Consider the following 72,089-nt stretch of genomic DNA (forward strand, 5'->3'; position numbering starts at 1 on the left):
GACATCTACATTGGAGACCACTGTGGACATCTACATTGGAGACCACTGTGAACATCTACATTTGAGACCACTGTGAACATCTATATTTGAGACCACTGTGGACATCTACATTGGAGACAACTGTGGACATCTACATTTGAGACCACTGTGGACATCTACATTGGAGACCTCTGTGGACATCTACATTGGAGACCTCTGTGAACATCTATATTTGAGACCACTGTGGACATCTACATTTGAGACCACTGTGAACATCTACATTTGAGACCACTGTGAACATCTACATTGGAGACCACTGTGAACATCTACATTTGAGACTTCTGTGAACATCTACATTTGAGACCACTGTGAACATCTACATTGGAGACCTCTGTGAACATCTACATTTGAGACCTCTGTGAACATCTACATTTGAGACCACTGTGAACATCTACATTGGAGACCTCTGTGAACATCTACATTTGAGACCACTGTGAACATCTACATTTGAGACCTCTGTGAACATCTACATTTGAGACCACTGTGGACATCTACATTGGAGACCACTGTGAACATCTACATTTGAGACCACTGTGAACATCTACATTTGAGACCACTGTGAACATCTACAGTGTAACCTTACATTTGAGACCACTGTGGACATCTACATTTGAGACCACTGTGGACATCTACATTTGAGACCACTGTGGACATCTACATTGGAGACCACTGTGGACATCTACATTGGAGACCACTGTGGACATCTACATTGGAGACCACTGTGGACATCTACATTGGAGACCACTGTGGACATCTACATTTGAGACCACTGTGGACATCTACATTTGAGACCACTGTGGACATCTACATTGGAGACCACTGTGGACATCTACATTGGAGACCACTGTGGACATCTACATTGGAGACCACTGTGGACATCTACATTGGAGACCACTGTGGACATCTACATTTGAGACCACTGTGGACATCTACATTTGAGACCACTGTGGACATCTACATTGGAGACCACTGTGGACATCTACATTTGAGACCACTGTGGACATCTACATTTGAGACCACTGTGGACATCTACATTGGAGACCACTGTGGACATCTACATTGGAGACCACTGTGGACATCTACATTGGAGACCACTGTGGACATCTACATTTGAGACCACTGTGGACATCTACATTTGAGACCACTGTGGACATCTACATTGGAGACCACTGTGGACATCTACATTTGAGACCACTGTGGACATCTACATTTGAGACCACTGTGGACATCTACATTGGAGACCACTGTGGACATCTACATTTGAGACCACTGTGGACATCTACATTGGAGACCACTGTGGACATCTACATTTGAGACCACTGTGGACATCTACATTTGAGACCACTGTGGACATCTACATTTGAGACCACTGTGGACATCTACATTGGAGACCACTGTGAACATCTACATTGGAGACCACTGTGGACATCTACATTTGAGACCACTGTGGACATCTACATTGGAGACCACTGTGAGACCACTGTGAAACTTTTGTGCATCTCTGAGCAACACAAAGCGGTGTTTCGTTACTGAATGAATCCGTATTTTTAACAAATATAGTGAGTGGCTTTAGTTTCATATTTAGAATATCATTTCATTTTTATTACTTTCATAACTTAATATTACATTTTTAAAAACCCAATAATACCCATCTAAAACCCTTTAATCTCATTGCATTATTTATGCAATTCTAAGTGCAGTGTATACAGTCTGTGTAAATTAATATTGAATTTCTTTCACAAAAACTAAATATCCCAGTTGGGGTATGCTAGTACATGCGGTGTGCAGCCTGCTATCCACCCAAGCACCCATATTACATTTTTGTAGTGAAACAAACTTTGCCTGCATTCAACTTCTATTTCCAGTGTTATAAAATGAATACCAATCAACCACAAGGTTTGCATTTTTGTCTGACTAATACATACTTTTATGAGCACACAATGAACAACTAAATTTAGCATATAGGACAACGCACACTGAGCCACCTGTTGTGCCATCAGCCCATTTCGCCGTGTGGTTTCTCCGCCGCCACAGAGGATGTGCTACCTAAGGCCTTGAAACATGGCATACTGCCCTAATGAAAGCCAAATCTTAAACACTTTTTTACAGTACCAGTCTTTTTTATAGACTCTTGAACTTGGCAAATTGTATGCCATCATCCCATTTCGTGTCATGGTTTCTCCGCCGCCACAGAGGATGCGTTAAATTGGACATTAGGCCTTGATATTCATGTGCATGCATGCTCTCGTTTTATTCATAGTAACATGGCAGTGATGCACAAAGGAAACTAGAAATTGTAATGCGTAGGCATGCAAAACTTTACCATGCACATGTGCATAGTTTCTCAAGGGCACAAATCTTGTGTGCATGTAAAAGTCACAAAAAAACCCCCAGAAAATAAAAATATTTACAGATGACTACTATATATATCAAATATAAAGCTGAACATAATGCTCTATGAACCATTTATGTTCAATATGGTCTAAAAATTTGAAAAACAAGCTTTTCGGTTTGCGGCACCCAATGATTGGAAGTCTTACAAAACAACTTGAAGTTGCCGACCTTGGTGTCAATGAACACTTTTAGATTGTTGATCAATGATTAACTTAAATGTTTTTTAATTGGGTTTTGTGTTCGTTTTCTGAAATGCAGCGCTGCATCTTGGCCAGGTCACTTCTGTAAAAGAGATTTTTTTAACCTCAGAAAGTTTTACCTGGTTAAATAAAGGACAAATAAAGTTAAATATGTAGTGTATACTGCAGTTTGCAGTAAGTATGCTAGTATTCCATTTAGAACGTTGTACAAGTGTTGTCTTTAAATCCATACTAATTTAAGATCACTGATATTTTTTCGGTTTTGTTAAATTAAACTCAGGGTTCTTATTTGACAAAAACAAGTCAAACGTACACTTGTAAAAATTGTTTAATGCATGTGATCCGGGGGCTAAACTGGTGAACAAGTGCTGACAGTATTAAAATGCACAGTTAATTCATGATATAGCCTACGACATGGGGTAGTAAGTACAAAGTCTGATTCAGCCACATTAATATATTGTGATACTACAGACATGATTCTATTCTTAATCTGCATCACATGATTAATCCAGAATTGATCAATATTAATAATAATTTAAAAAAAGGTCACACCAAAACAATGTCATCCAAACACATCATACACAATTCTAAACGTGATCTCTAGTAGCCAGGAACAAAATACAGTATCGTGATTAAAAAAAAAGAACTTTCTGTACATGGTTATCTTGCTAAGAACAAAAGGAAAAACAGCAGATAAAACAAGTTCAGAAAACAACAACAAAATTATGTACAATTCACAGGCTTATTCATATGTCATGATTACTTGGACTTCCTTCGTTTTGCCTGGGTGGGACTGGCTCCAGTGTTTGATTCTTGAAAGACAGAAGAAAGAAAAGCTAAATTAGTCATCAGAAACATTCATTTCAGCATTTATGGTAAACTTGGGATTTACAATTGTTTTTTACATATCGTTACATAGTTTCTACATACATTTTTATTTCACCGCTCATTTGTTATATAAACACACTACCAGCCAAAAGTTTTTGAACAGCAAGTTTTTTTTTTAAAGAGGCCTCTTCTGCTCACCAAGCCTGCATTTATTTGCATCAATTTATTTGTCTAGACATCTAACCTGTACCTTTTCCTGTGTTTGATGAGGCTGAGCCTGGCCTAGCAGCTCTTTTTCTCTGTCCATTGTCAGATGCTTCCTCCTCAGGTTCCTTGTCTGTTCGGGAGCTTCGTCGACTAGGACCTTTTGCTTTCTCAGTGGTGGCCCTTGTATCCCTGCAGATGGAAGAAGGGCAATGGGGATAAAGGGAAACAAAATCAATCAAAATGCTCAGAGTGCAGACATTTATATGCTACATATTCTCTAGTTTTCTTTGGAAATCAATGGTTGGTCTTAAAACTGAAGAAAATGACCACATCTGGCCCCTGTACAACTGAGGAATTCACACTTGCTGTTTTTCCTCATCTACCACAGATAACGTCCGTCCTTGTTCATGACCTCTTTACTAAAATGGCCACGCTGCCCCGTGCACGGACCCGTGCAGGGAATCTACAGGTCTGCTATATACATACCTTGGGGCTAAGTTGACGGGCGTCTTTCTTTTCTTTGCCCATCTGTTATAGAAGTGGAAAAACAGCGGTAAACTGCTTTGATGCTCAACAACATTTTTTCCTCCTTCCCCATATTTGAGTAATGATCAAGAAAAAGAATGATTTCATGAATCATTCCATGATTATTAGTGTGTTCATGAGGGTGAGCTCATTCAGATTACCCAATAAAAATAATCCTCTTGATTGAAACAATTAACAAATGTATTCATTTTAAATTTCAGGTAATGAATAAAATTAAAATGATGGTGAAAAAAAAGATAATCCGAGTCACAGTCAATAATATTGCCTTACCCTTGTTCTGATGCAGTGGTAACCCCTTGTCCTGTAAAGAGAGACAACTGAAATTAGTGTAGTGTTAAACACTGACTGTGCAGTGTTTTTCTATTTCTCAGCTTCAGGCTTTATGTGTTGGTTCAGACCAGGAGAAACGGTTCTGGTGCAGGACTGCATCACATAATCTTGAATTAGATTAGCAATCGCTAAAACCCAAAGTATACTTCAGTTTTTCTATGTAAACTAGGGTGTATGCATACAGTGCATATTACAGAAATTTCATCAGCCTAATACGCACACCCTCCTCACAATTTTTTATAACAAAATTATTTAAGAAACTTTAATGAAAAAGTGTCCTTTTATTATTTCTCAGACAAAATGCTGCACATTTCTTTGTGAATTTGAAATAGCTTTAAGTCAAATAAAAAATACATTGTAAAAAATTAAATAAAAATGAAAACCAATAGCTTCTAATTGAAGCTTCTCTTTCCTAGCTTGGATTTTTTTTCTTCTTCTAACACTGGAAGCAAAAACAGAATGATCTAACTTTAGCTTTGTGATATTATGCTATATAAAACTGCATTAAAGCAGATGGGCTGAATGAGACGCAAATTCAGGACAGCAGGTGGCACTTAAGGAACAGCAGAGATACAATTTCCTTGGCTACCACTGTAAACAAAGCAGTGCTGCACTTATAAACACTACTTAAAGGTCCACTGAAGTACTTTCAAACACAGTGTTATTCTATGTGTTGATGTCATTTAAACTGAAACAGGAAGACAGGGTGGGAAATATCAAGCAGTCCCGCCCCCTTTTTTAAATAGCGTTTTGTTTATATCACAGTTTGGACCAGAGCCATTGAGCTCAGTTAAGCCTCAATCTCATCCATATAAAATATAGCATTCGGTGTTGAATTCAAATGGGTCCGATTCAAACATATGATAGCACGAAACCAGACTTCTTTTGCCCCAATGGAAAGCATATTTACACTGAATTGTTCCCTATCCCCTATATAGTGCACTACGTACCATTCACCGCACAGAAGAGACTAATTCTGTGAACAAGTAACAGATTTCAGTTGCAGCCTCAGCATCTATTTATAGTGTAGGGGGTGGGATGCTTCAGATTCTAGAGAGCATTTGATTGGACAGAAAGTTTGACGAGAAGCTGAATATATAATATATCAGTGCCTTTGTTTTGTCTCAAGACGCACACCAGTAATGTTTTTTTTCTAAGCATGTTTAGAGAAATTACTTAAATGTCCTAATTGAACTATGGCCTAATCCTGTCCGTGAAACAGGGCCTTAAACTACTTTTCTTACGTTATCACAAACCTACCATTGACAGAAACAGTCACTTCTACTGCCTTTCGTTTTGCATTTAAATCTTTATTACAAGCAATCCTGCGGTTAATAAAGAACTTTGCTTTTCTACCTCCATGAGTACCATTTATTATTGCCTTGTTTATCTAAAAGTGCTCTTTCCCTTTAAACCGAGCCAAAAAGCCCTATGTGTTGACTGTGAAACACAGTAGACTTTAATTATATGCATTTATGGTGTTATTACAACATTTTCGTGTCAATCCATGTTCATATTTACTGCAAACAATGCAGTGCATAACAACTTTAATTCAGCATGTGCAGTGGAAACGATCTCTGCACTGCTGCATACGCACCGCTCCTGGTACGCACCGCTGGACCGCAGCCGTGCGCAGTGTGGACGCTCTAATCCGTTATGATGAGCGCGGAAAAAATACGCACCGCAAACGGATGTGAACCTGGCGTTGTGTGTGAGTGTGTATGAGCGCACGGTCTCCAGGAGAGCGCGCAAGTGCTGAATGGTTTAAACACTGGCAAGAATTAAAAAGAAATGCAATTTATAAACTATAGTGACAACGCGACCCTGCCTTGATTGTGCAAGTGGCAGTTCCTGTCAACTGTTCAGCGTGCAGCTCGCTTATAGTGCAGACGCGATTTGATTTGAAGCCGTTTGCGCATTTTGAGAGAGAAAGAGAGAGCGCGCGCGGTGATTCACTCATGCTGTTTGTGAAATTGTTTCACAAAGTTTTCCAATTACTTTACAAGTTATTTAATGAAGAAATATGAATTGTACCTCTACTTTGTACTTCCACTCTATTTCAGTTCGCTTCTGTACTCAGTCTAATATAGCAAACCAGCTCCCAGATTATCTCCGGCTCTGCACCAGCCGTCCAACCAATGAACAGAGGGCGGGCTGAGAGCCGTGACGTAGACGCTAAGCGCCGAATTTAAGATTGTAGTTTAGGTTAGGTAAATCTAAAATGACAGCGGACATGGAGACATGGGATGTTGAGATATAAACACTTATTAATATATGTCGAGCTCGAACTGGCACCCTTTTGACAGGTCAGTGTCTCCTTTCTTTTCAAGTCCTTGAATATTACCATGTAATGCTGTAATCTTGCAATTAAGTTGCAGCATTTCCGACAGACCCTAAATGAACGAAGAGCTGTGTTTAACAGAACTAATCCTAACTTTGACAGTTGGCTGCAAATATTTTCTTGATGGTCTCTACTGTCAAATATTAGCTTAGATTCACAAATTTTACAGTGGATGCGTAGATTTACTTCAAATAATCTGCAAAAGTCATTCACAGCCATCTTCACTCCGGCATTTCGCTCGATGGTTTTGTTTTCGCCGCATACCTGTGTTTAGTCAGCGGAAGTTCGAGGCGGCTGAGCCGGCGCATAACATACATCATAACCAAACGTTCTGTGATTGGCTTACGGGTACACCAATGATTTTAAAATTCAGACAAGCGCCTCCCCACGTAAACGCTTGCCAATTATGCCCTTCCAGACTCTGTCTACGAAGCAAAGCGAAGTAGCAGAGTTTGGTATTACCAGGCTATTGTACCTCACCTTCAGCATTATAATTGCACTGCATGTTGTGCCAAATCTCTCACAGCAGGCGCAGCATCAGCTTGAGATCGTTGCACCTGTGTTCATGTATTCTATGAAATGGAGTGTACTTCGAAACACTATGCGTTTGGTCATATGCACAAGTATACTTTGGGATTAAGGTAGTTCACATGACCAGGGGTGCCTTAACGGGGAGGAAGTTTATGATGATTCCAAGGGCCCTGATCATAAGGCACTTATTCAGCGGGCCCAGGAACCATAGCAGCACCCCTGCATGTGACTACAATTTGCATGGGTAGAAATAGATTTGATTAAAAAGGCATTTACCAGCTTGGTCACATGAAGCTTGGTCTTCTTGTGGAGCTTCAGGATGAGCTGCAAAGTTAAATAAAAAGAATGACTAAGAAGTAAAAATCATACGTTAAAATAACGTTCGACTAGACAATTAATTAATTTGCCTTGATACCATCAAGTAGTTACCTGAGATGCCAGGAGGATCTACAGTTGCTTTTGTTTCAGCAGAGTCAGTCTCCACCAGTGAAGAAGGCTGCTGATCCCCAGAAAGCTGTGCGGGTGTTGCTGTGGAGTGGCCAGAGGTTGTAGTGGGAGGTCCTGGAGCAGCAGTGGGTGCAGAAACTAAAACTGCAGGCAAACTAGATGTTGGTGAAGAAGTAGCAACAGGACTAGACAGGTGAACCATTCCAGGTGTAGAGGCTGGGGGCGGCATATTAGACGATGATGTAGAAGTAGGGACTAGAGAAGGAGTGGGCACAGGTTCAGGAGAAGACACTTTTGGAGGAAGTGCAGATTGCTGAGACGCTAATTGAGCAGCTGGAACAGTCACTGGAGCAGTGGGCTGGAGTGCAGATACCATTTCAGACGTAACCGCACAAGAAGCTTGAGTTGTGGTAACATCCAGAGTCTTTCCGATATGAGTGACAGGGGTTCGCTCTTTTTGATCATCGGCATTGCTCGAAGAGATGCTGGGTGCGGTATGTTTGCTTACAACAGTCTGGACTGGACTGCTTTTGGCTAACATTGTTGTTGGAGACAGGGGACTTCTGCGGGCAACAACCGTAGCCCCTGGGCTAGAGCAAGCAGGTGGAGAAGTCAATAGCTGCTGAAAGGGTGAGGACATGCCATAATATAAGGCCGACTGCCCAACAGGACTAGATTTCGGGCCACCAGCTTCAGAGACACTCTCCTGTTTGGGAACTCCAGGGCTTTGCTGTTGAGATGGTGGAACTATGTTTACAGGGGAAGCCTGACTTGCAGGTACTTGAACTTGAAGCTGCCCAATGACAGTGCGGCTCTGCTGAGTAGCAGCTATGCTGACAGCAGGTGAGTTTGTCAGAATAGATGTTGATGCTGGTGCAGAGGGTGTCGATGTAGTTGACACCGGGGTAGGAGTAAGCTGGATATTTGCAGAGACAATAGGACCAACCATAGTGACAGGTTGAGACATGACGTTAGCACTTGATGATACCGGCGTAGCTTGAAATATAGAATACACAGATCCTGCAATGAACTGTGGACGCGCTTGGGTAGGATTTTGTTGACGAACATCAGGAGGTCTTATGTTTTTATTGGGAACCAGAACCTTGGATACAACAGCAGGAGGAACCACAGAAGCTGTGTTGGTAGCAGAGCTAATGGGATTCGAGGTTACAAAGACCGTGATCTGATTTTGTGGCGTTGGCGCTGATGAGATGGACCTTTGCAAGACAGTTTGAGATGCATTTGAGATGGGTATAAGATTGTGATTTGAACTTACTGAAGGGTTGGGTATTGAAGTGAGACTTAAGAGCACAGTTTGGTTTGAATTAACACTTGATACAGCACTGACAGACTGCAGGTTTGCACTGCTACTGGCTACAAGATTTGGACTTGATACTGAAGCAGGTTTAGGTTTCTGATCAGCTTCACTTGTAGACAAAGAGGTGCCGATATTTGTGCTCTGTGAGACAACAAGATTGGATTGGTTCTCCTGAGCTGGTGGAGCATGAGGGCTCTCTTTCTGCACAGGTTCTCCACCTACTTGAGGAATAGTTTGAGATTTCACTGACAAAGATGGGGTGCCTGTGTTGTCCAATAGCTGATTCAGAGATGTTGGAGCATCTCTAAATGCTGGTGATACAGCAGAGCCATGGTCATGTTGTGGTATTGTCCGAGGTTGTTGTTTATCTCCAGCACGCTGTTCAACCAAATTGCTAAGCTCTTGCCTTTTGGGTTCCTGAGAAGGCACCCGAGAGCTTGCCATTTTAGGAGCAGACTGCTCTCTAAACTGAACTGCCTGATGCTGCTCTGCTTGCGTAGTCACTACCTGGCCATCTCTAATTGAATCGCCACCACCAGGTAGGGTTTGCAGAGAATTTAAACTCTGTTGTGATTCTCCAGGTCCTGCTGATGGCAAAGATGCAGAGGTAGTTGGGAGCACTGAGTTGGGACTAACCATCACGTTCTGTGGACTAACCATCATTTGCTGTGGATGTGGAGGTGATAACAATGATGCTTTGGCACCCTTCTGTCTTCCTGGGCTTGGAGTGGCAGCTTTTCTATTTGAGGCAGGGTTGGATCGACGACTATTACTGGGACTAGCTCTTTTAGCTTGCCCAACACCGGTCTGTTTGTCTTGTTTTCCTCCGGAGCTTACCATGCCAACTCCTGATGGATAAGACTGTGGGCCATTATTGTTGCCACTGGTATTATTGTTGACAGGAAGAGTTGATAGGTTGGGTGGAGCCTGGCCAATTGCTTTAAGTGTGGTTGGGTTAAGACCTTGCTGATCGAAACCTCGATTAAGATTTGGCTGCCGGGGTGGTAGAGGAATGTTAATTTTTGGAGGGAAAAGACCAGCGATAGAGGCATTCAGTCTCTCAGGGGACAGATTTATTTCAGAGGGTTCAGTACTAGGTGGACGGTTGGTTGGAGTTAAAGGGTGGTGATATGGCCGAGGACTGGCTCGGTTAGGGGTTTTAGGGCGGGAACTTTGGGAAGTTGCAGGAGCACTGGAAAAGTGAATATTATGTGAGCCAGCCATTGCTGCCACTTGCTGGGACTGCTGTTGGGGACTTGCTCCTGGCTGGTGGGGCACTGATAAAGGCACAGATTTCATTAAATGAGTATTAGGACCTTGATTGGGAATCATTGGTTGATTTCCATTTCCGGACTGTTGACCAATTTCAAGGGGTCCCCGGTCCTGCATGCTATGGTTTCCAGGGGTTTCCTCTGGTAGTGTTGGTTGTCCAACCTCTGAATGAGGTGTCCTTCTTGCTGGTCCAGTGAGAGGTGGATTTACCATGAGTGGCATTCCTCTGGCTTTATCAGGAGAAGGTGGAACACCTCCATGCCCTTGAAGATCGATCATTACAGGCATGTTGCCCGGCTGTGATACAGGCATTCTCTGAGATGGATCATTAGGATTGACTAAACCCTTTTGCATGTGCCCACCTTGCTGTAGTGGCATTCGATTTTTAGCTTCTTGTTGCATTTTAAGCATCATCATCATTTGTTGTTGCTGCTGCTGATGTTGTTGCTGCTGCTGTGCCTGTTGTTGTTGTGGCTGTGACTGCAGTTGTTGTTGGAGGTGTTGTGGTGCAGGTTGTTGTTGTTGTTGTTGCTGCTGCATCTGCATTGACTGTTGTGAATGAATCTGGGTCTGGACATGATGGGGTCCTTGTGATGTTCCAGCTTGACCTTGAGGACCCTGCATACTCTGCATCTGCATTTGTTGCTGTTGCATTTGCTGCTGCTGGATCTGTTGATGCTGTTGTTGCATCTGTTGCTGCTGCATTTGTTGCTGCTGCTGTTGTTGTAACTGCTGCTGCTGCTGCATTTGCTGTATCTGTTGCTGCTGTTGTGGGGGCATAAACTGCATTGGCATTTGCTGTAATACCCTTTGATCTCCAGACTGACCAGGCAGACCTAAAGATAAAATAGTAAGTAAATAATAATACTCTAAGTAATGTAAAAAATAATAAATTATCAATCAAAAGGCATTAAATTGTTTACTAGTGCTGTCAAACGATTAATCGCGATTAATCACATTCAAAATAAAGGTTTTTGTTTACGTGATATATATATATATATATATAAATAAATAAAAACACATACATGCATGTATATATTTAAGAAAAATATGTTATGTTTATATATTAAATATATTTATATTACATTTAAATGATATGAATTTAAATATACTGTATACATGTAAATATTTTCAAAATATATATTGTATGTGTGTCTATTTTTATATACATAATAAATATACACAGCACACACACGTACATTGTATAAACAAAAACTTTTATTTTGGATGCGATTAATCGTGATTAATCATTGACAGCACTATTGTTTACCTGATCGATTAGCGAATTCAGAAAGTTTAGAGTTAGAGTCAATGCCACCCCCTTGATCACCTCCCAACCCTTGCATCTCTGCTTCCTCCATTCCATGAGGCAGTGATTCCAGACCACTAAGAAAGACACAAACTTTGTAGTTCTATTCAACAGTGTAACAGAGTCATTTACTCAGCTTCAGTGTAAAAAATTTAAGAATAAAAAGCTCTTACCACAAACCGTCAGTAGACTGTTGTCCTTCCTCTACTTTTGGCTTCTTCTTACGAGGAGGTTTCTTCTTTTTAGGCTTGACCTGATTAGCAGCAACCGCACCTGTTCCTTGCTTCCCACCAGGACCAAACTGGTTGGCAGAAATATCACTTTGGAGAAGATTTACTAACAAGGGACTGGTTAGTGTCACATCCTTGTTCACTGGAAATCCACCCGCTTGCCCACATGGCCCTCCTATTGGCATCTGACCAGCAAACTGAGGATTGAAGGACATCCCATGACCAGGAAAATGTCCATTGCCAACCTGCATATGTTGAGAATTTCCCAACATACCCTGCTGTTGTTGCTGATTCTGCAGGTCTGGAACCATCTGTTGGCCGATATCAGCATTTCCACTACTATCTCCTAACTGGTGTTGATGCTGCTGACCAGCCTGTTGCTGCTGCAGCATCACCTGCTGTTGCTGTTGTTTTTGCTGAAGCTGTTGTTGTACTAAATGATGATTTCCTGGAAGTCGCATTTGAGCCCCATGCATCCCTAATGCTTGGTTGGGGTTGCCATTCATTGGAATTTGTTGAGACTGTTGTTGTACCATTTGCTGATGGGGTTGCTGTAGCTGTTGTTGCATTTGTGCTTGTTGTGGCTGCTGGTGTTGCAGCTGTAGTTGTTGCTGTTGTAACTGCTGTTGCTGTAGCTGTAATTGCTGCTGTTGTTGCAAATGAGCCATTTGTTGTTGCTGTTGCGGAGTCATTTGTTGCTGACCCATCTGAGACTGAAACTGCTGCATATTAGCTTGAATATTAGGTGAAGGACCTCTCATCATCTGGCCTTGCATTACACCAGGTTGACCTTTTGGGCCAAAGGCCTGCTTGTTACCCTGTATCTGACTAGCTACAATGTGTTCCATCATAGCATTTTGCTGTTGCTGCTGTTGTTGTTGTTGTTGCTGCTGCTGCTGTTGTTGTTGCTGTTGTTGTTGCTGCTGCTGCTGAAGCAATAAAGCCTGATGTCCCTGTCCTCCACCCAGCTGGTTTTGGTTCTGCATGATCCCTTGACCTTGTGGTGGCATCATTTGCTTGGGAGGGGTCATGCCTCGCGGCCCGGTATTCACTGGCCTGGACAAAACAGTCTGGCCCCCTGTTTGGCTTTGTGCCATTTGACTTTGGGTGGAAGCTACAACCTGTGTTTGATGTTGTGAATGTGGTACACCCATCATTTGAGTCTGAAGACCTTGCTGAGGTTGTCCCATACTACCTCCTGAGGTGGTGCCTGGGGGTTGAGCTGGCATGCCACTGTGGTGGGTCATTGCAGCACCTTGATGGGGATTTGACTGCATGTGATTTGGCGCTGGGGCTGATGACTGGACACCTAGAATGAGATTTTCAGACTTGTTGAAACTTGATATATAGAAAGTGGATAAAACTTCATATTAGAACAAAAGACTCAAAACAGTATTAAAACAATCCACACATCTTACCAGTGTTTGCCATGCTCTGACTATTTTGTATTTGAGGTGTACTACCTGCTCCAGTGGTAGTAACCTGTCCTTGTCCGAAGTTCTGATTAACAGGAGCATTTGGGAACCCCATTGGCATTCGTTTGGGCATACCTGCACAATATATTCATATTCAATAACAGGTAACCAAATTAATAACAATACAAAATCACTTCTACATTGAATATCTGAAAACATACCTCCCATTCCACCTTGGGGAACCTGTCCATGTTGTGGAATACCCATAAAGCCAGGCTGAATGTTTCCTTGCTGGCCCATCACAGCTCTTCCTGGAGATCCAACACCTTGTGGGAAACCCTGGGGGGTTGTGGGACGTGGACCAAGTTGCCCCTGTCCCATCATTGGAGGTGTTCCAGGTGAGCCCTGTTGGAATGGAGATGACGACGAACCAGGGGACTTGGCTGTGAGACTTCCTTGAGGGGCAGAGGAGGGAGGCAGAGGAGGAGGCGCTCTGGAGACAACTACACCTGGTGCTCCCTGAGGGACTTTGGGCTGAGGGGTTGCAAACTGGTTTGCCCCCGTCTGCTGCTGTTGTTGCTGTTGATGCAACTGATGTTGTGCCATTGTATTGAAAACCTGTCCGGCCTGCTGGCTTCCAAATGGATATGGTGGTGGTGGATGACTGGGCGTCTGAACAGATGCCAAAGTGGGTTGACGTTGCCCCATTTGTGGCTGTGGTAGGGCTTTCCTCCAACCTGGTCCCATAGGACCCTGGACAGGTGGTGGTTGGAGAACACCAGAGGGCAACTGGTTCCAGCCAGGGGGTACAGGCATCTGGTTGGAGGGGTTGAAAGGACCACGTGCACCACCTAGTTGAGCCATCTGAACCTGCTGTTGTTGGTGCTGCTGCTGTTGTTGCTGAAGTTGCTGTAGGACTGCTGGATTTAGCTGTCGATTGGCTTGCATGGCTTGCATGTGATGTCCCTGTGGGCCTAAGTTACCGAGTGGACCATGTCCCACTTGAGGATGTTGGAGTTGTTGCTGCTGTAAGGCCAGCCCTGAAAGCATGGGATCCAGTGTGTCTGATAAAAATGTGAACACAAATGTGAAAACTTCTAAAAGATGAAATGACAACTAAATCCCTGTTAAAGGTGGGGTATGTATTTTTTCAAAAACGCTTTAGAAAACGAGTCGGGGACAAGTACCAAAACAAACTTGTAGCCTATCAGCAGTAAGGGGCGTGTCTACTCATGATGTGGGGGAGAGAGCACGCTCAGTATACTTGACGGACTTTAGCCGAGCAACGACAGAAAGATCGAGTTGGCGGTTAAAAAACAAGAGAGGAAAACGTCTGCGGAAGAAAAGGCGGCTTACACCGTGTCTACACTGGACGCGACAGTTGTCCTGTTGCGCCATTTAAAATCTGTCTACACTGGACGCAACAAAGCGACAGTTGAAAATCATTTGAAATTTGTGTCAATACGTTATAAATAGAACACGGCAGCAGTGTACTGTCGGGATCCAGTGTAGACAGCTTCACTGATTATAATGAGTTCTATAGTATTTTGTCACGCTGCGCCGCTCACGTCCGGTGTAGACACGGTGTTACAATTAACAGGATATAAATATCGGATCAGCTTTCCAGCGCTGGACAGAAGAGTGGGAAGGCATGAGATCGGACGCCGAGGTTGCTTTGTTTCTTCTCGATAGGTGAGTAACATTGGTTTTGCTTTGTTTCACAGAACTAATCGTTGCCTGGGTTGTGTAACGTTATGTATGTGTGGGGGCGGAGCTATCAAAATAGGGGCGGGGCCATTTTGAGGTAGTGGCGTGTTTGTTTTTGTGATTTCAAATGTCAACATTAGCTACCACAAATCACTTACCCCACCTTTAATCAGATTAACACATGCTTTTAGTTTTTAACAGCAGATGGCGCTGCATGCTTTAGAAACAGCCATACTCTGCTTGCTTCCAATTTTTTACACAAACTTAAACCTAAAATAATTCATAAAGTTCAAAAAGGTTAAAGTGGGCTGTGTTTACATTAATCTTGTGTCATAAAAGGATTCTGAGCCAAGATGCAATTACATGACTCAGTCGAATAAACAAATGCTCTTCTTCATGAGCATTTGAGAAGCATGCGAATCCTTGCTAAAAATGCATGACAATTGAAACCGGCTCAAAAAATTAAACGTGTCTGATAGCCTCCGACTAGATCGAATCATAATCTGAAGCTAAAAAAAACTGGAGTCTGTGTCCATTATACACTACTACGTGATTTTCTGTGAAATCAGTCAACTCAAATCTGCAGACTGAATCTGACATTCAGCAGCTACCATCAATATATCCATCAATTCATCGTCAGTAAATCTGGCTAAAAGTCCTAAGAATAAAAATTTAATATTTCCACACAGAACATATGAAGCACCTTAATACTGCTAGTAAAACTTCAGCTTGAAACATATTTTTGTGCTTTTTCAACATATAGTAAAACACTTGCATAGTGACTGATGTATGTAGTCATGAGATCAGAGGACCCACTGAAATCTATGGTCATAGGTGACATGAAACGCATGTTACAACAAGCTATGAACCAGCTATGAGTCCTGCCTGTTGGATGTGTCTTCAAGATAAATCTTAATACACTCTGATTCAGAGAAAACAGAGTGTGAAAATACATTTCAAAACAAACTGTCCCAATGGTGCTGCAACTACTGCATTTGCCTTTGTAGAGCAGTATGGAATATAAATAAGGGTAACTTCTTCACTTCTTTGAATGAAAGAATTGCCATTACCGGTCTGTGAAGGTGGCCTTGGTGCTCTTGGCTGCATTGGTCCACCACTATTCGGTACCATTCCCTGTGCTGCCATATTAGCCCCAGGAGGCATCATGGACACCGAAGGGTTATTCATACGCATTCCAGCTGAAAAAAAAAAGTATTTCTTCAGCATAATTAAATTATTAAGTAATCCTGAAAACCTTGATTAGTTTGTACAGGTGTGTTTATTTAGGGTTAGGCTGATGATACACGGGGCAACTTTTTGAGCAATTTTGTTTGGGCACTTTCCCACTGAGAATGGGTAACAGATTTCTATCTGGATACTTTAGATCGGTCATGGGCTCTGTGTGGTTGCCCACTGACGCCAACATTAACCAAAGTTGCTCAGAAACATTGCTCAAAAAGTTTCCCCGTGTATCATCAGCGTTAGAGATAAACTCTGCAAGACCGTGCACCTTCAGGAGTCGAAGAAAGCCGTGTTAAGTTAAGCACTTGTGCATAGTTACCCTGGCCCTGCTGCATGGGGAATCCAACATCCATTCTCATCTGACCAGGAGCACCAAGGGGTCCGTTTACCCTTACTTCTTGACTTCGGCCCTGTACAACCGCAACGTTAATGGCTCCTTCACCTGTATGAACCCAACAGGCCGATCAACACATTGACTGATTGTAGAACAAAGGCAAAAATGGAACTAATATGTAATTAAAAACACAATGTGCCAATGACATCAAGCATTAAATGAGGTCACCGGCAGACCCTTGCATTGCCAGTGGTTCTGCCTGAGCAGATTTGACACATCCGTACCTTCAATCTGCACAGACAGGATGCCCAGATCCCGCAGCTGCTGCTGGTTGTTTTGAGCCAGGAGGCGCAGTCGCTCGGCTGCCTCTCGGGGGATGTTGAAAGTGACACGTACACTGTTCCACGGCTCCACGCGCTCGGGTTCGAGCCTCTTAGTACCTTTATTAGACAAAGAGTGGAGTACAGGAGCACTATAAGATAACTGAGATTAGAAAAAAAACATTAAAGACACCATAAAAATAAAAATGAAATTTTAGGGCTTTTAGTCAATGTCTGTTAGGTTCGAAATACAACAATGCAAGGAAAAAAACTGGATTACTAGCCCATACTCTAAACACTGAGCAAAGACAGTATGACTCTATACCTTACAGCATTTAAATTTAATGTATAAACCAATGTATCTTTGCAAAAATATAATTTTCCAGCAGCAATGAATAATTTTTCATGCATGAGTAATAATCATAGTTTCAAGATAAATCTTGACCTAGCAAGAGCATATCTGGCATCCCCTTTAAGATGGTATCCAGCTTCTCCTGAAAGTCCTCATCATTCATGTTCCCTTTGAAGGCAACATAGATCGTGGAGGTTGTGGTAGGGCTGCTGGAGCCATCGTCTCCATCTTCCACTCCGGAGTCGTGATCCGTGAGCGGGACGGCTCGAGGGGATTGTGCATCCAGGGACAGCTGATGCGCCATAGCCCTTCACCAAAAGAGCTGCGTAGCCTCTGGAGACAGTGACACTGCTTAAAGAGAAACAACAAGATCAGTCACCACTGATGAGAAACCTTTGTCTGCACGCCCTATATATTAACTTCATAATTATATACAATATATGCTGCCATGCAAACAAAACTTTTATTTAAAAAAACTAAAAGTACGTAGAAATCACCATTCATTACTACTAACCAAGCAACTTTTCCATTTGTATCGTTCCAGATATATTTATGTTTATATTCTGCATTGATCTAAGGCTCAAGGACATCCAAGAGCGTCCGTAAAAATAAATATAGAAAAATTGTGTTTAAACCACATGTGCCAAGTTATTAGAAATGAACTCTTTGTATTCATGTTGGTTTATATGGTTTCAGAACAATAAACCATTTTCAAGAAATTTTTAATTTCCGTGACTACAAATGTGTCATGTGGTATAACCATCAAATAAAAAGTAATAACAGTTTCCTTAAACCTTGAATACACTAATGTTCAAAAGTTTGGTGTCAGTGAGACTTGCATTTAAAAATACTTATTTGGAAAGAAATTGAAGGTTTTATTCAGAAAAACAATGCAATAAATTGATCAAAATTGATAATGAAGACTTAACCGATAAAAAAAAAACAATTCATTAAAAATGTATATTTCAAATAAATGCTGTTAGTTAAACTTTCTATTCAGTAATGAACACCGAAAAAATATTAGGCAGCACGACATAATCAGAAATGTTTGTTGAGCAGTAAATCAGTATATTATTATGATTTCTGAAGATCATGTGACACTGAAGACTGCAGTAATGATGCTGAAAATACAGCTGCAGATCACAGAAATACATTACACTTTACAATATATTCACATAGAAAACAGCTGTTTTAAATTGTAATAACATTTCACTTTATTACTGTATGTAGTGTATTTTTTTTGTTTTACAAAAATGCAGCCTTAGAATATAAAAACTATAAAATATCAGTGTGAGTGGACACCTCTTTAATCACCTAAAATATAGGCCTATCTTCACATTTTTACTAATTATTAATTCATAAATATAAGTTTTGAAGAGTGACCTTGCTTTGTCATTAAATGGTCAAAAGCTCTGATACTATAAGGTATCATTGACCTAAAGGGTCTGAAGGGGTCCTCTATATGATATCATTTCCTGCTAGTTTCCCCCTGTATGTTGTTGCATGTGCTGGACAAAGACGTTTCAAACATTAATAAGCAATTTCGAAATAATAATAAATTATTACGCAAGGCTGCCAAGTTTAGTTGTTTTAATGAGGCTTTTTTAATACAATATCTTAATTGTTATTATTATACCACACTAAAGTTGCATCCCCCTAACATTTTTACATAATTAAAATAAAAATACTTTCTGAGATAAGCGGTTATGTAGTTTAATGGCAGTATAGGGAGGATATCACACTTTACAACGTACTTCAAAAATAACATGATTGTTTTGATTTGGATTTTTTTGACTACTCAACGTTTCTTTATCAAACAACACGATGATTATCAGTGAACTCAATGATGAGGAGCTGCACTGCAAACTAACCTGTGAATATCCAAAACATAACATCTAATAATACATTATTATGCTTGAAATTACTGCTGACTTAACTGGAGAGCTTCATATGGGTTTATATCTCTAGCATTAGCATTAGCAATATCAAAACATAGCCAAACCGCATCATTTAAGCTAAAGACAAACAACACAGCATTATAATAGCTCCACAGCTCGTGTCTGGAGCACGAAGTCCCAACAATAACACCGCAATAAATCAGTGAATTATTATAACGAGTTTCCTTCACTCGGGCTAATGTATTAGCTATACAAACACAGGCAGCCTCATTGGTCACTGCCTCGCTAATATCAGCCTCTAGCGTTCACGCAGCGCACGCATTTACACGCTAACTTCATGGTAATGTTTCTGTAAGGTGAGGAGACGGTAAGATCTCACCGCTGTCAGTCCATCAGGAGTGGTTTTACTGCAGTAAACAGGTCTAAGCTAGCAGACGCTAACGGCGCGTTCGCCTGTGCGCTTCCTAAACGACTAAAGGGGCGGGGCGTAGTGACCGGAAGTGAAAGCGTTTCAGAGCGGCATGGCTTCCGCTTCACTTGAAATAGTTATACATTTTTATTTATAGAGTAATGAATATGACAAGCTAAATGTTGATTTATGAATTTTATTTTGTAGTGTATGCATAAATATGATTCTTCACTTTAGCTTCTTTATTTCGAAGTTTTCAAGTTAGTTATCAATAGTTTTACTGCATGCTTCATCCTTTTTTTCTGTGTTGTAATGCAATGCATGTATTGGGGGTTATGTTTATTGTAGTTTTTCAATTTATTTTGATTATGCTTATGCTTGACTATTATAAATCCTTTCATTCTAAATTTTCTCTCATATGACATCTCTTTAGTCCTCCCAGCTTTTGAAGCACACATGCAATGCATAGATTATAGGTGCATTGCAAAACAATGAGTACAGCTCAAGTACTCCTGCATGCTGAAATGAATGAGTTTGGAAATAATGCAGAGACTACATGCCATATATTTATTCCCCATTGCAAAGCTACTAAACACAACAGTAATGCTGTTACAGTGCAATAATATTCAATTGTGGCAGAACATACCAAATGTGCCCACGAACAGGAAGCTCACTTCACTTTAAATAATCAACTGATCGTCTTTCAGACGTGTGTGCGTAAACTAAAACTTATTTTACTGTTTCCACACCGAAGAGAAAATGCATTAACATCAACAAAATGACATCTACAATTCAAAATAAAACCGTAAAAGGAAATAATCATGGCATCTGAAAGCATCTTACTGTTTTTATATGATTATTTTACAACTGGCATTCTCTCAGCTTCATTCATTTTAGACCATTTCCTTAATGATTCTAGGAGGTTTTGATCAGCTAATACAATAAAATCATATAGTTACCACTCAACCCTCATTAATTATTATATAATATGTGCAATAATTCATTCGTAAACTGGAGCATTTATTCATTTAACATTCAAGTAACATTTACTCATATACTTCATGAAGGCTTCAAGAGACCTTCAGGAATCCTCTAGTTCGCATAATCCTACACAACCCTGAAGGAACTACAAATTATGATAATAAAAAGACTGCTAGTTAAAAATGTGGACACACTTGACTGAATTAGTTCGTTCTGATCTTATGAGTGAAGGAAAAGCAGCCAGCAGACGTCCAGCACACATGAAGCACCTTCAATACTGTTTATTTTACTGAAGCATCCCAAGATGCTCCACATGAGGTTTTCTGAGAGAAGTGTGCTCAGCTGGACTCTAGATGAAGGCTGGCGACTGAATAAGCACACATATTTTGATTTGTTTGACATTTTCTGGTCACTACGTATTTTGCACACTTTATTTTGTGGTATGTCACAGTTGTAATTGCTTTACTATAATTCCACAATGTAGAACATATCAATAATAAATAAAGAGTAGGTATGTCCCAATGTTTTAACACATACCGTGTGTTAACCAGTTCATCCAAAAATAAACCTTTCCTGAAAACGTACTCACGCTCAGATCATCCAAGAGGTAGAAAATATTTGTTTCTTCCTCAGAACAGATTTGGAGAAATTTAGCATTACAAAATATCATCCATCAAAAAACTGGTGGATTATTGTGCTGTTTTTATCAGATGTTTGGACTGTCATTCTGACGGCACCCATTCACTGCAGAGCATCCTTTGGTGAGCAAGTCATGTGATGCTACATTTCTCCAAACTCATCTAAATCTTGGATGAGCTGAGGGGGAGTAACTTTTCAGAAAATGTTTATTTTTGGGGGAATCATGTGTGATACCAGTGTCATGAAATTCTTGAAATCTTGAGGTAAATAAAAAAAAAAAAAACACAACTAACTGTCTTTTACAATCAGTCATCATCGCGCGTGTGTGTGTGTGCGCGTGCGCATGTTGCTGTTTTTGTGGCGGGGTAGCAGGGAGCGGCTCATTTACATCTACCGGACACGGTCTATCTATTTTGGTTATCAACTCTGTCCTTAGAACTTGTTAAACTCATAACGTCCCCATTTAGTGCACAAACAGTACAGTAGCAAAGAGTGTGTGTGAATCTAGGGCATGGACATGGACAGCGCCGAGGCGTCAGTGCTGCGTGGGTCCTTCACACCGATGATCAGGTCATTGGTCCTCCGGGTCCCTTCTACCAGTGAGATGATGTCCACCTTACGCACGTCATGACCCTTCTGCATCAGAGACTTCACATCCGCCTCTGCAAATTTAGCTAAACAGAGAACAAGAGAATTAAAGCGGAACTCCACCCTCAAAATCTCACATCTGGAGTCAAAAATCACAATCGCATCTAGTCAAAAATCAAACATATACAGTCTAAAATCACAAAAATCACATCTAATAAAAAAAAAAAAAAACACAAAATCACATCTGCAGTCAAAAATCACACAGCTGCAGACAAAAATCACACATCTGCAGACAAAAATCACACATCTGCTGACAAAAATCACACAGCTGCAGACAAAAATCACACAGCTGCAGTCAAAATCACACAGCTGCAGACAAAATCACACATCTGCAGACAAAAATCACACAGCTGCAGTCATAATCACACATTTGTCAAATATCACACATCTGCAGACAAAATCACACAGCTGCAGACAAATCACACAGCTGCAGGCAAAAATCACACATCTGCAGACAAAAATCACAGCTGCAGACAAAAATCACACAGCTGCAGACAAATATCACACAGCTGCAGACAAAAATCACACAGCTGCAGAAAAAAAATCACACAGCTGCAGACAAAAATCACACATCTGTCAAATATCACACAGCTGCAGAAAAAAATCACACAGCTGCAGACAAAAATCACACAGCTGCAGACAAAAATCACACAGCTGCAGACAAAAATCACAGATGTAGACAAAAATCACACAGCTGCAGACAAAAATCACACAGCTGCAGACAAAAATCACACAGCTGCAGACAAATATCACACATCTGCAGACAAAAATCACACAGCTGCAGACAAAAATCACACAGCTGCAGTCAAAATCACACATTTGTCAAATATCACACATCTGTCAAATATCACACATCTGCAGACAAAATCACACAGCTGCAGACAAAATCACACAGCTGCAGACAAAATCACACATCTGCAGTCAAAATCACACATCTGCAGTCAAAATCACACAGCTGCAGACAAAAATCACACATCTGCTGACAAAAATCACACAGCTGCAGACAAAAATCACACATCTGCAGACAAAAATCACACAGCTGCAGACAAAAATCACACATCTGCAGACAAAATCACACATCTGCAGTCAAAAATCACACATCTGTCAAATATCACACAGCTGCAGACAAAAATCACACAGCTGCTGACAAAAATCACACATCTGCAGACAAAAATCACACAGCTGCAGACAAAAATCACACAGCTGCAGACAAAAATCACACAGCTGCAGACAAAAATCACACAGCTGCAGACAAAAATCACACAGCTGCAGACAAATCACACAGCTGCAGACAAAAATCACACATCTGCAGTCAAAATCACACAGCTGCAGACAAAAATCACACAGCTGCAGACAAAAATCACACAGCTGCAGACAAATCACACAGCTGCAGACAAAAATCACACATCTGCAGTCAAAATCACACATCTGTCAAATATCACACAGCTGCAGACAAAAATCACACAGCTGCAGACAAAAATCACACAGCTGCAGACAAAAATCACACATCTGCTGACAAAAATCACACATCTGCAGACAAAAATCACACAGCTGCAGACAAAAATCACACAGCTGCAGACAAAAATCACACATCTGTAGTCAAAAATCACACATCTGCAGTCAAAAATCACACATCTGTCAAATATCACACAGCTGCAGACAAAAATCACACAGCTGCAGACAAAAATCACACATCTGCTGACAAAAATCACACAGCTGCAGACAAAAATCACACAGCTGCAGACAAAAATCACACAGCTGCAGACAAAAATCACACATCTGCAGTCAAAATCACACATCTGTCAAATATCACACAGCTGCAGACAAAAATCACACAGCTGCAGACAAAAATCACACATCTGCAGACAAAAATCACACATCTGCAGACAAAAATACACATCTGCAGTCAAAATCACACATCTGCAGTCAAAATCACACATCTGTCAAATATCACACAGCTGCAGACAAAAATCACACAGCTGCAGACAAAAATCACACATCTGCAGACAAAAATCACACATCTGCAGACAAAAATACACATCTGCAGTCAAAATCACACAGCTGCAGACAAAAATCACACATCTGTAGTCAAAAATCACACATCTGCAGTCAAAAATCACACATCTGTCAAATATCACACAGCTGCAGACAAAAATCACACAGCTGCAGACAAAAATCACACATCTGCTGACAAAAATCACACAGCTGCAGACAAAAATCACACAGCTGCAGACAAAAATCACACAGCTGCAGACAAAAATCACACATCTGCAGTCAAAATCACACATCTGTCAAATATCACACAGCTGCAGACAAAAATCACACAGCTGCAGACAAAAATCACACATCTGCAGACAAAAATCACACATCTGCAGACAAAAATACACATCTGCAGTCAAAATCACACATCTGCAGTCAAAATCACACATCTGTCAAATATCACACATCTGCAGACAAAATCACACATCTGTCAAATATCACACAGCTGCAGACAAAAATCACACAGCTGCAGACAAAAATCACACAGCTGCAGACAAAAATCACACATCTGCAGTCAAAATCACACATCTGCAGACAAAAATCACGTCTGCAGTCAAAAAAAAAATCACACATCTGCAATCAAAATCATACATCTACAGTCAAAAATCTCAATCACATCTAGTCAAAAATCAAACATATACAGTCTAAAATCACAATCACATCTAGTAAAAACAAAACAAAAAAACATCTGGTCAAAAAAAAAAAAAAATCACAGCTGCAGTCAAAAATCACACATCTAGTCAAAAAAAGTCACACATCTGCAGTCAGAAATCACACATCTGCAATCAAAAATCACACATCTGCAATCAGAAATCACACATCTAGTCAAAAATCACAAATCTAGTCCAAGTCACACAAAAATCACACATCTGGTCAAAAATCACACATCTAGTCAATAACATCTACAGTTAAAATCACACATCTGCAGTCATGTGAACACATTAGTGCTGCAGGGGTTTTAGAGAGTCACATATAACACTTTATACATTAAGAATACAAAACAGTGCTTTAAATCACACTTAACATTTACTGAAGCTTGTGAATTCAACACTGTATTAGCATTGGCTTTATTCTGTATTGTTATGGGGTTGGCAGTGATGTTACCAACATACAGCATGTATAAATACAATTTAATATCCTGATTTGTGCTTTTTTTGCTGTTTTCAAGCATGAACAAATGCAAAAAAAACAAAAAAAACAGTTGATTTGTAGTTATTGATTAATTCCTACATACTGTATTAATGATATATTTCTGATCTTTTTATTAGAATGACTTTGCTAACAGGGTTAAATGGTCGAGATTGAGGACATCACAAATTGCCTATTAATAATAATAATAAAAATAATAATAATAATAATAAAGATTCGTCTTTCCTAGAAAACATCTAAATTATGTATTTTCCTTGTCCCTAAATGTTTTTTAACATATACATTAACGTACAAAGGTTTCGAGTTACTAAATTTTTTAAAAGAAATTAATACGTTTATTCTGAAAGGATGCATTAAATGTATTACAACAGTCAGTAAAGACAAAAGATCTATTGCAAATAAATGTTTTTTGTTGTTTTTTTGCATCACAGCACACCAGGTTTCAACATTGATAATAATGATAAATGTTTAATGAGCAGCAGATCAGCATATTAGACTGATTTCTGAAGGATCATGTGACGCTGACGACTGGAGTAATGATGCTGAAAATTCAGCTTTGATCACAGAAATTACAATTTAATATATATTCACATAGAAAACAGTTATTAAACTGTAATAATATTTCACAATATTACTGCTTTTACTGTATTTATGACCAAATAAACGCAGCCTTGGTGAGCAGAAGAGACTTCTCTCAGATACATAAAAAAAGTCATACATACATTTGGGCATTATTTAAAAAAAAGACGACAATTTAATTGAACCCCAGAGGAAGCTACAGTAAACGATGGAGAACTTACAGTCCACCAGCAGGGTGTTGTTTTGGATGAGAGGATGCAGTCTGCCGTAGGACACGCTGTCACTCATGTTATTACGTGATGACAAAACATTGATCAAAACCTGCAAACACATCAGAATAAATGAGTTAATATACAGCGATGCTAGTAGCAGAATGAAATGTGCTGGTGTACATCCACACAGCCCAGTAATGAGCGCTGACCTGCGTGATGCCGCTCAGCGCCCGCTCGCCGTTAGAGGAGCCCAGCGCCACGTATGTGCCACACAGACCGATGGACGGCCTCACCGCGATCGGCATCAGGAACGAGGCCGGCCTCTTGCCCGGCTCAATGCTGTTACGCTGATGAGAACACACAAAATGTTACAATCCTGACACATATCACTTAAGGTCCTTGCACACAGAGTCCGAAATTTTCGTATGCGTTTTCCGTATGTAGGTAAATTACATTATTATATAAATTAAATAACATGAATTAGGGGTGTGCAAAATTGACAAAAAAAAAAAAAAAAAACATATCTTGATATTTTCTGGGATTTTATCAAGAACAATAATTAGACGATATTTTGCCGAGTGTGTTATTGTTCTGGTATCGTAAAGATTACTGATTTTTTTGTTTATATTCTTCATATTCTATGCGGTCAGTTCACAGAAGTGATAAGAATGAATTTTTTCCAATATGTTTTATGGGCATTTTTACCTTTAAGCCATTTTTTTCTAAAAGTGTGCATCATCTTTTGAGTTAAATTCCTGCATTTGGGCTGTTACCAAGCAAATTAAATCAGTTTCAACAAAATGTATCGTTGCAATGCATCTGAAGTGGCATTTAGACACTCTTTAATGCAGCTCAGAGAGACATAGAATGCTAACCTGCTGTTAAAAATGCATAAATGTTTTGATATTTGAAACATAAAACATTGAAAACTGATGTTTGAAATTATTTAAAAAAAATTAAGATACTTTAAATGTGAAATTAAAACCGCCAGCAGGTGGCAGCAAGTCAGTGTTAATAAGTGAGTCATTGCGATTGAACCGAATCATTTAAACGCTCGATTCATTCAGGAACGAAACACCTTCATGTTGCTCAGAGACGCAAAACTGTGTTTGGAATTATTTTTGTTGGAGAAATAGAGCAAAAGCAGGAAATATGGTGTCTAAAGTCTCCTAATATTGACTTCTTGTTTATTGAACTTTTGCATAAAATCAATGTCACATTTGCAATCATGCAGACTTTTGGAGAAAAGAATGGCACTCTTTCTGTGATTATTAACTATATGAAATGATATAAATATAGGCTATACATTTCCTGCCCCATATCTTAAACTGTGTGATCTAAATACATTTGAATAGACTGAATCGAGCACTCGTACACGCACTAGTTTAACCTGTTAACTGATTCATTGCCTGTCGCATTTGACAGAAATATAACGGTTAAGACAGAAAGACACAAAGCAGCGCAGCACCAGACTTTGAACTTGCAGCCCTCATGTTTATTTAATGAAATCATAGCCTTTTGAAGTTTAATCGACACATTCAGCCATATCTCAATTCTGCTCTTTCCTTCTCCAAATTTAAGACCTCTTGAAATCATAATTAAGACTTTCTTGTACAATTTAAGACTTTTTAAGACCCCGCGGAAACCCTGTATGCACTATAACACAGGAGTGTCCAGTCCTGCTCCTTTTTTATTTATTTTTTATTTATTTTTTTTACCTTTTTTAATTATTATGAAACATTTATTTCATAATAATTCCCCCCATTTTAAATTCGTATTATCCTATGAAAGGTTAGATTGTGAATTTTTTTAATAAAAGATCAAAAGGATTAACAATGCAGATTAATTTTCACAGCCTTCTCTGATCATATTTATCAAGGGTGCCGATATTTTTGGCGATGACTGTGTCAGTGAAAGAACTACACTATGCTGAATAAAAGCTTTTGGGAGGAATTAGCTTCTTTAATGAATCTAATCTTGAACATGTTTTACACTATATAAGCTACATGTAGATTTTACCTTTCTAAAAATGTTATCTGCTAAGACTGCTATATGCATAAAAAAAAAAAAAAAAAAGATATTACTTTTACGGCTTCCGGATTTCAAAAAATAAATTATATTTTAGTGACGATATGTATCGTCGATAGTGACGAGTGTTATATATGCCCAGTGTGCAATGCAGTGCTCTTTTTTTGGTCCCACTTTATATTAGGCAGCCGTACTTACATAAAAAAATAAGCACAACGTAGTTATTGTGCTCATACTGTATTGCAAAACACTTTTGCTGCTATTGAGGAGGCATACGGGTGAGGTTAGGGACAGGTTTGGTGGGATGGGTAGGTTTAAGGGCAGGTTAAGGTGTAAGGGATGAGTCTACAGTGTAATTATAAATGTAATTCCAGAAATTAATTACAGATGTAATTACATGCAGGTATGTATTAAAATATACAGCTGAAGTCAATATTTGACATATACTTTGTAGAATCTGCAAAATTTGTATTATTTTACTAAAATAAGAGGGATCATACAAAATCCATGTTATTGTTTATTTAGTACTGACCTGAATAAGATATTTCACATAAAAGATGTGAAAAATATGCATGTACACAATAAGTGCACTGTACTTTAAATTTTAATTAATATTTTTTTACTGTGCAATGTAACCTGTAAATGACTGTTGAAAAACTGAGTGCTGACCAGGTTGGAGCTAAAGTCTGCTGGACAGTGGCTTTCAGGAACAGGTTTGGACACCCCTGCTATAATAGATCTAATGGGACATTTCACAAAGTCATGCTATAATTTACAGGGGAAAACAGTACAATTACACTTCATAATGACATTTCATAATGATAGTTTCTCATTGAAATAACTGTTGCTTCAATTTGCACATTGAGGTTTGCTGACACACCTTTGGTGTTTTTTTGGAGAGAGCGAAAGGCTAAATGGCAAAAATGATCAAAATTGCTTGGAGCATCTTTCAAACCAAATGGCAAAAGAGAGAGGGATTAAATGACAATTAAAAAGTTAAAACTAATTTAAAAAGCAAGTTTTTATGAGTGTGTGCCTGTTTTTGTCATGCGTATGCATCTAGGCGTACCTGATTGTAAGCTGCAGCGCTGTGGGTTTTGTTGGGCCAAGAGAAGTCCAGCATCTGACTGTTCAGGAGAATCCCAGAGGGCGTCACAATGCGGCTCCCAAACGGCCGGTTCAGAGAGCTAGGAACAGAGGAAACATTAATTAATTCATTATGTAAATTACAGTGGCCGTCCAGGAGCAGGACTGAACACCCCTGGTATTCGGTTTACTTGTGACCCTGGAGCACAAAAGCAGTCTTAAGTCGCTGGGGTATATTTGTAGCAATAGCCAACAATACATTGTATGGGTCAACATTATAGATTTTTCTTCTATGACCAAAAATCATTAGGATATTAAGTAAAGATCATGTTCCATGAAGATATTTTGTAAATTTCTTACTGTAAATATATCAAAACTTAATTTTTGATTAGTAATATGCATTGATAAGAACTTCATTTGAACAACTTTAAAGGTGATTTTCTCAATATTTTTTTGCACCCTCAGATTCCAGATTTTCAAATAGTTGTATCTCAGTCAAATATTGTCCTAACAAACCATACATCAATGGAAAGCTTGTTTATTTAGCATCCAGATGATGCATAAATCTAAATTTAGAACAATTGACCCTTATGACTGGTTTTGTGGTTCAGGGTCACATATACAAACACTCCATCACCTGGTAAAGTAACGCACCTCATAACAGACACGATCAAGTCATCGGTGCCCATGATCATGAGCTGGCTGGCCACAGCGCCCTCCTGCAGCTCGTATGACGGCATGTAGTCCTCGGCCGCTGACGCCTGTGAATCATTGATCTTCTGCCGGAGCGCAGCAGCCTGGTCTTTACTGCCAGAGCCAGCCAGTGTTATGGAAAAGACACTATGTTTAAACACTGCTGTTGAAACAAACATTGTCTATTTCAGTTTTGATTCAATAATCACCTGAGCATCTGCGTCACCAACTCGGAAACTGATGAATTGAACATGGAGTCTCCCAGTCCACTGGCTTGAGACAACGCAATCTTCAGAGACTACATGTGGAGGAAATTAAACAGGCAGGAATATGTAAACAATAGTTCATGAGCAGAAACGCTGTTGTGCACCAGGGTAAAAAAAAAAAGAAAAGTTCATGACTTGAAATCAAACAAATGTTAACTGAAAAACTTCTTAACATTTATTTTAGCTAGTTACCAATGCAACGCTTCTCATTTTCATTTAATTTAACTTGATGTACTAAAATAATTATAACTGAAATTAATTAAAACCATATGGACATATTAAACAAAACTAACAAAATGACTCAATCATTAACTAAAATGAAAAATATAAAAACTAATAAAAAACTACTAATAAAAACTATAACACTTGTGCATTTTTGAATTTTCATTTTTAGGTGAACTCTCCCTTTAATCTTAATGAACTGACTGAAGGGCTGGTCACACTATCCTTATCTTTCAACTGACTTCCATTCATATGCATGCAAATGCAGGAGACAGGAAACGCAAAAAGTATTCTCGTAGCTTCATAAAATTGAAGTTGAGCCACTGATGTCACATGGACTGTTTTACTGATGTCCTTGCTACGTTTCTGGGAACATTTCAGTTGTGTTGCTGTCTATGGAGGGTCAGAAAGCTCTTGGATTTCATCAAATATCTTAATTTGTGTTCTGAAGATGAACGAAGGTCTTACGAGTTTGGAACGACATGAGGGTCAGTAATTAAGAATTTTCATTTTGGGGTGAACTAACCCTTTAACCAGGATTTAAAGATGCTAACCCAAGGTAAAGCATATTGTGATAAGCCATATAAAATTAGAGGTTTGATTGAGACTGATCCCCAGTGAAGACCATCCTCATCGGGACAAGACCACAGGAACCAGATGAGTCCTTTGCACAATCTGACTCTGCTTTAGCCTAGATTTAAACTCCTGATTTTGTCTGGCCAGAGGAGAATGACACTATTTCAACAAACTATTTCCCCGTCTAAATACTGTAAAGCTGACATAAAGCCACCCAGCTCTATATCAAGCAGATGTAAAGCTGCTTTGACACAATTTGCATTGTTAAAAGCGCTATACAAATAATATTGACTTAACTTAAAATATGCAATAAAGCCAAAATTGACTTAATCTATTGAACAGAGTTAAAGGCATCTAATAAAGGCAGGAGACCATGTAGAAAGCACAAAATACATGATACAAAGAGCAAAAAGAACAAATCTGATTATTAGGCACAAATATGTCACTAGTGCACTTTATTTAAAGTCATAAATCAATAGAAATGTGGAGTGAGTTGTGCTGGTTACAGCACTGCAGTACCTCAGCGATCCAGTGGTAAATGCTGCTCCTGGACACCTGGTTTGTGATGTTAAATCCCTCCAGGATGTTGAGAGCGGACAGCAGGGCGGCTCCTGCGTGGGGCGGAGGAGGAACAAACACCTGGAAGCCTGTTAGAGACACGCAAGGCAAAGCACTGCTCAACCTGTCCATTAAAATATTGCTGAGGTGCTCAAGACTACAGGAGCTGTTGAACTTCATGGAAAACCAAGCCATTAAAGGCTTGAGGAAAAGATTTTCCAAAACAGGCAACAGGAAAATCCTAAGTGTCACATTAACCCAAGCAGCAGCAGTCTAGTCTGCATTTATCTAATGATGTTTCCTTAAAATAATAAGCCACGAGATACCATTAAAGCGATTGTACCGCAGAGAAAATGTGTTCTTAAACCACTTTATAAATTAAAATAAATCACTTTAATACCAAATAAAATGAAATAAACTGTAGTTTGATTAGGTTGCCAGGCAGGACAGGAGCTTGAAACATTAATAAATAATGTGTGGTCACAGGTGGGCACTTTTACACCGGCTTCAAATACGGATCACCAATCAGAAGTCAGAAACGAAACTACTTTATTATACTCATTTTACTATCTGCATTTCATGCAACACCAATTATAATTTACAAGGGAAACAATAGAGCTGTATCTTAATTAATGAGTCATCACTCCATCTGTAGCACAGAAACAAAGCAGAAATACTCAATACTGTACAGAAGTCAGTGTTTACTTTGACTTATTGACTCTATTTAGAAGGAAATTAAACCTCTATAGACCCACAGAAAAGCACACACCTGCACAGATGGATCTGTGGGACATTATTTAAGCATTCCCTTGTGCATTTAGTACTTACAATATCAGTTACTTTAATACATTAGTATTTTCTTGATGGACTACTTGTTTCCAAACAAGCATCTTTACCCAAGCATGACAATGTGTACTTTATAATATTCTGCTGAATTGAAACGTTGTCAAATTTCCACCTGCAATTCTTGTCTACCCTGTTCTGAGAAGTCGAATAACAACAGTAATTATGCACTATTATGAAACTGATACAGGGTAAAGCAGAAGGGGTTTTATTGCTCTACTGTCTGGACTTTGAAGGTCAATAGACTACTACATCTAAACTAATTAAAAAAGTAATAAACTGCAGTATTTTAAACATCTATAGGTTCTTTCAAGAGCTGATTGTTGAAAACTGGTGTGTGTTTACCCTGGTAAAGGCTTTGCAGTGGCGTCTGTATGACAGTGGAGTAGTTTTTGAAGTCGTCCTCTGTCAACACACCTCCTTTAGCTTGAACCTGGCCACAAAAACACACAATATTAATAGAATCATATGATCTGTTATTAAACTGTTAGTTATAAAACAAAGAAAATAGCTACAAACAATTCAAAAATCAAATTTTTGATCCAGATTTTAATGATCTGACAAGTCAGAACAGTGATGTAAAAAAAAATATATATATTTTTAATTGAAATAGTTAATAAAAGTTTAAGTACTAAAATAAAAGCCAACTTGAAATGTAAAAAAAGCACCATAAAATGAAAATTGAAAATAGTAATTTACAAAATATTAATAAACACTCTAATAGTATATCAATAATACTAAAATAACACTGGAGACGTACCACTGATGTCATTTCCTGAGTCAGGTTCCCACTGTAGAACTCTGAGACTCCATTGGCTGCAATCCTGTCCAAAACAGCAGCTAAATCCAGGCGTTTAGTGAAGAGTCCCGCGAGTGGATCCTGACTGTTCGGCAGGAACAGATCTCTGAATGCATCCGACACATTCTGCTCCTTCACTTCAGACAGAGCATCAGCTGCGAAAGATGATGCCAGTTATACCAAACTGCTAAAGTCAACATAAAATAACACTTACAGTCTTTATTCCAAAGAAAAACTGCATTGATAATTAAACCTCTGAAACAGAATTCCTGGACTCTTATTTTTCCGGACGTTTCCTGTAGACTGCATAAAAGTGTAAATGACATGCGTGAGGAAAGCTCACCCAGCTCGTGCGTCATATTGAATCCATTCCTCGCCACATCTGCGGCCATAGTGACAACATCTTTCCAGGCCATTCTAGAGGAGAGAGAAAACACTATGATGCACAGCTGCGTTTCCATCAGCCTTCATTAACCCTTGTGCTGTGCTGAAAATCTCATTCGGTGATCCTCGTTATAAAATACCAGCCTTGTAAACCTCTCATTATTATGCAATATTATAATGAAATATTGCATTCAATCTTTGCTAACTGAAAAAAAAAACAATTGATACATAGGTTTTGCATTTCTTTTTGGAACTGATTCATTATAGGCCTCATCTGATCTGAGCTCATGCCGCTCAGTGTGAAAAAAGTCACGAGTTTATTCATCTAAAAAAACTGAGCATAAGCTCAGAACAGGGAGGCCTATGATCAATCAGTTCTACAAAACTGTTCGAACTGAAAGAAAACAAGCCGATAAAAAGGCCGAATCCAATATTTGGTAAGTTTTAGGCCAATGCAATAACATTAATTTAAAAAATCCTATCCTACCCAATCAAAATGATAAACGAGAACTGATGAATAAGGTTGGGTATCGCTTGAATTTGATCAATTCTGATTCCGATTCTGCTTATCGATTCCAGTTCTTATTGATTCCAATGTGGTTAAACATTTAGACATCAAACATTTATTCTGTGTCTCTTTTTGCAAAACATTTAATTGCTGCTGAATGCATAAATAAAAATCAGCCGACTACATAAAAACTGGACTCTATTGAGTGCAAAATAGAGCTGCATGATTCTGGATAAACTTTTTTTTTTTCTTCAATATGAGTTTGTAGTTCTCTCACAAATCTGAAGAAAGAATATTAGACAACGAAACCAAATCTGATGTAATTTATGAATGGAAAGATTCAATGACTCACTCAAGATTGACTTGTTTCATTACTGGATGAATCAGTGTTTTTGAGTGAATCTGTTGAATGAATGATTCAAAGACAAATACATTTTTAACAGCCACTTTTCGCCAGCTAAAAATAAAAGACGCACACACAGGAATTGATAGGTGGAATTGATTTTTGATTCCTAACCCTGCTGATAAATATAAGGAAAAGGGCTCTCTATTATTTGTTTGTGCATAACTTAAGACCTTAAAATTTACCTTACTACAACAAAACCACTAGTGTTTTTTGACACAAATATCAGTAGCACTATATTTTACAGTCCTGTTACTCATGTACATACTATGTTCTTATTATAGCAATTACAACAAGTAGGTAAAAACTAGGTACTTACCCTGACCTAACCCTACCCCATGTAGTTACCTTATATTACCAGGACTTTCTTTGGTAGGTACACTGTAAGTACAAGTACACCGTAAAATAATGTGCAACCCAAATATTGTTAACACTACATTACACATGGGTGCATTACTGTTGCATCATTATTTTCTTCTTAATCACTGTACAGGTGACTTGACTATCATTATTTTATTCCTATGGATTTATCCAACTCTTAAGATGCAGTCACTTTAGTGATATTTCATGGGCAAAACAAAAGTCCCTATCTATTGTCAATAGTGTAGTAATGTATGAAACACAGCTCACACAGAAATTACTTTCAAACAAAGTAGTTTTCTGTTTTAGTCAATGTGGCAAATCCTTGTGACCAACTTGAACCCGCTGTGAAGAGGAAATCATGGATTCCAACAGAAATGACTGGATTTCACCCTTTATAATTTGTCCTAAAAAGGTGATACTACAGTTTGTCAATGCTTGGTTTATATTTACGTAAACATCAACATGGATGAGGAGATTTTGAGTGAGGAAGTTAAGTAACATATTACAACACATTTTGAAAAGGTTTTCTCGTTTCTCATTTTTAGACTACTTTTATGCTCTTCAGTGTTCTGACTCTGAGTCGCTGTGACAGAAACAATTCTGGTCCTTCACCTGGCTGTCGTTTGAAAGAAAGTAACCTGTGATTGGTGGCTTGTGTGGTTCTTAGTAAAAATAAGCTGAAGTGTGAACCAGACTTTAGGCCAACAGTGAAATCTGTATATGCGGTTCAATTCAATTCATGATTATTCGTATAGCACTTTTCATAATACAAATCATTTACAGAAAATTTTAAGTTTCTACATTATATTTAAGAGTAGGTTATTAGTGGTGACTATGGCAGAAATGTACAGTAAAAATCATGCAGAAGGTGAACCCTATTAACTGCGATTTAAGCAAAATTTGGTAAAGTTGTGTGTGAATACACAGCTTATCTTAAACTGTACCTTCCATAGAGCTGATGAGCTTGATGTAGTCCACTGATCATGCCGGGAACAGCCACTAACAGACCTGACTAACAGACAGAAAGACAGACACACGTCACTGCAGAGCAGGCACAGTGCTTGCATTATTCATTCGATTCAGATTTTTAACATTATCATATGACGCACTTAAAGACCAGATGAAAGCAAATGAAAATAAACCTTTACCCTTTGATTAACATGCAGCATCATGTCCTCGTGAATCCCAGAGGGAGCCGTCTCACGGAAGTCAATGACCCGGCTCTCATTCCTGCGGATGTCATGGACGAGCATCACGCCACCACTGAGAAGAGCGTGAGATACAGTCACTCACTGTTTCTGATTCATCACCCGCTAAATCAATTTCTCTAGCCCTGCACATGTGCCTCCTTACAAAACTTTCGACAGGATTCCTGGAATTCTTCACCAGTGAATTTCCATGACCGTTCCAGTTATAAGTGATTTACTGAAAAAACTCCTTTAACAGAGATTTAAAAAAAAAAAAAAAAAGTCGTGACGTATTGTCAAGTATGGTGACCCATACTCGAAATTGGTGCTCTGCGTTTAACCCATCCAAGTGCACACACACAGCAGTGAGTAGTGAACAAATGCACACACACACACACACACACCGTGAACACACACCCGGAGCAGTGGGCAGCCATGCTGCAGCGCCCGGGGAGCAGTTGGGGGTTCGGTGCCTTGCTCAAGGGCACCTCAGTCGTGGTATTGAGGGTGGAGAGAGAGAGATGAGATTTCTGGCTGGACTTTCAGTATATAACATATTGAAACAATTACACCAAAAATAGTCATTGTATACTGTTTCACATTCATTTATGAGCAAGTTTTACTCTAGACAAACATTCACAAAGAGACTTTTGAAATATTTTACAGCAGTCAAGAGGTGCTGCAGCAATGAGAAAAATCATGTCTTTTTAATTTTATTTAAATCATGTATTCTAACAGAACCTAAATTAAAAGTTATAATAAGCAGAATATAGGCATCTTTTTAAGTAAAATATTTTAAATATTTAGGCCTATACCTAAAGGAGTAGACTAAACAAATACTCGAAAGCAGATATTTCTAATAAATATACATTTTATACAAAAAATTAAAATACATTCCCTACAATAATGTCCATAACTTTTGCGTATTTCCATTGCTGTTCCAGCTCAAATCACAATTATGATTTCAAATGAACAAATCCTTAATATTTTCATTTTTCTACTACAGTGGGAGCACTGTTTCTGCCATTCTTTGTCTGTAATCTTTAAAGGGTTATTTCACCCAAAACTGAGAATTCTGTCATCATTACAAACCGACAAGTCTTTCGTTCATCTTCAAAACACAAATGAAGATATTTTTAATCTTCAGTCCAGATAACCAAAACTTTTAATTTAGGCTTTTATTCACATATAAACATTGATAATATAAGAGGAAGATCAACGGTACTTGCCTGATACACAAAAACAAAACCTTATTGGTAAAGCATGTCTGAGCTTCCATTTACCAGTTTTCATTTTTGGGTGAAGCATCCTTTTAAAGGTTACCTTATAAAACAATAAGGTCTCTGAACAAGCAACACATTCAATCTTGTCAAAGAGCCAATCAAATCACTCGCCAGAACCTTCACCCTCTCTGTTCCTCTCTGGTGATACGAGCTGCCAACCTCCACCTGAATTACTGAGAGACCATCATGTTTCAAGAAATAGCTGAAGACACTTTTAACCAATGCATGCACACACAGACACACACTCCGTATTTCTTCTCTAGCCCGCTTCCTAATCTAGTTGTCTAATAAAACTGGCATTGTGCAAATATTGTGGCACATTGATGAATTGCCTTGTTCCTCTTTTTGTAAATGGCTTTGGATAAAAGCATCTGCTAAATACATAAATGTAAACAAAGACTGCTGTGAACCACTGAACTAGCGCTCGTACCCGCCGATGCCCGAGGTGTGAGGATGGATGATGCCCAGGCAGAGCGAAGCGGCTATGGCGGCATCAACGCTGGACCCCTGTTTGCCCAGAACGTCAAAGCCCAGAGACGTGCAGCGGGCCACATCCGTCACCACCGCGGCTTGCTTATACACCTGAGGACAGAAGAGACAAAAAAAAGAAAAAATCTATTGGAAAATAGATTCCCTTATTTTCACCCATTTTATCTTTCACCATCCAAAACGCATAAGTAGTACTCAATAGCTGGGTTTCCATCCAAAGTTACAAATGTGTGCGCAAAGTTGGAATATCACATTTGCGAATAAGCACAGTTTCCATGCAGCGAGTCAAAGACAACAAAATCATCACTTCTTGATAAACTGGCATTAAATATCACTAAGAAAATGATAAGAACCCACTGAATACAATAATTTGCATGCATAATAAACTACTTGCATCTGAGAGCGAGCAAATGAAACAATAAATGCTGTTATTGATTTTGAAAATGGAGCTGTTGTTTGGGAAAGCAGTTCTGGGAGGCAATTATACAGACATACTTTTACGACTGACTTTGCTCGGAATGACCATAACAACATTTCAGATGCTGTGCAACGAGATCCATCCCATCACGCAAAGTCTCCACTTTTTTGATGAGCATGGAGGAATTTACTAATTTATTAAAGCAAAATGCATTTCCATCTCCCATTATTTGCATTAACCCTTTTTCGCACAAGTTTAAATTTTGTGTTTCCATCACTCGGTTCTGATGCAATACTTCAAATTGTGCATAAAAACAGGCTAATGGAAACATAGCTACCAACTAGTGCTGTCAATCAATTATTATTATTATTATTATTTTTTAAATTGCAATAATTGCAATAATCTGCATATTAATACAATATATTTACATTGTCAATTTCACATTGAATCTCCAAATTAATGTAGAAACAACATAACAATTGTGTATTTTAAATGTGTTTAACGGCATCTTTTTACCAGGTAGCCTATAATTAATAAAGGCCAGTATCATTGATATCAATACTGCTACTGCTTTCTCTATTAAAGGGGACATCGGATGCCCATTTTCCACAAGTTGGTATGATTCTTTAGGGTCTTCATGAAATGTCTGCTACATAACTTTGGTTAAATTCCTCAATGGTCACGTAAAACAACACCCTTTTTACCTTGTCAAAAACAGCTCTGTTGACTGCGAGCTGTTTTGGTGCATGTCTCTTTAAATGCTAATGAGCTCTGCTCACCCCGCCCCTCTATTCCGTGGAAGAGGAAAGGCAATTTGCAAATAATCATAATAAATATAGTGTGAGGCTTACTTCTTCTGGAGGTACAGCTGGATCACGGACTTTTTAGCAATGCCGTGGGTGGGGCTTGAGCAAGGTTTCAGACTGCAGCAGGTTTCACTTTAAAAGCAGTGCTGTCTCTTTGAAATCTAATGCACATGATGTGGATTTCTGTGTGCACGCATGTGTTGGATGCCTGTATTCACAGAGAGCTGCTTCACAGACAGCGCAGCAAAACCGAATTAAGCTCTCTTTTGTCTTATTGCGCTTGATAGCATGTTCGGCTACTGTAACACTAGCCAAAGGATGCCAGAAAAAAAATGGATGCTGTGTTAATTATGTTTAAGGCGTGAAACTGAAAAAAAATGAATCGCACAATTAACGTGTTCATTTTGACAGCCCTAGTTTTTACACACACTTCTTCAATGAGCAAAGCAAATTTGAGGTATATCATTCACTGAAAACCAACCAAAATGGTGGTAGTAATTCACAGCACCTGTGGGTCTCCAAAGTAGATCTGCATTATGAGGGCCACGGTGACGCCCGTGGCGAAGGTCAGGCAGGCGGTGATGATGACAGTCAGCCCGTCACGTGTACAGGCACAATCCTGTGCCAGCGGGTCTCTGCTGGTCTCTCTCAGTGGAGAGACATCCCGACTTGCCAAGTCAGAGGCAGAGGAGGGCAGCCGCTGCAGTCGGGCCGACTTCAGAAACAGATCAGGGTCTACACATAGAGAAAGGACAGAATTTAGGCCACTACGTGGAGACTACATCAGACAGTTCTATGATCAAACGCATTACCTGTGTCCTGCTCACTGAGGAAGTTATCATCGTCTTTGCGTGATTTGAGCGTGTTGTCGGTTGAAACATCATCTTCTGGTAGTCTAGGGAAGCTGGTGATGCTCATGTAGTCCACAGGTGAATACGCACTGCTCAGAGCCGCATCCTTCTCCACCACTGTCACTCCTGTATCGGCTGCCGGAGTGTACATGATTTACCTGAAATCACCAACTGGAATTCAGCGCAATTCTGCATTCATTATGCTGGAAATTCATATAAATTATTCAATATAACGTATAGATTGCTGCAGGGTTGAGTTATGTTTGTAGGCCAAAATCCGTAAACGAGTTGCATTTTTTAGCACTTTCGGTTCCATTGTCCTTAAAGGGCACCAACTATGCCACTTTTTACAAGATCTAATATAAGGCCACGTTCACATTGTCAGTTTTTGGGATTGACAACCGCATTTACTTACAGGTGTGAGTCTCGAAATGTCCCGTTCACACAGCAACTTACAGTAGCGTCTCAAATACTCTCTGCATGAACGTGCAACAGAAGGTCAAGCCTGTATTCCTTACCAGTAACCATAGCGACAGTGACCGAAGTAATATCAAAGATGGCGATGTCCGTAAAACTGAAAGACATTTTTACTTTTTTATAACTTTCTGACACGACAAGAGTCCAATCGAGCTGCGTGTTCATCCGTTAAGTCTTCATTAACTGACAGCAGCTTTTATATTTGGGTGGAGAGCGAGCATTTGAGCTGCACGCAGAACACAAAACTGACAGGAGCGGCTCCGGTGGAGAAAAACTGACTGGATGTAAAACTTTCAGATGACACACAGCTTATTTCTCCGTCACTGTAAGTTACCGAAACTACACATGAAAACATGCAACACATGGTAGACGCACATTTGTGGCACAGAGCGGCTCTCTCTTGCACTGTATGATGGGACAGACAACTAGTTGTCCAGTCCTGTTCCGTTCACACAGCGCGGTTTTCCGAGAATGCAGTTGTTAGTCCTGAAAATTCACGTGTGAGAGTTTGGTTACTGAATGCGGTTGTCACGCTCGTAAATAACCATACTGTGTGTGAATGTAACCGTATTAAGGACTCAAATACGGGACTGATGACTGTATTCTGCTGCTGTGTGAATGCGGCCTAAGTCTCAGGTGTTTGTGAAGTTTCAGCTCAAAATACTCCACAGATCATTATATCATTTTGAAAATGCCTGTTTTGAGTGGAAGCAGAAACACGCTGTTTTCTTGCGTGTCTCTTTAAATGCAAATGAGCTGCTGCCCCCCGCCCCCTTTTCCAGAGAAAGGCTGTGCCTTTACAATACCTCAGACACTCTGCTTAAAACATCGGTTTAGTTTTGATTATCTGTGCTGAAATGATGCGTTTTAAAGCCACATCAGTTTAAACTTCCGATATAGGGTTTTCTAAGTGAACACATCCGAATCGAACGCACAGAAAGCAGCTGTCACACGGCATGCGAGTATAAAACTAAGTTCTCTTTCATGTCTTATTGCGCTTAAACTGTCAAACTGTTTGTTCTGTTGTTGGATGTGATAATGAACATAGCAGTCATCATTTACTTCTGACATCTGAGCCACTGAAGACGCAGAGGATTACGTTTGTTTCTGAAGTAAATGTGCCAATCCCCGATCTGCCTAACTGCGTTTATGTTCGCGCAAATCATTCGTGATCCAGCTTCACCTCAAAAAGAAGTGAGTATAGGTTTTTTTATGAATCTTTGCAAACTGCCTTTCCTAATAACGTGCTATTTAGCAAGTTTCACGATGAATGCGGCTAAAGTTTACTGTCTCTCAGAGAGCGGCTCGGAAGAGAGGGGCGGGGTCAGCAGAGCTCATTTGCATTTAAAGCGGTATGCAACAATATGGCTTGATCTGAAAAGAGCTGCTTTTGTCAAGGTAAAAAGGGTGTTGTTTTACACTACCATTGAGAAATTTTAACCAAAGTATGTTATAGACGTTTCATTAAGACCCTAAAGAATCATATCAACTTGTGGAGAATGGGCATTCCCCTTTAAGTGACCGTAGCGTGATATACTGTTAATATGACCCAACAATAAATTAAAAACAGAAAATCACTCACTGCTCTAGACTGAATAATGTCTATAGCTTTAATAAGACATTTCTTATTTGAATGCTGCTTTTAAATGCTCTAGCGTGAAGACAAACAAGGAGGATTGTGTGCAGCTCACTCAGGGCGGGGTCTCTGCTAATACAGCAGTGTCCGTCAACAGTCGAGGGTGGGGCCTGTGCAAAGTGACGTCACATTTTACAGATTCTGCAAACAGCTTTTTCTGAGACACTTATGATTTATGTAGACTAAAAATGGAGCGGGTGGATTTTTATCGTTATAGGGTGGTTGGGTGTACACACACTGCCAACACACATTTATGTTCAAACAACATGTAAAAGTGAATTTTGCATAATAGGCGCCTTTAAGTCAATGGGTTTTTGGTTAAATGTCTGAAACAAGGTCTGTGGTGAACACAATCAAGATATTTTCACATTTCATTCTACAACATACAATCTATCATTAATATTATTATTTTTTAAAAGCTTTTACTTGTCTTGAAAAAGGCAGCTACTAACAAGTGGCTAAATGGGACTACAGAGGTTGTCAGAAGCTATGTTTACATCCAAAGATTTGAATTAAACTTGTGCGCAAAACTGGATGCTGCTGTTTGGGACGCATTTTTGTGAGACAATTATACAGAATTACTTTGATGGCAGACTTTCCTTAGAAAATTAAATGTGTTTCCATCATAGTTTATGCACATTTTTTCTTATGTGCATCTTGGCGTTTCCATCAATTGTTTTTTATGCGATATTAACGCGCATAAAAATAGGTGGATGGAAACATAGCTAGTAACATCATTTCATTTTCCTCTTGCAAACAATTCAAGCTTAAACCTTTTTTTTTTTTTAAATCAAGACTGAAAGAGTTGCCGGAAGCTTGGTGGTGATTTTGAAGTCATGTGACCGTGGAGTAGTTCATTTAGTACCTACGTCTAACTTTTTGTTTCTGGTTGTTGTATTTAGATTTCAAAATTTGTAAATGCTGATTATCTTGAACAAAACACGTAGCCTAAGAATCAACAACTTTTGTTAGTCACAGAGCTCATTTTTCACAGTAATCCAAAAACCAATGGAAAAATCTTGTTGGGTTTTTGTCAAGAGACCCAGGGTAATTTGAACTTTTGAGTTGGCCTTGCAAAAACATGCCATAAATGGAGCACTCTGTTGAAAAGAAATAGAGTAGTACAGAGCTAAAGCCTGTTTCATGCTGTCCACCTTTTTTCTACGACCCATGGCGCTTTGCGCAAATTATGGGAGTAACTTTCGTTTACGCTGTAAACAATCAGCAAAAGTTTCTCTCTATGAACGCAATAAGCATTTTCAAACACTGGGTACAATCAGCTAACATTAAAAGTATAAAAGCATTAACAAATTACTTTCAGCATACCATTAATAACTCCTAAAGATCCCACTTCTATCCGCAGCAATATTATGGACGTGTTAAATATCATTATAGTAATATATGTCTATATTTCGTAACGATTACATTTTACAGCATCCGTGTGAAAACAAACCTGGAAAGAGGCAAGAGGATTTGGGCAGAAAAATGAAAGATTCTTAGTGCATTCAAGGGAATTATTCATGGTTTATATTGCTACACAGATGCACAGTAGCCTATATGTTGTCTTTTTTTCATTTACTTGCAGCGGAACACAAAGGAAACATGAAAATAATCAGGAGGAAATAATGCAGCGGGCTGAAAAGAGCTATTCGATATCGTTTGTTTTATCACGTCACATTAATATACACGTAACATTATTCTCCTGACTTCTGAAAATAGAAAATGAATGAAAATTTACAGGATATTCAGTCAAAATGACGGATGAGGATTATTTGTAGCGCAATCTTATGATTTGAAACAGTCTTTTTGAGTGGAACTTCCCCAAACCGGAAGTGCCTCCCATAATTCAAAACACAGTAGGCTCGTCAGGAAAAAGGTGGATAGAACAGGGATCTCCAACCATGCTCCCGAAGAGCTACTGCAGAGTTCAGTTCCAACACACCCGTCTGAAATTAGAGTAACCCCTTGATTAGCTGCTTGATGGGGTTGAAGCTGAAATCTGCAGGACAGTAGCTCTCCAGGAGCAGGGCTGGAGACCCCTGCTGAAGAACATCTCCATCTGTATTCAGTGGTTCTCAAACCTGTTCCAACACAGCAGATTATAAACATCTCCTTTCTCTCACTCATACATTTCAGGTCTCAACTAATGAGCCGATGACCTGAATCAGGCATGTTTGATTAGGGAGACATTTCTTCTTTAGAGCTGCTTTACAGCTAAATTAATTTTCTAATTAATGAATATTGACACTGTTAGTGAACTGAATGAAAATTAACTAAATTGGGATGAATAATGTCACTATTCTGATCTGAAACCATGGTTTCATGAATTTGCTGCATAATTGATTAATTTATTACAACTGATCATTCCTGATGAAGCTGCTTTGAAACAATCTGTATTGCATTGGGGAGTTTTATCTGAACAGGATTCAGTGCTGTTTTATTTGCCTTCCTTTGACTGCATGTTTATGTATGTATTCATGGGTAGCTGACACGCAACTCTCAACCTAAAATCATTTAACACCGCATTTTGCATCTCCTCCAACTATAAATCAGCTTTTATGACCAAACTTACTGATAGACTACATTGCATTTTCAAAAATGTCACATCACAAGACCATTTTAAACAAAGAGATGTGAAAAAATAGTGACCTGTCAGACCTAAAAATACTAATGCGTCATATTTTAACAGAGAACAAAAAGTTTTTGCATTTGCATTTTGTAAACTTCCCTCTTTTAACATAACTATAATGACTACTGACATCGCATCCTGAACTGAATCAACAATTCAACATCAAAACTCATCTGAAATCACAAATCTAACATTAGAAATCAAGGCCTCCAAATCTATTCACTGACAGCAACGAAGGCCTGGTGCATGTTCGTTTATGGAAAGATAAGGCGATATAGAGAAGAACAACAACGATCTGTCATGTAAAAGTTAAGCAGTGGATATAATAACCACCCCTTCTTCATACCATATAAAGCAGGATGCGCGTGAAGAGCAGACGCTTCCTGATGATCAGCTCCCCTTCAATATATATCCCTGTAGTGTTACAGATCACCGCAGAATACACGCGTCATTTATAAAGACCACAATTAAAATAAAGCACGCTCAACGCGACATCGGTTGATTTCCATCCCGCAGATCAGAGCCGTGTTTCAGAAAACCAGCTGACAAAACCGACGCAGGTGTGCGCGCGTTCACGCGTGACGCGTTTTAAAATAGCACGAACACAACAAAACACGGGTCTTCAGATGTTTCGTTTATTTCATTTTTAACCTAGTGGTATTTTTTTTTAGCTCACACCCCGTTTTAAAACGCGACGCAGCGGCCAAAGACGCCCGTCCGAGGCTTTTGTTTACACCTAAACAATAGCTATGATGTTGTAAATCCAGCGTTTTCAGCATACTTACAGGTTTCCGGTTGTTTTGTCACATATTAGGCTACTCCAGGTGAATGTCTGCCTTCAGTGCAACAGTGAAGAGAAGCTGGTCCTGCAGGCTCTTCTTGTGTAATTATTAAAGTACGTCAAACACACTGCTTCTCAGGAATGTGGACACGTAATTATTAAGTTTACAGTGTAGCTAACCCTTATTTTTATGTAGCAGCACAAACAAAACAGTAGCCTACCGATAATGTCAGGTTTTGCATTCCTTCTATAAGAAACATGTTCCCACATACTATAGTAAAGTGTATTATACTGTATATATTTTAGTATTTACAACACTTTGTTAATGAACGCTATAGCATACTGTAGTATTAACTGAACTGCAGTATACTTTAGTTTTTACTACAGTAAACTGTAGCGTATTGTAGTATAATATACCTTATAGTTGTAGAAAACTTACTACAGGGTAAAGTCATTTGTTTACCACAGCAACTATAGAATTAATTCAAGCGCTTTACTATAGTATGGTTCAAAAACACTAGTATTTACCGTAGTATTTTTTCTTGTGGGGTGTATTTTTTACCGTATAAAAGCTATTTTATGTTTTAGTCATATTTACATATTTACATATTTACTTACATTCATTGTAGGTGTTATTTCAAGTCATGTGCATGAAGACAGAAGCAAGAAGCAGCACGCAGGTAAATAATGAGCCCTGATTGCAGTTGCATCCTGAGTGTTTATTGTTATTGTCTGGTACCTGCATTTCTGCATGGATGCTGGAAACCCATCATAGTATTTTGCATAGGTCTCTGATGCCCATGTCATATGGATAAACAGTCGGCACATCATAAAAACCATGCAGAAAGGCACAATCACCATAGATATCATGTACACCAATCATTTTTAATACTCTATTTGTACTTTGTTACTAAGGTGAACATCTCTTCTAATAACAATATGAGGAAACAATACAAGCATGTTTATTTTTGTTATCTTTTCTCATTTCATGTCATCGCCTCCACCAGCCTCTCGTGAGGCCTGGACATCATTCTAGTCCCACAAATTAAATGAATCATATTGAACACACACACACACAGAAAAATAACACAGAGTATACATTGCCCAGCTGTTGCGCTGAACAGCAGCGGTGGATCTGTTCAGAGGGCAGAGATCACTGAATGTACGTTCATTACGCGATTTTGCCATATCCACTTCATCTAATAGAAACAATGCAAATAGAAGACGACCTTCAAGTGGACGATGTTAAGGACCCTTGTAAGGCTACAGGGCTTTGGATTTTCCTAGATGCACCACTGACATTCGTACTGCACTCTCTGTGGAGTCAATATGATGTAGAAACAGTCCATTTAAAATGAAAACAAAGAAATAAAAGCATAATTATATTTACATTATAGTTATATTATTTTGTTAATAGTTAAGCTTTAGATAGCCTACTACAATAATGGTTTTACAGATTTTGGCAGGTGATAGGAAAAACTACAAGAAGAAGTCTTAAAATGATTTAACACTAAACTGACAGAAGAAATTGCATGTAAAATCAAATCCTCTTAATGCAAAACAGCTCAATGGTGGTACTGACAACATGGCAAACGTTGGTTCCTATCCTAAAATACCCAGTAAGAACGCGTACTCAAGTTTTTGGAGAAACATACGGTTAAACGTTACCATGAAAACAGGAAGGTGATGTTTCAAAATGAAAATAATGCCAACACTGAACTGTAAATAGTTTGCGATTATATACATTTGAATGCAAATAATTGTTTACCTCTTAAGGTAGCTTTTTTCCCCAACTCATGCATGTTGGTATCTCATTCACCATTGCAAACGAAAACAGCATACTGCTAAACACCATGATTCTCCATAAAACGTAAGACAAAGTCTCAAAAAATGTACAAACAGTCATATAATTATATACTTTAAGCACCATTGTTAGTCTATTCATTACTGAATAGACATATAAGATAGATCAGAACGTGGTGGACGCATTTCCTGTGAATGTGCCGAGAGCATTCGCTGACTGTCAAGGAAGAGCACATTTTAGGATTCGACGTATGCGTTAGTGTGAGTCGATCAAAAGAGAGATGCTGACCCAGCAACCTCTGACTGACATCAGAATACAATGATGTAAAGCACAATCGTATAATCAATATTTAAGAGGTATGATGAAATGCAAATAATGACATCGTCTGAAAAACATCGTTTTGAGAAACAGAGAAATGGTCATGTGAAACATTTTTGTTCTTTGTCTCTGTGTTCACAGTGATTTCTCACAAAAACATTAAGTGCTGGACAGGGGAACTTTCGAGCTACTCTGAAAGCTTTGCAGTGGACAAGCACATGATTTTTTTGAGGAGAATTTGGTCAAGCTCACAGAAACTTGACAAATTGCATCCCAAAATCAAAAGTAACTATATTTTGCAGATTATGCAGCCAACTTTTGTGAAATTCACCCAACAATAATCCTCCATGAAGCAAATAAAGAGTCACAATCGATACTATCCTGCGCATTCTATAAGCAATTATATCCATAGTCTACGGCAACCTCTCCTCAGCTCTGTAAGTTGATCTGTAAAGACATTGCACATTGCCCCGATACTCCTGCGATCGCTTCCTATTAGATCAGATGTTGACAGGGAGCTATCATGTCAGCTTTAACTTCATGTCACATTTCAGGGAAATGCTAAACAGCTATATCCCTAAAAGATCATTGAAAAATAATAATGAATCTTCTTAGTAATATGTTGTTGTTGTTATATGAGTACTATCCATGATGGACCCTACCTCCGTTTACCTGAAGGCTCTGTTTCAAAATCTAGTGAGCTAGATTCCTTAAGAAGCTGCCTCAAGAGACATGAATTAAAATTGATTTCAACAGAGTTTGATGGTAACATGTTGCTAAGCTGTTTTCTATACTTTTTGGTACTGAATAAGTTACAAAGTACACAAGAGTTTTGATGCTTACAGTTGATTCCAATAGAATTTAATGTTAGCATGTTGCTAAGCTAACACAAGGCAACACTCTAATAAGCACAAATTCATAGCACACCTAAATATTGAGTGTAAATATCTATTTATAAATGCACTGGGGTATCTTTCCCATTCAGACTATGTATAGAATTGACATTGCCCACTTTCTCCACCAGCTTGAATTGATTTCTTTAGTGAAACTGCCTTTGCTTGGAAGGATACTGCCTTTGTTGAAGCACACCTATAAAATGTGTTTCCTAAATGCTGTTTAGATTTTTAAAGACTGTTTTAGGTTTAGGAACAGAGGTCATTCAAAAGCAAGCAATTAAATGAAATTTTTTGGGACTTGAATTACTTTTGAAAGTTAGCACCGCTACGCTGAAAATCAGGCAGCAACATCTACTTTGAAATGACCTCTTTACAAACATATCTGGCTAGATTTGTCTTAATCTGCAAACTCTCAACTACTTGTATTTGTTTACTATTCTTTCTCACTCACACTTTATCTACATACTTTTCATTCTTGTTGTCTTTAGGTGACCTTTTCATTGCTGTAGTATTTTTTTTTTGTTCTCTTAGTGTGATGTGATCTTAGGATCATATTTCTATGAAGCATTCAGTGGTTGTCTCCTTCTTTTGACAATTTAACCTGATTATGTTTCAACGAACAGTGCCAATGTACCTGAAGTGTCATTGTATCTTTTACATACATCCCTCTAAATGTATAACAGAGTTTACACGTGTCTTCTTTTCAGCTATAGGAAAATGATTTAAGTGTTATTGGAGGTACATGGGCATTTAAGCAAATATATTAATCATCATTGTGCTTGGTAGTGGGTTTCCAGATAAGAGTGAAAAGAGGATAAACTGGCTTGTGCTCAAAGACAAACCTGATTAATATGAAACTGAATAACATTATAGCATAAAACCAGTAAAAGCAAAAGGAGAACTTGAGAAGGTAGGGGATTCATTGGGAGGTGAGGGTTTCTTGGGGTGGGTTATAATGCCCTCAGTGTAAACTTTAATGCATCAGTGGCAGAAGTTGCGCTGGTACGGTTGGTGCAGGAAGGAGTTGCGGGTGTGGGTCGTGCGCCGTTGCACCTGTTCACACACACGGTTTTGGCGCTGCATGCGGTTGCGTGCCAGGTGGCGACGCTCAGTGCGGGCTTTGGCCCTCTGGACCCTGGAGACCTGGGTGACTTTAGCCAGGGCGTTTGCCTGTGCGGCTGCTCCTCGGGTCACCCGTGTGGGCATGCTGCTCCTGGTCATTACGGGCGCTGCTGATTCAGTCATCCTGCTGGAACAGTGCAGATAGGAGGAGGAATAGGAAGCGTTTGAGTGAGAAGCAAATGGTCAGAATGGAGTGAAAATGAAATGAGAAGATAAGAAGATGGAAGACAAAATTAGGACGGTGTCCAAGTTTTTCATATTCAGCATGATTTTTATTTGGTGTAAGTCAGGGGTGTCCAGTCCTGCTCCTGGAGAGCTAATGTCCTGCAGAGTTTATCTCTAGTTCGCTCCAACACACCTTGATTAGCTGGTTCAGGTGTGTTGAACTGGGTATGGAGATCAACTCTGCAAGAGGCCCTTGAGGACCAGGACACTCCTGGTGTTAAGTGCTGACATATCTTACAATAGGGGTGTCCAAACCTGTTCCTGGAAGGCCAGCAGAGTTTAACTCTGAATAAACAGACGATATCGTCTGGTGGTGTGGACGCTAATATCATCATCTTTGTAGTTCTTCTTCTTGTTGTGAACGGGTCTTAAAGATCTTGATTAGTTGGTTCAGGGTGTGTTTAATTAGGGTTGATAAACTCTGCAGGACAGTGGCCCTCTAGGAACTGATTTAGACACCCCTGTCTTACAATATTATAATTACATACAAATGTTGAATGCATTGGTTTATAGATGAACAACAATGGTCATTAACAGCCAATTTAAGAGGTCAGTTTCTTCAGTTAGGAATGTCTGATCTTCATGATATAGAGAATATTTTTTGCATGGTACATTTAAGAGGCAGTGTACCAAATTTTGTAAAAAATCATCCACCAGGTGGTACTATAATATGTGAATTTCTTATAGGCTACGTCCAAAAGCTTATAGGCAGCTGACTTGCTACCCTATCAGGCAATGAATATGCAGACAGAATTTGCCCATGAAAGTACCTCCCATAACTGATTTTGAATGGGCTTCTGAGGCAGCTTAATAGTTTAATGATCTATGACATATTGATAAAAAGAACTCTGGTGATAACTAAGCGGATATTTAATTATGGTAGTACAAATTACATCAAAAGTGGGAAAAGTTGGTCAAAAATATACATTTAAACACAAACTGACCACCAACTGTATCTTTCAGGCACCATTTTTAATTTTTAGCTCAACTGTCACGGAATTGAATGCACAGAATTGTGGGATATCGTAGGCAGTGATACATCTGTGCTGCCTTCAGAAATCGATCACATGAATGTATCACAGCAGACAGTATGTGGCACAATGTGACAGAGGTTGCATTTTTCAGCTTTCGGACGTAGCCATATTATGTACTAACTAGGCCAGGTCAAGGCAACTCTGGCCCTTGAGATCCACCTTCCTGCAGATTTTAGCACCAACCTTGATCAAACTCACCTACCTGTAGCTTTCTAGTAATCCTGAAGACCTTGATTTGCTTGTTCAGGTGTGTTCGATTAATGTTGGAGCAAAACTCATAAGCTGCATTTCCATTACCCTTCAAATTGCGCAAACTGAAATTGTGAATTGAAAATATGCCTAATGGAAACACGTCAATTTTGCAAAGTCTCCCATATATCGCAAAAAAAGTTTTTACGCTCACATGAGGTGGTTTTTAGGCAATTTGAAAAAGGATTATTTTGCAAAATTGCAATGGAAACAGTTATTTCGCATTTACAGGTCACCTGGCGTACACAAAATCACAAGATCATTCCTTAATGTACTATGACCTGAAAGAAACACCTCATACGTGGCCGTTTTCAAGTATAAGTGGCTTTTCTTGTCATTAATGCTTGTATAACCCCTTATTTACACAGCATTACATCTCTAACACGACCACTGGAGCTGATTGTGGCCACTCTAGTCAATAATTGTGTTTATACCAGCCACGCCGAGCACGTTTTAGAAGCATCCCAAAAAGCGGCTCTCTGCTCTCCTTCTCTAAAAATACATGCCTACATCTCCTTCAATTAAAAATAATGGATAGTGCGGTGGCTACAATATACATAAACCTACCAACACCTGTCACCATGACTTATCGTGAGAGGAAGAAAATATGTTTTAGTCGCATAGCATGGTGGAAACGCCATCGTTTTGCAGTAGATTTTTTAAAATCTGTAATGGAAGCGCAACTATAGAACCACTGCTCTAGGCCCAACAAAATGTCAACACCAGCAAGCAATTAAACAAGCTGCGTTAATCCAGGGGTGTCCAAACTTGGTCCTGGAGGGCCACTGTCCTTCAGAGTTTACCTTCTGCTTGCCTCAACACACCTGCCTGCAAGTTTCCAGTTTGCCCAGTAAGACCTTGATTAGCTGGTTCAGGTGTGTTTAATTGGGATTGGAGCTAAACTTTGCAGGGCATCGGCCCTCCAGGAACAGGATTGGACACCCCTGTATTAGTCCTTCCATGTTTTTGTCCTAACCAACTATGAAGACAAGACATTTTGTCAGTCACCTGGTTTACATTTGTTCTGCGCAACAAACACAAACCAAGTGAAATCTCACAGCAGAAAAGTATGCAAACAGCAGAAGTGAAATTTACCTGACACTGCCAGCCAGGCTGGTGGTGCTCTCTTCCACCGAAGGGAGAGGACCAGGGGAGACGTACACGGACATGCTGGGGTGCTCGATGAGGAGGTCCTCCATGGGGCTGGCCTCCGCCGTGGCTCCTTCTGCAGTAAAACAGGGGGGAGGGGTGACAAACCAGCTCTCATCCATGCTGCAGGAACACGATCCCCGCTCGCTTAACAACACATTCACTTCTACTGACTCAAGGTGAGAGAAGGAGGCGGGATCAGGAGGAGAGCAGATAGAAGGGGAGGAAGGATGTGCTGCCTGAATTCTGCCTGCTCTAGTCCTGCGGTTTCTGCAGGTAGGAGGAGATGCGTGACATTCACTGCGGGGACGGGCGCATGCTACTGAAGCTGCCTCTGGCCCATCCTCACCTTCAGTGAAGTAGGAAGTGACAGAACAGGGTGTATTTCCAGAATATGAAAGGTTTGGTTGAAGCCATGCGAGCGGGGGATGCCAGTACCATGAGCACACATACCAATAAAAGGAATTCATTCAAATATGGACAGATGAGAAGGGATACAGAAACAACAGAAAAACATAGAAAATACTACCATTAGTTTTTTATAACCCTTTTTAAATGATCATGATCTACTCACCGTGTACTACTTTATACCACTAAGTCCCAACAACTTGGTTCCAAAACCTAGTGAGATGCCTACTTGTGCTGCATTTCAAATGGGAAGTGTGTCATTTCTAGTAATAGTCTGAACAGCTCAATGGGACACAGTACAGCAACACTTACTCAACCATTGGTGACAGTTGTGAGGGAAATAATGGCTAAAAAAGGAAATAGTCACAGGAATTAGACACTTCAGAGCCCAGGGGTTGATAGAGTTAACTGTTCATTAATACCAGACTATTTCAGGTAGTTCTGCTGACAGTTTACTAACGTGTTTAGGGATATGTTGGTGCCAATAGCCTAGTAGGCAGTGTGCTGACATAAAAGGGCGTTGTGTTGCGGGTATCCAGAGTTTGAATCCCGGACCCCTCTCTCCTACTTCGCTTCCTGTATACTTTTGGCAAAACATAAAAACTTGCTCAGAGATATTTGCTGCATTCAAATATATCTACAACCTTTCTATATAGCATGCAAAAACAGCACACCAAAGGAGTAGTGTGCAGTAATGTTAAGAAAAAAAATGGTAGGTGAGAAGTACCTGGATTACCTATTACTTCCATATTATTACTTCCGTATTCGTCATCCTTTCCTTTCAAAATGCTTGTTATGGATGCGAAAACGCAGAAAATCGAACCTGTTTCAATTTTCTTTTCATGATGGACGTATTTATTTTTTAACATGCACAAATTTCAGACGAGAATTTCGGACTCAGTGTGCAATGACCTTATTATGGTAGTTGATCTGGAATAGAAAACTATGCTAATTTTGTTGATGTTGCTATTTGTGCTAATGTACACCAGTTATTATATGCTATATGGCACATTTTGAACTCAATGACACAACTCACGACTACGAGTATTAATATTTACATTAGTGCTGTCAAACGATTAATCGCATCCAAAATAAAAGTTTTTGTTTATGTAATATATAGTATATTTATTATGTATATATAAATACACACACACACACAGTATATATTTTGAAAATATTTGCATGTGTATATTTATAATATATATACATATATTTAATACACAAATATAAAAATTTTCTAAAATATATACATGCATGTGTGTGTATTTATAAATACATAATAAATATACACAGTACACACACATATATTATGTAAACAAAAACTTTTATTTTGAATGTGATTAATCATTTGACAGCACTAATTTACATACAAAGAGTATGTTTTGGGCCTGAGAGTATCACATCTTTAGCATAGCAAAATGCTATTTTTAGCATTTGATCATTCCTGTGGGCTTTGCCTGAGGATTGCTATTTGCATGTCATGCATGATTGTTAAAACAGTTTCTGGCTATGAAAAGCATTTCAGACCGGGTTCCATGGTGGTTGTGATGATGCCTCACAAGCTGCCTTAAATAGTGAGGCAGTTCAGTAGGTTTTGGAACCAAGCCAATGTTTTCCAAATTCATAAAGATTAATGCATTACATTCAGTAGATTGTTGCCTTTTTACTCCAACATACTCTTCAAACTTGAAACTAACTTAATATAATTTGTTCCTTGCTTTTATTTTGTAAAATGTATAAATTAAGGTCCCATTAAAGGCAGTGTTGTTTGTGTAGGACACTCACCGTGCAGATTGACCAGGAGCCATCCCTCTTCATCAGACTCAGTCACACAGGGCTTTGGTCCCTTCAGATCTGGAGTAACTTCTTCCTCGCTTCCAAACAACAAACTGGTGAACCGCTGGAACATGGCTGCTTCGGAGGTCAAAGGTTACAGTTTTTTGTTTCCTGAGGGATAGCTGCCTTAGAAGTTGTTTTTTTAAATAGCTGCTTAATGAACTAAAGTCGCTAATTTTTGTGTTTTTTTCAGTGATGTAACAGATGGCAGGTTGATCACAGGTGCATTGGCCTTTTTTGAGTCTTCAGAGAAGGCGCAGTATAATATAAGGTCTCAGTTGGTGCAAAGATCTACATTTGACAAAGACAGAAACAAGAAGAACAGAATTGGTCAAGAAAACCATATCATAAAAATAACATTTAGCAACCTCTAAAACAACAGCACTGTGAGTATTTGCCATTACATACATTTTGTTATGTGATATAATAATGTGGTTTATAATTCATTTACATAACTATACACACACTGCATTACAGAACTGGTATTTAGAGTGGAAATATACTTAGTGATAGAATTCATAAAAATAATCATAATGGTCCTAAACATGCTACAGTGATCACAGACTAATTACCATTATAGTTATGTAACTGATTCACGAACTATATGTTCATATATTTTATGTAAGAACCTTTTTTTGCATCTCATTCACTGAACTACAAAAAAAAAAAAGGTGGGCGGGTTTAACTACTCGTCAGTGGGCGGGGCTTCAGATGCGCAACCCTGCGTGCGGGTGACGTCACAGGCGCAGCTGACCCCGCCCTCGGACAGAGTCTGAAATAACAGAAAGGAAGCAGGGTCATCTGGATAGAAACCAGCAAAAACAACCCCGTTTATGACCACGGCTTTAGCAACAAGATATAAAAATATCTCTTTTCCCAAAATAAACCGAATGCATTCGCCAAGAACGAAAATGCGTTTATTTAAAAATGACTTTATCGTACGCCTGACAGATACTGTTTGAAAAACAACACCGAATCCTGTGTTTACCGATGAATCCAAGGCAACCGTGGACATATATCAGAAAAACAGTAAAGCAAATGAATGCAAAACGCATAAAAGTAGCATATAATGCGAAGAGAGAGCTAGAGAGAAAAGGTCACAGCAATGACAGATCACTCACATAACCACCAACCCTAAACAATCTCATTCTCTTCATAATATAGCTGCTTTAACCAAAATACAGGAGTTGCTGCAGATACAAGATCAAATACTGCTTCTAAACACAATACTGTAACGAAGGATATTTTAAGCGACTTCTGAAGGTAAAGATCAGAAAAGCATCGACTGGCTTTGGTTTACTTCATGAACACGATCTATAACGAGAGCAAAATACTCCGATTAATAACTGACATACTGTACATACTACAGTATACATACTGTACATAGAAAATACTGTACAGATGCATTTATGGCCAGTTTGTGGACGGCTAGTATTTCTAGAGACGGACTAAATTCAGCTCAAACCCGAGGAGATTAGCATCTTACCTGCAGAATTATTCAAGATGTAAACACAATAAAAACAACAACAATCTTAAAGCATAGCTTCAGGTCTTCTTTTGTACGAGGTAGTAATTTCACACACACACACAAATATATATATATATGAAAAAGTCTTTCTTCTTAGAAGAAATCTGCGTGTAAGTTGTGTGTTTCCAGCAGATATAGTTTGATGTTATTGCTTCGCTGATCCGCAGATCACACAAACAGCTGATTGTGACGTCACGGCGCTCGTAGCAACGGCCTGGCTCCGCCCACCCCGGCCGCTGCACCAATCAGAGGCGTACACCAGCTCCAGCGGTGGGGGCTGATAGTCGCTTATGAAATCGCCTTTAGCCTTAAAGCGGACACCATTTAGTAGAGTGTTCAATACAAATATAAGGTTATATATGTTTATATTGCTGATAAAATGTCTTTCTAGTAAAGTTGAAAGTCATTAAAACTGTAGAGTCAGAGTTGTTTAACTTAAGCATAAAAGATTTGGACATAAACGCCAAGCGAGCTCATATGAAATACTTATACAGGCTTGCATCATTCGTTTGATTATATTGTCATTGCCTTTGTTGGACATAGTATGCCGCTGGTGTGGCTAAGGTGAATTTCTGGTACTGCAGGTAATATGATCGGTGTTAATTGAGCTCTGTCTCTTTAAACAGTGTTTGTAAATATTGCTTGCCCCTCCCTCTCCACATTCCTCGCTATGGGGGCGGGACTTAGACTGCCACGTGTCACAAGCAACCAATCACAACTCCTGCTCTGAAAACTGACAGGTCAGCAACCTATGGAAAACACCCGGGCCCTGGTCCTTGATGTTTGACTGGCGTTTTAAGCTTCAGGATCTTTAGATAGTAACTCTTATTATTTTTTTATTTGCATATTTGTTCTAACACTAGCAGACATGTATGGTAATTAGACATTACTAGACAATATTAGCAATAACAACATTTTAATTGCATGCATTTTTTGGATAATGAGAGAGACAAATTTATATTTCAGGATATTATAAAGACAGTGGCCTGTTTTGATTTGGGTCAGTTATCTAGCAGCCAAAAATCCAATGCGCTTGTACCTAATAAAAACATTTGAGCAACAGACTAATTATGATCATAAATATAATTTTGCTAGTTTCCATTCACCACTATAGAAATGTACCCAACTATTACATCTTTTGCTTCTGAGAAAAAGGTCCTAACATCTGGTATATAGGCTTCAAATGATCTGTTACATAGAATTTGACGTTTACAACATCACTATTTGTTGACTTGCTTTTACTTTAAAATTGTCTGGTGGCAAGTTGCTGCCAGTCACCTGAGTCACCTGGTGATTGGTCTTCTACACCCTGGATGTGGTTGTCATTATTGAAATAAAGACAATAAACTTGGACACGGCACTACATAAAAGTACTAGAGCAATAATTAAAATGAAAACTGAATAAGCAGAGACAAAAGCCTCCAGCCTGTACTTTTATCTCACAGCTGCTCTACAGAATCAAACTGGCACGGCACAACATACCCCGTTTGGTACACGATATTACATATTGAGCAAGCAAAGTGTTTCACAAGCATAAATGTTCACACACACACACACACACAGACACACACACACAGACACACCCACACACACACACAGACACACACACATACACACACAGACACACACACACACAGAGACACACACACAGACACACCCACACACACACACAGACACACACACACACAGAGACAGAGAAGGACTCTCCATAAACATATTGATTTTTATATGATATGACCTTTATATTTGATCTACTAACCCTAACTCTTTCCAAATCCTCACAGGAAAACAAAACTTCATTTAGCATTGACGTGTATACTCTTTTCCTCACAGGGACTGAACTTTTGTCCTCACAATGTCAAACATTTCAAGTTTTACTATCCTTGTGCAGACGTTTGGGAAAACATGGACCGCACATACACAGGTGAATAAATCAGATGTGTTATATAATACCTTTTCTTTGTCCTGTCCCAGAATGACAATGTGCACAACAAAACATGGACAATTACGGATTAATTGTGGAATTGCAATTCAAGTATGAATTTTGGGAGGCAGAACCTTTGGGTGTAACTAATTCGTTACTGTAATTTAATCACTTTTCCCTTGAAAAAGTAAAGTAAGGGATTACTCTTATTTTTCTGTATTTTAATTAACGTTACTTCTTATGTAATTTAACTTAATACTGTGTATAGACTGTAGAACATTTCCACACAATACAATAGTGGATTTACATAATTACATAACTACGGTATTTAATTTTAAATAATAATTCTCTACATATATAACACATTTATCACATTTAGTTCCCCATAAACATGCTATCATAAGCCTATTATTTTCAGAAGCATTGCATAATATGAACAATAAATGTCAATATAATAATCTATCATGCCACCTGTATGTGCATTTATCTATATTTGTAGAATTAATTCCATTCCATTCATTACAATCCCATTTCTGCTCTGAGAAGAAAGAACCCCTTAAGCCCCTGTATAGCTCTTAAAAAGTTTAGACAATATGTTAAGATAATGTGGTTCTCAACCTTTTTGCCCCCAAGGCCCCCCTATAAGTAATTATTCCAGGGCCTCCATACAAGATGCTTTGACTTCAGAAAAGCATAAAAGTGATTCAAGACAGGTTTTGCCATTGTAGTGCATTCCCATTCATAGCAAACATATGGGAGTGGAGTAACATATCTAAAATCTAAGGAGGAGAATGGGGCTCCTCTTATGGCTCCACATAGCACCTTTTGACACCATTGGCCTTTTAAGATATGTGCTATAGCACTGAAAGATAACAAGCCAGTGAACCACTTTTAGTGCTATTTATAGCATCATTTTTGTTTAAAGTGTATATTAGCGCCATTTATTGTTTGTTTTGGAATCTGAGAGCATTTGGCTCTGGAAATAGTGAAGCATAACATCAGACTTAACAAGCATATGATCTTTATTTTATGGACCATGGTAAAAAACCCCAAAAAGGACTTAATTTCCCAGAATGCTTTAATACCCCCAAAAGTTTTTCAAATAGAGTCAAACAACATGAAGCAGGTTTACAAAATGGAAACTTTTAACAGAAGGCCTACATTTAATGCGTTGGACTAGTCAGTTCAGTCCAGTCACAATCTGGCAAGTTAACAAGTCAGTTAACTTGAATCAAAAAGGAGCCAATTCTCAAATTGTGAATTTCACCCAACCCTTGTGAAAACACAGTGGTTCCTTCACAACATGGCTCTGTTTCTTTAAGCAACGGCAACTTGTGACTCAACCAATAGCTTGACTTTGGGGTGGGGTGGAAGGAGTGTTTGGAAAACCTGTTTGGAAACCACTATTGCAGCTTTAAAGGGGTCATGAACTTTTTTTTGGCCTTTGTTTTTTATTTTGTACTGTTCTCTGAGGTCCCTTTATAATGTTATTATCAAGATTTTTACATCAAAAAACATCATAATTTAGAAGTAATAGGCTATTTTCTGTGCTGTTTTTGACCCCCCTCATCAGAACGCTCTGTTTGGAGGATTATAGACCCAGAAGTAAACACCACTGCTATGATTAGCTAATAGTTGTGTATGTTTGACAGTCTACAGCAGGAGTCTGCAAGTAAGTTTGGCATCAGGCCAAAGAAAAATTTCACCACTAGATGGCGGGCCAGAACATAGTCGAAGGATAATGTAAGATATTAATTGATGAAAAATTCTGACTTTTTTTTTTTCACAGAATTGTGAGATATAAACTCGCAATTTCGAGTTATAATGTCATAATTGCGAGTTAAAGTCCAGTTTTGAGGGGGAAAAAAGACTGATATGTTCTCAGAATTGCCAGTTCTCAGAATTATGACTTTTTAACTCGCAATTGCGAGTTTATATCACGCAATTCTGAGAAACTAACTTCCCGCTCATGTCCACTGCAGTCATCATAGCCTTCACATTCTTTCTGATTTGAGTGATCCTGAATATGCAGTTATATTACGGGTCGTTGGCATGAATTGTACTCGTGATGGAGCGGTGGTGGAGTGCTCTCAGAGCGAGTGAAAACCACGACGCTCCGACTTTTAAAAGATCCGCTCCTCGCTCCGTTCAAGATCACACCGCTCCGCTCACATACTCTGATTGTGAGTAACTGTTGCTGTCATGACAGATCTATTTCAGAACCAGCCGCTATCAAAATAATCTGGCTGCGGGTCAGATATTATTGCTGGCGGGCCAGTTTTGGCCCGCGGGCCGCCTGGTCTACAGTCATACCTTTCACAGATGGACGCTGCTGTGATTTAGGTTAAAAATGCATAAATTCTCAGTATATATCAAACGATTTGCAAAAACAGACAATCTTTCAATCTTTCTGAAAATCCTGCATCAAATTGTGCCTTGTTTGTAAATGAATCCGCGGTAAAATGAAGTGAACAAAAGACCAAGTTCTTACTGACGCAGTCCGGATCTTCTGAAACTCACAGGATGTTTTTATAGCACAATGACCTCTCATATGTCAAAAGATCAATGGTGGCCCTTTAAACCAGCTAACTACATTCCTAGAAACATCAGATTCTTGAAATATCTGTCTGTGTTTCCACCGCTGCTTACATTATGTACTTGTTTCCCAGGTATTTCCTCGAGCGTTGTCGGCTTGTTTGGCAGGTGTCTTCTCTCAGGCCTTCACCTTTGCTTAAGGCTGGAAAAGTGGGTGAAAGTTCACTTTGCGGCGGTGCTATATTGTGAACTTCAGCGGCTTGCACACAGCACTTGACTGGAGTGACTCTCCTCGCTATTTATGAGCATCACAGAAACCCAGGCCTCTTAAAATGGTGAGAAAATGCACCTTTAGCTTAAGTCTGTTTAGTTACTAGCTTGTGAGGATTTTCAAGTAGGATCCTAAGTGGCTGTGAAAGACTGTCCCTGCAGATGGCAGATAACAGAGAGATAGATGGCTGTTTCGAGAACAAACACCACAACAGATGATTTTACTGTAGCTCTCTACACTTGACGCTGTCATGGCCCTCTTAACCTTTCCAGCTTCCTCACTAAAAACAGACGCGGTGGCCACAGTGTACCGGCTGAAGTGCTTTCTATCTTGGACGTTACGATGAGCTGGAGGAGGAGCCAAATGAAAGCTCAACACAAACGCTCAAATAGGACAGACTCTGTGGAAACACATCAACACAAATGCCAGAGAGCTTTTGTTAGGGAGAGGACGATCCTATCTCTTTGTATTCTGTCACACTTACACGCCTGAGGCACATTCAATAGAGCGTCTTCCTTATTCAACTATGAATCAGACGATGACTATGTATTTTGTAATTTGCACAAACTTGTTGGTGCACTAAATGCTTTTTATAACTTACCTTTTATGGTTAATGATTCCTGTCGAGGCATTTTAAAATAGCTCCGTTCCAACCCCTTGAGACACTTTTCAGTCCTCTAAGGCAGGGGGTTTTAAACTTGTTTGAGCCCAGTGCAATGCATTTTTAGGATTGTCTTTTTGAATTGAAAATTGAAAACAAGGTATTTTGGACATGCAGCATAATATTCCTATATACACTATTATTTATATACTTTATTAAAAATAAAGGTGCTTAAAAGGTTCTTCACTGCGATGCCATAGAAGAACCATGTTTGGTTCCACAAAGAACCATTCAGTCAAAGTTTCTTTAAAGAACCATCTCTTTCTTACCCCTTTTATAATCTGAAGAACCTTCTTTCACCACAAAGAAGCTTTTGTGAAACAGAAAGGCTCTTCAGATGTTAAAGGTTGTTTATGAAACCATTTAGACTAAAAGTTTCTTCTATGGCATCGTGAAGCACCTTTATTTTTAAGAGTGTATCTGCTGTTTGGATCAGAGCTAATATGTATTTCAATGCTGTTAATCTCAATTGACTGTCAGCTTTATCTTTTGTATCTACTGAACAGACATGTTTGCAGACAAAGAAAGTCCATTGCAAGTTGTACTTCATGCCCTCACTCTCACTCTCTCTCTCTCTCTCTCTCTCTTATTCGTAATTCTTGATAAGGCGGAGGTCATTTCTGGGGCCTGCTGAATCTTTATCTTTAAACTTCACATGGAGCATTTTCGGGTCAGATTGGGATGTGATGACTTGCGGTAATCTACTGTAGCTGCAAGTCTTCAACCAATTTCTGCATGGTGTTCTTTAAAATACAATAGCATATAGCTCTTTGAACAGATCTTTGAGAAATTACAATTTTATTTGCTTATGTTACTCCAAATATGTATGACTTGTCTTTAATCAGTAGAACATAAAAGAAAATATTTTGAAAAATGTCTTTAATTTTGTCAAAAAAATAAAAATTTAAATGGTGCACTCTTAAAAATAAAGGAATGAACCATTTCCGAGAACAGTTCTCCCACATGGCTAAAAAAATAAAATAATAATTAATATATATATGGCCAACATATTTTAAATATATGTTGCAAACAGCTCAATGAAATATATTTTTGAAATAGAAAATATATTTAGTTTCAACCTTCATACTGTATACCAAAATATATTTCTAAATGTATTTACAGGACATAAAAATATGTTTCCAGTCCAGTAGCCAGACTAAATACAAATGTGGATGGCTCTACTAGAGATCAAAAGTAGATTTATAATTATTTAATCATGCTTAAAATCTTTATATATTGCAATATTGCATTTTTTGGAGCATTTTAAATGATGTTTTTGACCATTTTTGTCCATTAATATATATTAAATGTATAAATATATTTTCTAAAATATACAAAAACAATGGTCAAAAAATATATTGGTAGAAAATACATTTACGTAAATATATTTCGAAACATATTTTAGCACAAACATATGGCTATTTTTGTATATTTTTAAAATATATTAAAAAATACATTTGATTTCTTTTTCTTTTTTAGTGTGAAGAACATTGTAATAATCTAAACAACATATTATATATATTAGTGATATACAGTATAGTTCTTTATTGGAACTGATGGTTCCATTAAGAACCTTTAACATCTATGGAAATGTTCCATTCTTTTTGTGGAAATATATATATATATATAAAAATATATTTACATCAATATATTTTCAATAGGTTTTAGTTTAGTTTTTTCAGTTCAGTGCTCTTTACAAGATATAGTTGGCATATTTATATTTCAGACAGAAAAAAAATAGTTGAATGTGCAGTGAAGTCCAATATTGTTTTCTTCAGTTTAACATTTTAAAAACGACAAAAATAAAAATCTCTTTGACTTACACTGAAGGAGGGACCATATCTAGTAACTGGAATATCACAGAGACTTGAGGATGGGGTTTGTGACTTGGGCCCGTGGCAACACCCAAACAACCATCCAGCAACACCATAATAAACATACAGGCTACATGAATGTCATGACAACACAGTGCTTTGCATAGACTAACAACACTCACATTTACATCAGAACATGCAAAAGTCTAGCTGGATTTACAAGAGCTCAAGTACTAAAAAAAATCCAGAAAGGGAAGCAAGCAGGGTAGACTACAGAGCAAGAGTGAAGCTACATTTTATTATCTGCTACAGAGTTTGCATTGAATTCCACTTGCGTTTGCAGCTGAGTGCTGAGACTCAAGTAAACACAGATGAAAAGGCTTGTTTGTGCCGGAACATAGATCTACTTCCTGCTGCACTGTTGTTTCTGCTCAGTGACTAAGACACACTCTTTCAGTGGCCTCCTCCGAGTCCAGCCGTCTGATGTGTCTCTACACGACTGGAACAAACAGTCCCAGAGGAATGCCCTTGGCAGGAATATGAAGCACACAGAGTCACTGGGGATCAGACTCCACCAGAGAATATAGAGGACCAAAAGAACAGCTCTCACTGGACATCACTGACTTCCTGCTCTTATCATGCACGATTCATCAGTGCACATTATTCTAACGGAAAACTTTTTTAAAAATAGTTTGTCTTCCTAATCTTTCAGCAAAATGTAATGTAATGTTCCTTTGTGACTGACGTCAGCGACTATTTTTCTTCCCCACCGGTCATATGGAGACCACTTTTCACCATACAATTAGATTTGAGGAATGAAGCTGGCTTATTTGGCCTGTCTCTTCAGTGTTGGGTGTTTTTCTGCAGATCATGTACAGTACATACACACTCAGCATACTGGCCAGGTTGATGGATAGTTCAAACCTCAGATTACATAACCTTTCTCTGTGCCATCCTAAAATATCCTGCTCGGCCCTGTGTCTCCTCTTACCCTTAGCCTTTGCCTGATAACATAAACCTGAGCTGGGAGCAGAGGTCGTGTGAAGAGACACCACAGGCCAGCAGGTGGCGCAATTAAATACAGCTAACACTGTGTGTGTGTGTGTGTGTGTGTGTGTGTGTGTGTGTGTGTGTGTGTGAGTGTGTGCACAAAACCTGCAGTGCCTCTAAATTTCTAACATGACCAAAACTTTGTTGAAAAACCTGTTGCACACAATCCACTACATGCCTTCTGTCATCTAATTGACAGTTTTGTAGCAAGTAAAAGGTCTTTTAGTATAATTTTACAAATGTCCACATTCAGCTCGTGCTTTGCGTGTCTTTCTGTTGTGAAATCTTTACTGAATTTTGTACAGTAAACATAAGAATAATGTTTGCAATAAATCAACATGAACTGGACTGAAGCAACATTTCTTGATTATCCATGCATCCCTTTTTTTGACAAAGCATATTAAAATGTATCACATTTGATCATCTCTCAGTCATCATTGTACTGCTTTGTGTTTTAAACTACAGAGCTTTGATTATAAAACTATTTAAATATGATCTTACTAAGACATTATTAGTGATATAGTGTGACAACTGATATTTGTATCATTTTATGCAAGTAGTCTGTTACAAAGACCTCGTTGGTGCACATTACAGGCTATCAGAATTTCATCTTTATTTTGGCCAAATTACTTTGCTCAGTTTGGGCCTCTAAATAAAACTTCTCCTCAAGTATGAGGTCCATACGTGCACATTTCACACAAATATATTATTTCTGTCAGTTCTACAGGGTGTGTTAATGGCACAATTATATATATATAAGATTCAAAATGAAGAGAAGTATTGTGACACTTTATTGATTGATCAGATATGAATCAAACAATAAAAACAACTGCAGTAGTAACAATAGTAAAGGCAATTAAAGACAACATGTGCCAGTACTCACAGAGAATCACCTCTAGAGCTGCGAAACGAAACTGCAGGTTAGACTTGAAACCAAAACCTGAAACTAAACCTAAAGATGAACTCTTTGGCCTGAAAGGAAAGCGCTATGTTTGGCAGAAACCATATGCAGCAGCTTCCAGGTAACACCATCCTTGTCATTTTGACAGGAAGAACCGCAAGCTTGTTTGCATTAAAGGCTGCTTTGCATATTTAGTCATCAAATCTCAAATACAAGATGTCTTGTTGGTTGTCTAAGTAGGACACATAAAACTTGAGGGCCAAACTATACATTATTTGTTTTATCATTCAAATGTCATGTGCAGTCACAAACATTGCAGTGGCTTAATTTATTCAGTAAAAAAAAAAAATTGAAAACACTGACTTAAGTTTGATGCGAGACTCTTACTTTCTTTGCTTGTCATTTGATTTGCAATCACGTTAACTAAAGAACAAATGAAAGAACACTTTACCTAATATCAATACAAAGAACAATACATCTATGAATAAAAATATCCGTGTTAGTGTATCATCAGAGCGTTTTGTACGTGACGTAGACCTACAGTTCAGAAAGAAGTAGAAGATTTCTAAACAGATCAATACTAGGCCCTCTTTCAGTTTATTTGGGACACAAACTCTCATTTATTGCTGCTTGTTTTGATCATGATCACTTTGGGTAAATCACCTATTTCATTCACTCAGTATTTAAATAAGCTCAAAAGGAAGCGTCTGAAGTGTTTTAAAATTACATCTGAATTAACCAGCAATTAATTAACTGCTAAAGGCCAAATAGCCTTTTAGTAAATGACCCGGTTTGTAAAGTATTGATTAATTGATTTGATAGGCTGTCATTTGCATAACAATTAAAACAGTGTAATATGTTACAAAGGAGATAAAGGATCATGTTCTCCTGTAGATGGCAGTGTAGGACAGAGGCAGTCAAGGTTAGCATGCCTGTATTAGCCCCTTCAGGATCATCATTTTCTCTGTCCTTTGATGGACATTCAAAACTAGTCTAACATAATATATATTCACATACGCCATATTAATTACATAAAAAAAATATTTTCTGTGCATTAAATGCACTTATATTTGTCCCTGTCCGCTGTTTTTGACGTCACCGCTTGTGATGGTTTTTGGGACGGTGTGTGTTCTTGTTGTGCTGTTACCATTATTGTAGCTCATTACTACATTGATTTGTCACCTTTAATTTACAGCTCAGGTTGTTTGGCTCGAAATGTTCTATCCCATAAGCAAAGCCTTTCAAATTGTGTACGTTTGTCCCGTACGAGCCAGGAAAGTGTCTCTGAGATGAATGGGAATGCAAACGGACAGACCTCTTTGTGTAAAACACCCTGAAGATTTGTGCCTTCACCTCACACGCAGATATCTGAGGCGTTGACGTCAAACCCCAAAAATGTTAACAGCACACTTTGAACATCATACTTGAAGGAAATGCAGATGGACTTTTTGATGTTCCCAAACTGAAAAACAAGTTCTGCGAAGAAAACATCCAACAGTGATATTTGACTTTAAAAACAAAAAAGGATCCATAACTGTGTCACGGCTATACAAATCATTAAACTTGTGATGAGACAAAATGATACTTACCAATTCACAATGCTATTCTAAAGACCTTTTATGAATGTTGTTCACATGTTCTTAAACCATCTAAAAAAAACATAATGTACTAATCAAATGTTTACCCTTTTTTGGTCTAAAAACACAATTTCGTAATTATTCTTGTCAAGGCAGTGTGTTTTATTCAACATCTGTGGTTACTTTCACACATGGTGAGCGTCACCCGTCATCCAGCCTCAGCCGGTCATCTGAGGACGCTGGTTTGTTTGCTTTAGAGTCGCTCGTGTTTTGATTGAGGTCGAGTCCAGAGGAACAGCAGAGACAGGTCATCAAGGTAGACAAAGGTTGTTAAGTGAAATTCCAGGAGTGTTTCACCATATGTTTGAGCTTAAATTCCAGAGGGGGTCTTATACAGTACCTTATCGTGCTCATGCTGTGTCAGGCGGGGGATCTGAAGACGAGCAGCTCCTCTTTAACACCCTTCCCCCGGTACACCAGCCGCTCAGAGACTCTCATTGATTTCCCAATCAGAAGCCTTAACACATCTTTATTATAATTATAACACCAAGAGATGTAAAACAGATCATCTAAGAGTGAAACACTTAAAGAGTATAAAAAGGGAATTGTATTTGATCATTTTAACAGAAAAATAAAAAAAGCCTGTATAAATACAGTAAAAGTACCGGTTGAAATTAACAATTAATAAAAAATAATGATAGAAAGACAGAAAGACATGACATTTTTTTTGTGAAATACTGTAAATATACTTTTTGGAAGTAAAAAGTATGAATTGCCTTATGATTTATATGCCATTCAAAAGTTTGCGTAGATTTTTGTTTTAAGAAATTCATATTTTTATTCAGCAAGGATGCATTAAATTTATCAAAAGCGACAGAAAAGTTTAACAAAAAGATTTAAAAGAAGATTTAAACTTGAAAATAAAAAAAAATCTGTAGATGCTTTTGAACCCTCTACATTGGTAATAATCAGAAATATTTATTGAGCAGCAAATCATCATATTAGACTGATTTCTGAAGATCATGTGACACTGAAGACTGGAGAAATTATGAACATTCAGCTTTATCATCACAGGAATATATTACAATATTTCACAATATTACAGTTGTTGCTGTATTTCTGATCAAATAAATGTAGCCTTTGTGAGCATTTTTTAAAATATATTTTCAAAATACCACTAAAATTTTGAACTATGCACGGTAATGTTACTCACAGTAAAATATTATAAATAATCAAATAATCAAATAGTATTCATATTTATAGTTTTCAAATGATGTGTTTGTATTTGTGTTCTGTGCAATAATTGGGCAAAATAAGAAATATAATATATATGTTTTAATTTTTTTATTTTACAGCTTCCACATTTAAAGCCTTTTATCGCTAAAATAATTTATCCAATTTACTTAAATGGTTTTCTATTTACTAATAATTCAGCATTTACCTTGTTTATTTTACATGAATCTCAGCTGCAAGACATATTTTTTCTCTACTAAATGTCTCATAATGCATAGCAGCAATCATACATGTTTCAAACACACACACACACACACACAGCTTTCAGTGAACTCTGATCACATGTCTGATGTTGATGAAATCATATGACTCATATAGGGCGAGTGCTGAATGAAGCTGGAGCGCTGCGGAGTGTAAATGCTCTTTTCATGACTGTGCTGAGTGAGTGAGTGTCTGTCTCCCCGGAGCAACACAAGGAAAACATCTGTTCTCAGCTCGGGACATTTCTGTGCTTTATGTGCTCCCTGTGTCCAGGTCAAAAGATCACGCCACTCTGCTCAGAAAACACAACCTGTGGCTGTTTTCTAATGTGAACTGACAGGCATAAAACGCAGCAAATTATCTGAACGCCAGTTCAACACTAAAAGCTTTTGTATGTGTGAGATGTTTTGGACAAAAATAAAGAGTTAATGCTTGTATGCAGTCAGAAAACAGACAGTGTTTCACATTCATAAGATGCATGTATTAGTGTCCTGCAACGAAAGAGCAAATAACAATCAAATGACAGAATAACAGTAATAGCTAGATAAAAGAAAAGCTACAAACTTTGATGTTTGATGTCTGCGAGCACAGGTGCAGCTCCGAGTGAACACCCTCAGACACGAGGAGAAATGCGACCGATGGACAGGTTAGCACCTCGTTTCCCGGTGATATGTGATGTGAGCGGTGAATGAGGATCGAGCATCAGAGGAGGATTCAGGACAGACTCTTTTGTTCAGAGAAGTGGGTTAATTTTTAGTCACACACCCGCTGAGCTCCTCTCATGCCCCGCAGTGTCCATGCTGGAAATCAGTCTAATGTGTGTCCTGTGATCCCAGAGATGAAGGATAAATAGGAGCTTGTGTGCTTTGTAATTGTGCTTTGTGTCAAATTTCAGCTGTGTATTGCGCCCTTTGTAGGGGTGACCGGGGCTAGTTGTCACACTCTGAAATTGTGCAAGGCTTTATTTATGGTCTAGTCACACAAGAGCAGTTTTAAATATTGGTTTTAAACTGTAGCCTATAATAGAGGTACACTGCAAATTATTTTACTAAGTAGGCTTGTAAATAAAACAAAGATTGGACTGCGTCTAACAAGAAAATAGCCAACTATATAGCCAAATATTTCGTTTGTTTTATATATTTAGGCTATTTAACCACTGTAATTTACTAAGTAGGCCTAATAAAATTCAGCTGTCCAAGGAACAGTTTTACAAATGCATTTATAATAATCAGACAATACTTCCACAACCACCAACCTTTTATTCTGCAAAACATTTAACGCTGCCGTGCAACGCATCTCATTAACATATTTATCAGCTATTTTACAGCAGCTCATCCAATCAGATCTCCTTAACCACTCTAGAATCTGAACTTTTTTAGTTTTATAGCCCAAATATAAATCGTGTCTAAGGAGCATGTAAGCTGGATGCTGTGGCGTGTTTCCCGCGGGCACCTGCGGGGGGCGGGGTCAGTCAGCGGGTGCTCCAAGGGGCGTGGTCAGAGCTCAAGCCCCGCCCCTCGTCCAGCCTCATATGAAGAGACCCGTCTGGGCTGAATGGCAGTAGTTCATGTGCGACTGTCAGAAAGCTCAGGACATCTGAAGCAGACCTTGATTCTGAATCTAGAGTTCATCTGAAACCTTTGCTGAAGTTTGGGGAGGATCTTTACAAAATGCCACGTTCATTTCTTGTCAAGAAATATTTCTCCAACAAGAAGCCAAACTACAGTGAACTGGAGAGTCAAACTGGTGAGTGTGCCAAGAGATATGCTTTTATGTTTGTTATTTTATACAATATCAGTAGACCTATGTCAAATTAAACATCTTATGATTAGTCAAAACTTAGTGAGCCTAAAGTTGTCATAACGTTCTGCAAGACAAATGCTGATAACTTTTTCCATACTTTTTTTTTTAAGGCATTTTCATATTTCCAAAACTTGTTACTTTTATTTATTTAGTTTGATTATATTGATCAAATGTTATTGAATTTTTTACTTTTTCACTATGGCATCTACACAAACTGCAGTAGGTATGTAGTTTAACTAACTGCTAAAATGCTTCAGCTGTAGTATTTCACAGTAATTTAATTTGATTACGATATCTCAAAAAGCTCCCTGTTTGGAGTCTGAAGCAGATATTTGGTAGTTCCTAACCAAACGTGACCCTGGACCACAAAACCAGTCTTAAGCCTCAATTTTGTGAAGTTGAGATTTATACATGATCTGAAAGCTGAATAAATTAGCTTTCCATTGATGTATGGTTTATTAGGATAATATTTGGCTGAGATACATCTATTTGAAAATCTGGAATCTGAGGGTGCAAAAAAAAATTAATCTTGAGAAAATTGGCTTTAAAGTTGTTCAAATAAAGTTCTTAGCAATGCATATTACTGATCAAAAATTAAGTTTTGATATATTTATGGTTGGAAATTTACAAAATATCTTCATGGAACATGATCTTTACTTAATATCCTAATGATTTTTGGCATAAAATAAAAATGGATAATTTTGACCCATACAGTGTCTTGTTGGCTATTGCGACTTAAGACTGGTTTTGTGCTCCAGGGTCACAAATAAAGTGTGTTTTTGATAAACCAGAAGGTATAAAAACAGAAAAGCATTACCCCAAACAATCTGAAACCTATCATGTAGTCCAGCAACCATCTAAACTGGCATCTTTTCTCTCCCCCAGACCAACGCTATGCTGTCTTCCCACAATGCTTCCCTCTGGATGACTTCCCCACCAGAGAAGGTGCTTCTGTGGTGCCCAACTATCCCTCCGTGCTCGTGTGGACCGCCAGTGCCTTACCCCTTACCTTCACAGCGGAGTCACCCAGCATCCCCTCTCCTCCTGGGCCTCTGGACCTGAGCTCTCAGTCCAGCTCTAGCAGCAGCGGAGAGGAGGACGACTGCCGTACGTCCGACCCTCCCAGCCCAGACCCCGCCGACCGCTTCCAGTGCGTCCACTGCGGCAAGACCTGCAGCAACCCAGCCGCGCTTTCTCGCCATCAGCTCACGCACTGCACCGCCAGCCCGCAGACCGCCATCACCACTGCAGGAGCCACCAGCACAAGCACCAGAGCGGCCTTCCACTGCAAGCACTGTCCCAAAGAGTACAACAGTCTGGGTGCGCTCAAGATGCACATCCGCTCACACACGCTCCCCTGTGTGTGCACCACGTGTGGAAAGGCCTTCTCCAGACCCTGGTTACTGCGAGGACACATCCGTACTCATACCGGTGAGTGAGCCGATGCATTGAGGCTGTTAGAGGAGCATGCAAAGTCAATCCTTAAAGGGATAGTTCACTTTCAGTTGCTGGTCACCATTGACTTGCATGGTGTTTTTTTTCCAAAACTATGGAATCAATGGGGACTGACCAGCAAATTTGAAAGTTAGGTATGCAACTCATCCTGCACTGTTTGTGGCATAGACACAAATGATAAATCTTGTACTATCTCATTACCAAGCCCCACATTATGAAGCTTAACAAGAAGAAGTGTGCTATTACTTTTCCAAGCCAACAGATTTATCATTTCCATTTGGCAGACAATAAAACTGGTGATAAAATCTCCAAAAGTATATATATGGAGACCTTTGTCCACACAACGTAATAATTTGTTCCCTTATTTAAGGTAAATTCTAGGCACAATTAAAACCAGAGTATGGATTAGTACAACTTGGTCGCAATCTAACTAAAACGAGGGAACAAATTATTATAACATGAACACAATTGAACCAAAACCAAGAAATGAATTAATAAATCAAAAAGCACAAGTTCATATATCTTTTTTTTCACATGTCATGTGGGGCTCTGTACTTGAGTTAAAATGGTACATTTGTTATATTCAGTCTTTCGTTTCATGTCATAGTCTTTTAAATTTGATGAACTTGCTAACTTCTGCACGATACTAAAAGGATAAATGTGAATGTGGTATAATTACCTTTAAATCTGACAAGGTCTATAATATCTGTAGAAATAACATTCCCATTCTTGTCAATGGCAGTTGCTTGGCTGGTACATCTATCAGCAGGGGCTAACCAAGTAAAACATTGACTATCTCCCAAAAAGTCATTTCTAGAGACAAGGCTTTTAT

General features: G+C 38.8%; 4 protein-coding genes across 11 annotated transcripts in view; 1 reads left to right on the forward strand and 3 right to left on the reverse strand.

The window, feature by feature from the left end:
* Positions 1 to 2,944: 2,944 nt before the first annotated feature.
* Positions 2,945 to 19,724, reverse strand: LOC306860854 (nuclear receptor coactivator 6-like). Of its 5 annotated transcripts, none has more exons than XM_079402817.1 (15): positions 19,640 to 19,724; positions 17,456 to 17,710; positions 16,975 to 17,130; positions 16,676 to 16,798; positions 16,185 to 16,313; positions 13,629 to 14,447; positions 13,411 to 13,542; positions 11,936 to 13,301; positions 11,724 to 11,839; positions 7,846 to 11,289; positions 7,693 to 7,740; positions 4,485 to 4,515; positions 4,155 to 4,196; positions 3,712 to 3,857; positions 2,945 to 3,445 (listed from the first exon to the last, which is right to left on the reverse strand). In XM_079402817.1, exons 2-15 carry the CDS (start codon positions 17,664 to 17,666, stop codon positions 3,393 to 3,395), a joined length of 6,816 nt encoding a protein of 2,271 aa, XP_079258943.1. In that variant the 5' UTR covers positions 17,667 to 17,710; positions 19,640 to 19,724; the 3' UTR covers positions 2,945 to 3,392. The 5 variants fall into 5 exon arrangements, 4 of the variants coding, with proteins under 4 accessions (XP_079258943.1, XP_079258942.1, XP_079258944.1 ...); XM_079402816.1 differs by having other exon boundaries at positions 13,629 to 14,471; XM_079402818.1 differs by lacking the exon at positions 4,155 to 4,196 and having other exon boundaries at positions 13,629 to 14,471.
* A 490-nt stretch (positions 19,725 to 20,214) lies between these two features.
* LOC306860792 (glutathione hydrolase 7-like) lies at positions 20,215 to 45,348 on the reverse strand. Of its 2 annotated transcripts, none has more exons than XM_079402716.1 (16): positions 45,208 to 45,348; positions 39,642 to 39,838; positions 39,338 to 39,564; positions 37,547 to 37,698; positions 35,795 to 35,909; positions 35,591 to 35,658; positions 33,332 to 33,405; positions 32,950 to 33,143; positions 32,535 to 32,622; positions 31,308 to 31,435; positions 29,934 to 30,022; positions 29,686 to 29,838; positions 29,015 to 29,132; positions 26,127 to 26,264; positions 25,927 to 26,026; positions 20,215 to 21,963 (listed from the first exon to the last, which is right to left on the reverse strand). In XM_079402716.1, the coding sequence occupies exons 2-16, from the start codon at positions 39,829 to 39,831 to the stop codon at positions 21,794 to 21,796; spliced, it is 2,004 nt and encodes a 667-aa protein (XP_079258842.1). In that variant the 5' UTR covers positions 39,832 to 39,838; positions 45,208 to 45,348; the 3' UTR covers positions 20,215 to 21,793. The 2 variants fall into 2 exon arrangements, with proteins under 2 accessions (XP_079258842.1, XP_079258841.1); XM_079402715.1 differs by lacking the exon at positions 45,208 to 45,348 and adding an exon at positions 44,769 to 44,990.
* A 721-nt stretch (positions 45,349 to 46,069) lies between these two features.
* LOC306860793 (tumor protein p53-inducible nuclear protein 2-like) lies at positions 46,070 to 55,960 on the reverse strand. 3 transcript variants are annotated; one of them, XM_079402719.1, is made up of 4 exons: positions 55,731 to 55,960; positions 54,194 to 54,535; positions 51,947 to 52,076; positions 46,070 to 49,470 (listed from the first exon to the last, which is right to left on the reverse strand). In XM_079402719.1, the coding sequence occupies exons 2-4, from the start codon at positions 54,315 to 54,317 to the stop codon at positions 49,203 to 49,205; spliced, it is 522 nt and encodes a 173-aa protein (XP_079258845.1). In that variant the 5' UTR covers positions 54,318 to 54,535; positions 55,731 to 55,960; the 3' UTR covers positions 46,070 to 49,202. The 3 variants fall into 3 exon arrangements, with proteins under 3 accessions (XP_079258845.1, XP_079258844.1, XP_079258843.1); XM_079402718.1 differs by having other exon boundaries at positions 46,070 to 49,467; positions 51,947 to 52,349; positions 55,731 to 55,947; XM_079402717.1 differs by having other exon boundaries at positions 51,947 to 52,349; positions 55,731 to 55,947.
* A 13,574-nt stretch (positions 55,961 to 69,534) lies between these two features.
* The window catches only part of LOC306860698 (zinc finger protein SNAI2-like), a 4,675-nt gene continuing 2,120 nt past the window's right edge, over positions 69,535 to 72,089 (forward strand). Inside the window, exons 1-2 of the mRNA XM_079402527.1 lie at positions 69,535 to 69,745; positions 70,688 to 71,233. Of these exons, the coding sequence (XP_079258653.1) occupies positions 69,670 to 69,745; positions 70,688 to 71,233 (622 nt within the window). The 5' untranslated portion in view covers positions 69,535 to 69,669. The remainder of the gene's footprint in view (positions 69,746 to 70,687; positions 71,234 to 72,089) is intronic.

This window comes from Barbus barbus, assembly GCF_936440315.1.
Source record: "Barbus barbus genome assembly, chromosome: 41".
NCBI lineage: Eukaryota > Metazoa > Chordata > Actinopteri > Cypriniformes > Cyprinidae > Barbus > Barbus barbus.

What these genes read in the sequence shown, in the direction of transcription:
- LOC306860854 (XM_079402816.1), bottom strand. Translation starts at nt 17,666, where the DNA reads ATGGCGCATCAGCTGTCCCTGGATGCACAATCCCCTCGAGCCGTCCCG. An exon ending in TGAATTCGCTAATCGATCAG is followed by an intron (nt 11,290 to 11,723) that starts GTAAACAATAGT and finishes TTTTATCTTTAG; the next exon opens with GTCTGCCTGGTCAGTCTGGA. An exon ending in AGCTTCATGTGACCAAGCTG is followed by an intron (nt 4,516 to 7,692) that starts GTAAATGCCTTT and finishes CTCTCTTTACAG; the next exon opens with GACAAGGGGTTACCACTGCA.
- LOC306860792 (XM_079402716.1), bottom strand. Translation starts at nt 39,831, where the DNA reads ATGTACACTCCGGCAGCCGATACAGGAGTGACAGTGGTGGAGAAGGAT. An exon ending in ACTGCAAAGCCTTTACCAGG is followed by an intron (nt 31,436 to 32,534) that starts GTAAACACACAC and finishes TGTCTCTAACAG; the next exon opens with GCTTCCAGGTGTTTGTTCCT. An exon ending in CAACACCCTGCTGGTGGACT is followed by an intron (nt 21,964 to 25,926) that starts GTAAGTTCTCCA and finishes TTCTCTGTTTAG; the next exon opens with CTAAATTTGCAGAGGCGGAT.
- LOC306860793 (XM_079402717.1), bottom strand. Translation starts at nt 54,317, where the DNA reads ATGTTCCAGCGGTTCACCAGTTTGTTGTTTGGAAGCGAGGAAGAAGTT. An exon ending in GCTCCTGGTCAATCTGCACG is followed by an intron (nt 52,350 to 54,193) that starts GTGAGTGTCCTA and finishes ACTTCACTGAAG; the next exon opens with GTGAGGATGGGCCAGAGGCA. An exon ending in AGCCTGGCTGGCAGTGTCAG is followed by an intron (nt 49,471 to 51,946) that starts GTAAATTTCACT and finishes GCACTGTTCCAG; the next exon opens with CAGGATGACTGAATCAGCAG.